A 72,089-nucleotide genomic window follows, 5' to 3' on the forward strand; every position below is an offset into this window, starting at 1 on the left:
ATAACATTTGTTTTCCATAGTTTCACTTTAAGACTATTGTTTCTTTGAGCATAAAGTCAGTGTCTTGTAAGGAGCTGTTAAAGTCAATCATTTAGTCGTTCCTTTAAAAAGAAAAAGAAAGAAGCGTAAGAAAAGCAAAGTTCTCTAATGCTATTGTTAGTTATTGTAAATACCTCGACTGTGAAGATGAAACAAAATGAAAAGAAAGTGTAGATTCCTATTGCCCTCCCGTTGATCGTCGATTTGCTCGAGCGGGCCCAGTAACGTCTCCATTGGAGACTTTGTTGTTACTGTGTCTGGCTGGAGCGATAGCACAGCGGGTAGGGCGTTCGCCTTACAAGCGGCCAACATGGCCGACCCGAGTTCGATTCCTCCGCCCCTCTCGGAGAGCCCAGCAAGCTACCGAGAGTATCTGATATGCCAGACACAGTAACAACAAAGTCTCCAATGGAGACGTTACTGGGCCCGCTCGAGCAAATCGAGATTCCTATTATTTTATTTTATTTTTTTGTATCAGCACAGGAGAGAAGAGGAAGGCAGCTACATTGCTATGTGTAAAGCAACACTATTCACAACAGCTAGTGGTAGAAGCAACCTAACAAGCAACCGTCTGTCCATGGACAAATGATCAGACAAATAAAATGTGTCCATATACAATAAAACATTATTCAGTCTCACAAAAAGGAGGAAATCTTGTCACGTGCTACAGCCTAGATGAGCCTTGACATTATGGGAAATAAAAGTCTAGATGATTCTACTTATATGAGGTATCTAATGTAAGCAAATTCACAGAAACAGAAAGCAGAATGGTGCTTGCTGGGAATATGAAAAGGAACATGTTTGAGGAAACAGCATTACAGGCATGCCAGATGTAGAGTTTTTTGGAGATTCAGAACAATGAGAATGTACCTTATTTCAAACCTACACATAAAAATGATCAATATGGAAAACTATGCATTTTTTGCCACAGAAGTTTTCAAAAGGGAGAGGAGAGAGATAAATACTGAATTAAGTGCTGTGTGCAGGCACTATTATATGGGTTATGTCCTTACATCTCTAGACTATCACTGGGTAGATAAGGAATCACTGTTAAATTAATTTCCCAGGCTATAAGTTCGGGAAATGGAGAACTTGAAATATAAATCTAAACTTTTATCTTCTTTCTTTTAGCAATTCTTTAAATTAGCTACAAGCAGGAAAGCTGTAAATAGAATAAGATAAAAGCCAAAATAAGAATACTAATGGAGCGATAGCACAGTGGTAGGGCATTTGCCTTGCCACACAGTCAGCCAGGCCAAGCCGGGTTCGATTCCTCCACCCCTCTCAGAGAGCCCGGCAAGCTACCGAGAGTATCTCACCTGCATAGCAGAGCCTGGCAAGCTACCCGTGATGTATTCGATATGCCAAATACAGTAACAACAACTCTCACGATGGAGATGTTACTGGGCCCGCTCGAGCAAATCGATGAACAACGGGAGGACCGTGACCATGATGTATGAACAGTCATTGTGTACTTTGCTTTATGCATTTTTCCTGGTGACTTTACATACAACATACTTAATCCTTAGCACTTATGAGATGTTTATTATTAGTTCCATTTTACAGATGTGTAAAGTTGAATTAAGTAACATAGTGTTGGGGCTGGAGCGATAGCACAGTGGATAGGGTGTTTGCCTTGCATGTCACTGACCTGGGTTTGATTCCTGGCATCCTATGTGGTCCCCCCGCACTGTCAGGAAGGATTGCTGAGTGCAGAGCCAGGAGGAACCCCTGAGCATTGCCAGGTGTGACTCAAAGCCCTCCCACCACCAAGAAAAAATACCATGCTGTCAATTTGGGTCCTCTGGCCATTGTTCCATTGCTCTCACATCACACGACTCTTTTAAAAGAGTTTTCAGCTGCAGAGTGTTTATTTCCACTTTACGTTCTTTCCCTCCCAGACTATGCAACCTAAGAAAATCAGATTGAATTGTGAGGTTATCAGAGCTATCTTTATGCCTAGTCAATGAGTGTTAAAATAGAAGATGTGCCAAGAACGTTAGAACAGCTTGAGCAAAACGAAAAGGGGACATCGATGTCAGTCTCAAGTCCATCCTCTTCCTCTAGTTCAGCAAACTATCCTCCTACAATCTGCCATCACCTGTGAAGGAGCTTGAATATGCATCAGACAGTTCCATACTTTTGTACTCATTTCTCTACACCATGTGATTGCCAGGGGCCTCAAATCAAGTAGGAATTGAGACAGAAAGCCACGGATGACTCAGTCTTGTGGATAGACAATATTGCCTGAGGACGTTCCTGAACTGGTGAAGGAGGTTTGGGGGAGTCTCCTCTGCTTTTTCTTGACAAGCCTTTAGAGAACAGGGTTTTTATTGGAGACTTGGTGACAAGCTCAAAATGTGAGCTGAAGGGCCCCCCGTGTAATATCTCACAAGATGGACAGCACGTATTATACCGATAGCAACTCACCACTGATTTACTGTCCTGCGAGCTAGTGTTTTCTGCAGAAGGGGGAGAAGGAACGCGCAGAAACTGCCTTTTCTTTCTTTCTTTTTACTTATTTATTTATTTATTTATTTATTTTTTGTCCCGAGACGTCTACTGCAGATGTTTGCAGTCGACACTCTGCCTTTCTTCTCTGTGGGTACATAAGAATAACCCACATAATCATGTTTCCATCCTAATTACCTCTCTATTACTTAATTAAAAGACCTGATGCTGATGCCGGTAAGAGCTGGCAGATTTGTTAGGATCTGAACAGAGGGAGAGCTGGGCTGTACTTGAGGCAGTCAAGGCCTCCTTCCCCTTGAAGTCTCTCAAATGAATGAAGCCATAAATTTCAAGCAGCTTATTCTTCCCCTGTCTCAAAATGATTTTGGATATGTTAGAAAATATCTGGTCTACAGTTCTGTAGTTGCCTTGAGATTCTCAATCACTTATCTTTGGCTGCCTAGCAAACTACCCTCAAACTTTGGGCTAACAAACAGCTACTTCTGCTTTCTCACAAACTGATGGGTGGGATTGGCAATTCTGCAGATCTGGGCAGGGTTTGTTCATGCATTTTGCTGGTCAGCTGGGGACTGGCAGGTCCAGGACTGCACAGGGCAAAGTCAATGTTGCTCTTCCCTATCAGGGCTCTCAACATTCTGTTGCCTGCCTGAGCTCATTTGCATTATGGTTGCAGGGCTTTAAGAACAACATGTACAGCAGGTTTTCAAGCCTCTGCTTATGTTTTCGAGTCTGCTTGTGTTCTGTTGGAGAAAGCCTGTTACATGGTAGAGCCAAATGTCAGTCAAATGTGGCCTCTCTCACTCCACAGAAAAACAAGCTTAAGGGCATGGGTACAAGAAAGACATTATGGAGCTATCATCTCCATCAATCTTCCTCCCTGTCCAAACTACAAAGATGCCCTACAAGATAAAAACTTGCATCTTTCTCCTAAGAAAAATATATACCTTTTTTTTTTCTTCTAGCCCAGTGCTTTCTTAAAATGGTACTTTGGACACAGAACATGCTAAATGATCTTGGGAAACATGAAATGATTGGGACTAAGACTATCAGTGACAAACACCCTAGCTTTTTCAGTTATATCTCTTTTTGTTGCAAGTAATAGACATCTGGTTAAACTGACTTTAGCTAAAGGGTGAGATACTAACTTCTTTCATTGGACTCATGGGCAGGAAATATAAATGGTTTCTTGAGAAAAGAACCAGGAACTAGAAGTGATGAGAGGTGAAATTCACTCTATGCATCAGGGGTTACCTTTATTCTCCGTGAAACTACAGTGAGCTGGTGGTTCCAATGTCACAAAGCACAAAATTTGAGTGTCTGGGGAGTCAGGAATGGAACATTGTAACAGGTGGCTCTAGGAAAGGCAGAGTTTTCTTAAATTCAGAAAAATTCTTAGGGTATGAAACATAGCCCTGAAGTTTCTGTCCATCAGTCAGTCTGATACTCCATTAGATACTGTAATGAAGGGATTTTGCAGAGAAAATTTATGTCTTACATTGGTTAGCTTTACGATATGGTTATCAGGTGGGTGGATCCAACCTAAGTATTATTTTTTTCTATTTTACAGTCGGAAAAGTGAATTCTAAGATATACTGAATCAAAGATTTTTACATGCGGCCCTCGACATTAGAGACTGATTGGGTCATGTGACAAGGAATGCATGTGGTTCCTGGAAGCTAAGGGCTGCCTCTGGGTGACAGCCCACAAAGAAATGGAGCCCTTAGTTCTCCAACAGTCAGGACTGAATTCTGCCAACAACCTGAATGGGTTTGGAGCGTATCCTTTCCCAGAGCCTCCATCTGGTGGACACCTTGATTTTAGCCTTTTGACACACTAATCAGAGTGTCCAGATGAGCCTTTCTGGACTACTGACCTGAGGGAAAACAGGATAATGAATGGATGCTGTTTTAAGCTGCTAAATTTGTGATAATCTGTTAAGAAACAATAGAAATAGAATCCACAGTGTGATCACTATTGCCATTTACCTCTGCAGAAATGCTAATCCCCTAAGAAATAGCCTACAAGACATTTTCACTCGTATTTTGCTCTAAATTTGTTGGTCGGTGAAACTTGGAGAGCTGAGGGAACAAAAATACTCCGAGGGTGGGGAAAGACCATTATAATTAAACAAGAGTGAAATGAGAGAGTAAAAGAAGTTTTGAATTGAGGGTAGACAGACAGGCTTATGGATTGCAATCCTGCATGTTATACCTTCAAGGAAAGATAGCATAGAACAGCACTGAGTCTATGAAGGAACATGAAAGTTGTGTGTGTTTGTGTTTCTTTGTGTGTGATAGAAAGATGGCAAGACAAAGGGTCAAAGATGGAAGGGAAAGAGGGAGAACTAGAAGGTGTGTGGGGGATGAGGGAGACACACATTAAAAGGTATTCAAATAATAAAAGGCTTAGAAACTTCCTATACCTCCTGAATATTTCATCTCATTATGAATTATATTATAAATATCAACCCTTAAACTTTCTGAAGCATATCTGATCTCAAATGAAAAAAGTATTCTTTTTAAAAAATTTTTATTAGTGAAACACCATGAGGTACAGTTGTAGACTTACAAATTTTTGTGCTTGAGTTTCAGTTATACAATGATCGAGTACCCATCCCTCCACCAGTGCCCATTCTCCACCACCACTGATCTCAGTATCTCTCCCACCACCCCTTCCCCCCATCCCACCCTACCTCTGTGGCAGGGCATTCCCCCTTGTTCTCTCTCTTCTTTTGGGTTCTGTGTTTTGCAAGAGAGGCATTGAGTGGCAATCATGTTTGGTCTATAGTCTACTTTCCGCATGCTTCTCCCATCCTGAGAGGATCCTCCCAACACCCTTTATTTAGTGCTCCCTTCTCTATCTGAGCTCCCTTTTCCCCCTAGCATGTGTGACTGGCCTCCAAACCATGGATCAAACCTCTAATCCTGGCCACTCTTGGGTGTTAGTCTCCCATTTTGTTGCTTTATGTTTCCCAGATGAATGCAATCTTTCTCTGTCTGTTACTCTCTTTCTGACTCATTTCGCTTAACATGATACTTTCCATGTAGTACCACTTGTATGTAAATTTCATGACTTCATCTTTTCTAACAGCTACATAGTACTCCATTGTGTAGATGCACCAAAGTTTCTTTAACAAGTCATCTGTCCTGGGGCACTCAGGTTTTCTCCAGATTCTAGCAATTGTAAATAATGCTGCAATGAACAAACAAGTGCAGATGTCGCTTTTACTATACTTTTTTCCCTCTCCGGGGTATATTCCTAGGAGTGGAATTGCTGGGTCAAATGGGAGCTCAATTTCTAATTTTTTGAGAATCGTCCATACTGTTTTCCAAAAGGGCTGAACCAGTCGGCATTCCCACCAGTAGTGAAGGAGGATCCCTTTCTCACCCCATCTGTGCCAACATGGGTTGCTTTTGTTCTAAAAAAAGTATTCTTGAACTGGCATGCCCTTCTTGTATGTTTTTCTGATATCTTCCATCCCTCAAGTCAACTATCCATAATATTCTCATCTTCACTCTTCATTCATCCTTTAACCTGTTTGGATGACTTCCTCCCCAATCGTTGCAATGACCCTGTTCTCAAAACATCATGCCTTCCATGTTGATATGGCGGTTGAACTCTGCTCACACATGTTCCTAGTGGAGCTTTCAGAATGATTAAATCCAGCTGACCACACTTTTATTTTGTAGCAATCGCTTCTGATGGTTCCTATGACAACATCCTCTCCCGATTTTCCTCTGAGTTTTCGTCCTTAAATCCTCCATCTCTGAATCCATTGCAGACTTGTCTTCCTGGGCTGATTTCTAAATGCCAGCATTCCTCAGGGTTTCATTTTGGTCTTCTTCCTTTTATTACAGAGCTAAACTCCTTTCTTAGGTAATCTAATTTGCTCCAATTGCTGTAATTACCCTGGCTTTATAGAAGAGATGACTCGAGAACTTCTTATCAAAGTAGAGCACTGGGCTTAGAATAAGGGGACAACATTCAAACATTAACTTCCTATAAGCGTATTGTAACTGACCCGGCCTATAACTTCTGTTTCCTTAGCTGTAAAGTGGATGCTGGTCTTGTGTTTGCCTTGTTTGCTTTGTAGGAGTGTTGTAGAATGGGGCTGGATTGATAGCACAGTGGGTAGGGCATTTGCCTTGCACGCGGTCAACCCGGGTTCGATTCCTCTGTCCCTCTTGAAAAGCCCGGCAAGCTACTGAGAGTATCTCACCCGCCTGGTAGAGCCTGGCAAGCTACCATGGTGTATTCGATATGTCAAAAACAGTAACAAGTTTCACAATGGAGACATTACTGGTGCTCACTCGAGCAAATTGATGGGACAACAGTATACAGTGCTACAGCTGTAGAATGAAAAATAAAATTGTTTGATAGGAGAAAGGTGTTGTTGTTATTATATTCAGAACAATAAAGTAAGAATATATGAGAAAAAGAAGTATCTTGAAAAGAATAAAGGATGGAGAAGGGGAGAAAGAGGGAGAGAGTATGATATATTCATAAGTAATAAATTAAAAAGAGGATCCAGAAGACTGACAAAATGTATGTGGACTGGGAGCAGAGAACTTGCTATAAAGTTTTCATTTCTTCAGCAAAGTTATCATTTCAAGAAATGCTGAGAGTGATTTTACTTCTCGGATGAAACAGTAGTTGAATAGAAACGTTAAAAAGGGTCAGGACTGAATTGGATGTAGTGCACCAGGGGAACATCTCTTAAATGGATGGTTTCAAAGAGGACAAGCGAGATTTAACTATCTATGCACTTTTCTAAATTTCTAGTGGATATTCAGAGCTGTATCATTCATTGACTAGTATTACTAATAGGGCATTAGACTTGTGATAGAGGGAAGTACAAGGGGACACGTTGGTGGTGGTTTTAGAGGTGGTGCTTGTGCTCTAGAGTTTCTAGAAAATTGTGTCTATCTCATTTGATCCTCATTTGATACTAACAAGAAGACAAAGAGGCCAACGCTATTTAGACAGTTTCTTAAAAGAGTGGACAGAATTCGGGTGCTTAGCACAAAGATGACAGAGTTAGCACTTGACCCTTTATCTAAATTTACATCTTCTGGGGCTGGAGTGATAGCACAGCGGGTAGGGTGTTTGCCTTACACGCAGCTGACCCGGGTTCGATTCCCAGCATCCCATATGGTCCCCCGAGCACCGCCAGGAGTAATTCCTGAGTGCATGAGCCAGGAATAATCCCTGTGCATCTCTGGGTGTGACCCAAAAAGCAAAAAAACAAAAAAAAACCCAAAATATAAATTTACATCTTCTCTTTTTTCTAGAAAAATCTGTGTTTCTTGACTGTAGTATTATTCCTTTTGGTAGTAGATCTCATATTTTAGTATGCACATTTGCAGACTAACAAAATGGCAGGTGTTTGTTTGAACATGTTCTAAAAATTAATAAAATCTATACCATTACTTAGGATGGAGCCATAGCTAGCAACAAATGAAATACTAAAATAGTGTTACAGGTAAGAAAGATAAAATCTAAAAGGTAAATGTTTGCAAACCTCAAATTTCACCATATTATAGATGTTTGCAACCCAATAAAGTGTATAAGAGTTGGGATACAATAATTATGATACCAGACAGTCTTCAAGCTTTGCAATGGAGAAGGCAGGTACAGGATTTTCAATTCTAATGTTTCCCCTCAACAACAATATTTAAATTCTTTTAAATTGAATCACAGTGATATACACAGTTACCGAGTTGTTCATGATCCTCTCAACAACTCTGGACAAATCACAGTGGGTCTGATTTCCTTATGAAAAGAGAGTAGTAAAATTGTTTTTCCTAGTAAAAACAGTTGGTGTATAAATGTTTCTGGCAAAAGAAAATAAAAAACTGGAATACAGTAGATTCCAGGTTTGGATCACACGGGCCAGAATTCTGTCATTCAATTCTCTCTCTCTTTTTTTTTTGGTGAAGGTACTTCATACTTTTTACTAACCCATATAATTAATTACTATCTCTGACTTGTTGAAACAATAGTACAGACAAAAATTTTTTCTTCAATAATGTCTAAGTGGTTGACCATAAAAAACTTTAGTGCCACATTCATGTCAAGCACATTCCTGAAAAAGATGAGTAATTTTGTCAATCACATCTACCTTGTAATATTACAGGATAGAGAGTTTAACTGTCTTTCTGTTGAGAAAGGCATAAGACTACTTCTTTTAGTATCACTGAGAAGTCTCAAAACAAGATAAAGAGTAGCCTCTTTTTGGATGTTGTAGGGAGAAAAAAGTGTGTCAATCTTCAAGTTGTTTATAGGAATAAAAAAATCAATCTTTGCTGATTAGAAGGAATCCCTTTCTTAACCTGGATCTTGGCCTTTACACTTTTTGTTGTGTCTACAGTTTCATCCTTGAAAGCGATAGTCTTTCTTGCAATGGTTTTTCACAAAGTCTGCAACCTAGCACTGGTTTTACCTCAGATGGCATGATTGAAGGGTTCGTTGTTCCTTGTTACTAACTTCATAACCATGACCAAGTCATGTAATCTCTATGTTCCTTAGTGTCACTACTGATAATGTAGGAGAGAACAATATTATTCTCATAGGATTACTATAAAATGAATTAGATGAAGATGATGAGCATAATTAACCATATAGATTACAGTCACGGTTCTCCTGTTGTTCATCGATTTGCTCGAGCAGGCCCAGTAACGCCTCCATCGTGAGACTTGTTGTTACTGTGTTTGGCATATTGAATACCTCATGGGTAGCTTGCCAGGCTTTGCCGTGCAGGTGAGATACTCTCGGTAGCTTCCTGGGCTCTCCAAGAGGGGCAGAAGAATTGAACTTGGGTCGACCATGTTGGCTGCGTGCAAGGCAAATGCCCTACCGGCTGTGCTATCGCTCCAGCCCTACTGTATAGATGTATTAGCTAATAACATCTTGGGGCTCAGAGGCAGAAACACCCTTTTCATTCACTAAGAAGCGCCAGAAGAAGGTCTGAGGAAAATTGGCCTGTAAATATAGGCCATCTACATCACAAGTTTACCTTTCATAAAAACTTCCCGACCATATTAGAGAAGAGAAGGGTGTGGCAGAAATGTGGGAGCAAACCGGCCAGCTGAGTGGAAGAAAAGAGACTCTTCTGCTAAGTCTGTCTGGATCCTGGGAAGCCAAGCAGAAATCACTCCTGCACAAGGGTTTTCTAGTACTCTCTACTCGGGGTCCTGCTCATATTCTGTATAGTGTCTACAATGTCAGAGTAACACTAGAGAAACTTCCTCGAAGAGAGGGTCCCAAAGTCATTAGCAGGGTAGTCGTGTGTAAGAAACGCCTATCTTCTTTGACTTCATATCAAGAGCAGATCTGAGAAAGGTAATCACAGGATCACAGAAAGGAACATACCTGAGTAGCTGAGGCTGGACTTTTGTTTTAGTTTCACAGTTCTCTGTCTCTCTGTCTCTGTATCTGTCTCTCTCTCCCTCTTCCTCTCTCTCTCTCTCTCTCTCTCTCTTTCTCTCTCTCTCTCTCTCTCTCTCTCTCTCTCTCTCACACACACACACACAATGAGTCTTAAACAGATTAGGTGCTACTCTGTTAAACAAAACCAAACACAGTTACTCTCTCCACATGCTATTAAACACAACTACATTAAAATAATGTGTAGGTTGAGACAAATACGTATCACCACAAGATAATTGGGAGTTAAGTCACTGTGACAAGCTGAATAACTAAATTAACCCTATTAAAACCTGTTTTTATGGGGTCAAAGGCTTTTCGGTAGAAGAAATCAGGTGTAAAAAAACGCTCCATTTTTTGAATACCTTGCAACACTTGTTAAAATAAAAAACTTTGAAGAAGCAAACAATTAGACTTTGTTCAAGAGAAAGGTGAAATGAGGTCATATGTAATCTGTCTTTGATTTAAATTCTGTTAGTTTATAAAGTAATTAACAGTTTTTCTTTTATCCTGGAAAAGTGTTTTATGATGAATATTTCATTATATTGAATGTGGCTTGTTTTTAAAGTAAATTGAAATTATAGAAATTTCAATTGAAATAATGTAATACCTATCGAGTTTGGAAAATTGGGAAATAAGAATTTAGTGCTGGTGAGGTAGTGAGTAAACAGGTTTCAATGTGGAGTGTATGTTTCTGAGTGGGTACTTCATAGCTAGAGAATGACCCAATGTGAAATGTATAATTTCCCTGTAACAGTTAGGGCCTCTAGGGAATAAGATGACCTATTATTTCGAAGACAATAAGATGCCTATAAATTAAGTTATGAGGATGTCTAGAACATCAGATCACAATGCAGAAGCTGTGACCCTGAGTCTCTGTTGGATCATGGCTCCCACGTTCTTCAATGTTTTCAAAAATGAAAATATTGAGTAATAAAGATGTTCAAAAGAGGCAATGGGTGACAATCATGTTTGGTCTAGAGTCTACTTTCAGCATGCCTCTCCCATCCTGGGAGGATCTTCCCAACACCCTTCATTTGGTGCTCCCTTCTCTATCTGAGCTCCCTTTTCCCCTAGCATTGGAATGGGGGGGTGGATAGAGGGTGGGAGGGATACTGAGATCCGTGGTGGTGGGAAATGGGCACTGGTGGAGGGATGAGTATTTGATCAATGTATAATTGAAACCCAAGCACAAAAATTTGTAAGTCTACAAACTGTACCTCATGATGTCTCACTAATAAAAATTCACTTGATCACTTAATCACTTAACTTCCCGTTAGTCGTCGATTTGCTCGAGCGGGCGCCAGTAACGTCTCCATTTGTCCCTGTCGCGTGCTAGTGTAGCCCAATGGCATCTGTTCGCTCCGGGAACATGAAGGGCCTCAAACCGATCGTTCATGATCTTAATGAAGAAGTCTGACCATCTGGAAGGTGGGCGGCCACGCGGTCTTTTGACATCCCGTGGAATCCAGTCGGTAACAGCTCTAGTCCAGCGGTCGTCTTTAAATCTCATTACGTGACCAGCCCATCTGATTTTCGACACCTTGGCAAATGAGACAGCGTCCCTGATTCTTGATCGTCAAGGGATGTCAGAACTCCAGATTCTTTCTCTCATTTGAGTGAAACGTGATATTTCAAGCATAGCTCTTTCTATTCTTCTTTGGGAGACCTGAATGGCGTTCTCATCTTGTTTGCGTAGGGCCCAGGTCTCTGAGGCATATGTTAATGCAGAAAGAACAGTGGAATCAAAGAGATGTGCCAGGAGCCGGAGGTTCTTCGTCCTCTTAGCTATTTCTTCGACGTTCTTGAAGGCGTTCCAAGCCGCTCTCTTCCTCCTGCGCAGCTCGGGTGCCAGGTCATTTGTCATGTTGACCTCTCGACCTAGGTACACATAGCTGTTGCATTCAATTTAATAAAAATTTAAAAAAATTAAAATTAAAATTAAAATTAAAAAAAATAAGATGCTCAGAGTTAGAAAATACGAAAGTTCATTGGAAAGTGAAATAGAGGACAAGGAACTCCCCATGTGGGGAGGAACTTAGTATAAGATGAGTTAACTGTGGCTCAGTATGTGGAGTTTTTATAGGAACACTAGGTCTTTGTGTTACTGAGAATGCAGGAAGTTAAAAATATGGGTGCAGGAGTTTGCCTCTGTGTGTGCGGGGGAGGGGGTATAGAGCCTTTTTAATGAAAATTGGGCCCTTTGTATGTTTCTATTGATGGACAAGAATGTTACAGAGGATGTAAGGATCAAATAGACAGGTCTGGCTATTTGCCTTAGGTAATGCCCATTATCTTAGCCTCCTGGTGAGCCTAGCTCTGGGGCAGAATTTTGTGATGTTGGACAATGGTGAACTTCCCATTTATCAGAAAGGGCCCCGGAATTTGCAGAAACATTAAAAATGTAGGATGGGGGTAGTCACAAATGGGACTGCTCAAAGCAAATAGCAGAGGGGAACAGAGGTGTCCTCTTACCATCTGATCCTTTTAAAATGGTTTTACTCTTATCCAGCGCCTACTACCATTGCGAGCATAGAACAAGCATTAAGTAGATATGAACATATTAATAAGAATTATAGCGTTTTTATGTCAGAAGACATCTAAATGCTTACCCCAAGAATAAAGAACGGCCTAATAAAGGATACAATAATACCATTACAAATGTCACCATAACATTATAAGGGTGTGAAGAGATAGTACAGAGGTGGAGGCATTTGCTTTGCATGCAGCTGACATTAGTTCGATTCCTGGTCCCTGAGCACAGAAGGAAAATTAGCCCCTTGGCATTGCCAGCAGTGGCCCAATCCCCAAACCAATTAAATAATAATGCTGTAGAAGAAAACGTACATGGCACACAAAACTTTTGATATTATCTGAAAAGTGCTGCTTTCAGACAACATACACACCATTATTTTAACTCCTATAAAGAGTATATTTATCCATAAAGATAAAAAACTGAAAAACACATTCTAACCTATTAACATTGGGATATTTGACTAAAAATTTACCAATGGTGTTATTTTCTTTTTTAAAAAGAACAAACATTATTAAAATGATAGTAACAGGAGGTAAAAAAAAACTGTACTGAAGTGACTAGAAAACTGCCAATGTAGGAGAAGAAATGGAAAATAAAATGAATGCTACTAGAGACAAGACCCAGGGAAAAATAGGAAAATCCTAATTAGCAGACTGAGATTTGACATAAGCAATCAGACCTGTTCAACAATAATGTGGGCTTATGCCAGGTGGGGAGTTCATTAACAATGCCGATATTCACACAGAAGCACAATGGCTGATCTTCAATACAAGCTCACCTCAGGGCAAGGGAGTAAGGGGACACTGGGAAGATAATGGAGGGAGGAGGATACTCTGGTGCTGAATGTGTTGTGCATCGAACCCTATCATTAACAGTATTGTAAGCAATGGTATCTAAACTAAAAAAAAACCCTTTAAATTAATAAATAAATGAGATTTTAAAATATAAAACATAAAATAAACTATTAGGAGAGTTTATATATATGTGTGTATACATAAATATATATAAATATATATGTGTATATATATATATTTTTACCGTATTACTGTATCAATTCATCCCGTTGTTCATCAATTTGCTTGAGCAGGCCCCAGTAACATCTCCATTCGTCCCAGCCCTGAGATTTTAGCATCCTGTCCTTACTCATCCATCCCAACGTTGCCATATTGGAGGCTTTTTCAGGGTCAGGGGAATGAGACCCATTATTATTATTGTTTTTGGCATATTGAATATGCCATGGGGAGCTTGCCAGGCTCTGCCGTGCAGGTGGGATACTCTAGGTAGCTTGCTGTGCTCTCCGCGAGGGACAGAGAATGTAAAGGTAAAAGGTAAAGGCCCTCCCGTTGATCATCGATTTGCTCGAGCGGGCCCAGTAACGTCTCCATTGGAGACTTTGTTGTTACTGTGTCTGGCATATCGAATACTCTCGGTAGCTTGCCGGGCTCTCTGAGAGGGGTGGAGGAATCGAACTCGGGTCGGCCATGTTGGCCGTGTGTAAGGCGAACGCCCTACCCGTTGTGCTATCGCTCCAGCCCAATGTATATAAGAGAATATAAGCAAGTGTGTTAAAATCAAACCCATGTGTGCTGCTTTAGGTACATAAGTGGGCTAGACTGTAAGAGATCCTGTGGCGATTCCGGGAGCTTTGTTTTATAGTCTCTGGATCTTGGCTGTTGATGGGTTTACATGGTACTGGGGCAGTTTGTGGGTGTGACTGTCAAGCTACTGGAAAATGGGGCATCTGTTTGGAGGAGGCCCAGTTTGGATCTGAGCAGGTTTGGAGATCTCAACCTGGGTCCCACACACCTGGGTTCCTCTGCTGGTTCCTTCATGCATGAGACTCATCCACGCATGTGGAGAGCGGACTTGAGCATGGCTGTGGCTGGGTTCTGGAGGTCTTCAGCTGCCTGGGTTCTGCTTGGGGCAGGGAGGGAAACTCAACCCCCCACCCCCCTCCAAGGGGCCCCTGTGAAGACAGCCTACCTGGCAGGAAAGTATATATATATATATATATATATATATATATATATATATACACACACACACACACATATCGATGAACAAATATATATTATCACTGTCCTCCCGTTGTTCATCGATTTGCTCGAGCGGGCCCAGTAATGTCTCCATTGGAGACTTTGTTGTTACTGTGTCTGGCATATCGAATACTTCACAGGGAGCTTGCCAGGCTCTGCCGTGCGGGCGAGATACTCTCGGTAGCTTGCCAGGCTCTCCGAGAGGGGCGGAGGAATCGAACTCGGGTTGGCCATGTTGGCTGCGTGCAAGGCAAATGCCCTACCGCTGTACTATTGCTCCAGCCTATATATATATATATATATATATATATATATATATATATATATATATCCTCTCCCCATTGGGGGTAGGGAGGTTGGGTCACACTGACAATGCTCAAGGATCACTTCTGTCTCTACACGCAGGAGGAATCACTCCTGGAAGTGCTCAGGGACCATATGGGATGCCAGGAATCAAACCTATTCATGCTCATGCAAACCAAGTGCCTTACCTGCTATACTATCTCTCTGGTTCCAATTTAATACATATTTTGAAAACCTCCAACTAAATGAACTCTGAGCTTCCTCTAAACTATTTTATAAGACACAGAATTGCTTCTTTGTCAACAGAGGATTGGTTCGTACTAATGCCGTTTGTGGTGTTGTCCTCTTCTTGGTGCTTCCTTTCTTTGTATGACCTCAGTTCACTTAAGCTGACCCCCTTCACTCGGAACACCACCTGTATGGTCAGAGATTTATTCTCTCTTGATGGCTTCTGGGTCTTCAAGAATAAAGGTTACTGACACTCTACAGGACAGAGTTACTATGTATGTTCTCTGTTTGTTTGTTTGTTTGTTTTTGGCTCACACCTGGCAATGTTCAGGTCTTACTCCTTGTTCTGTGCTCAGTCATCATTCTTAGTGCTTAGTGGAACATATTCCATGCTTGAGATAGAAACAGGATTGGCTGTGTGTAAGGTAATCACCTTAATCCTTGTACTATCCTTGTGATACATTACGAAGATTTTCAATAAGATGAGCGCCTTCCCTTTATTAATGTTATAGGTTATATTGTTGGGAAAGGGTCTTCAAGAAAGATAAAAATAAAAGTCAAGAGGAAAGATAGCTCTTCTTGATAATTTTGGTGAGGTATAATGGTCAATTAAAGTGCTGATTTAAAAAAAAAGTCAGTTGGAAACCAGGGAAATAACTGGAGCACAGTCAACGAATTAGAGCACACACATGCTTGCATTTGGGAACTATAGGTTTGATCCTCAGCACCGCATGGGTCCTTGAGCATCACCAGAAATAGTGTCAGAGCACTGAGCTCGGAGTAGTCCTATGCATGTCCCGGTGTACCCCGGCCTCCACCAAGTCAGTTGGCTGCCCTGAATTGATATAACTCTAATAGTATCTACTTACAGATCTAAGCTTTTCATTGAATGGATCATGCAGAATTAATTTTGATTCTAAGGTTGGAGCTAATTTTCAATAATTCAAAGGGACATTGATTGGCCTCATGGATATCTCAGTGGTGAAAGTGCCTGTCTTGAAGCACAAAGCCAAGAGTTAGATTCCGTGCGCTGCCCCACGTGCTCCGGGGGTAGTGCTGGTAGCTCTGCTATTTGGGGCCTCAGATTCTTTCAATTCTGGTACATACAACCAGGCCTGTGCAAATGCTACAAATGAAATGTGATATTTTTGGTGACTACTTTCACTAGAACATGTGTGAACACCACCATCAAACAGTGTGAGCCAGGAGCACCAGACTCAAGTGGACAATTAACACAACCAATCCACAATCATTGCATTGAAATAATAGCAAAAAAGGGGAGCTGTAAGAGAATGAAAGGGAAATATAACATTGGTTAATTCAATTGACAACATGAAAATACACTATATAAAAGTAACAAAATATGAGATTAATACCCAAGAATAGCTGAGATCAGCACCAGGAGGATTACTCCATAGCTTAGAGGCCACCCGGGCATTCTAGGGGAAAGGGCAGCTCAGATATACAAGGGAGCACCAAATAAAGGGTGTTTGGAGGATCCTCCCTGGAGGGGAGAGGCATGTTGAAAGTAGACTATGGACTGAACATGATGGCCACTCAATGCCTCTTTTGCAGACCACAACACCCAAAAGGAGAGAGAGAACAAAAGGGAATGCCCTGCCACAGAGGCAGGGTGGGATTGGGGGATGGGGGTGGGAGGGATATTATCCATGGTGGTGGGAAATGGGCACTGGTGGAGGGATGGGTATTTGATCATTCATTGTATAATCGAAACCCAAGCACAAAAAATTGTAAATCTACAACTGTACCTCATGGTGTTTCACTAATAAAAATAAAAAAAAGAAAATATACTATATAATGCTGTTAATATAATTCTCTAGTCGCTGTACACTGATCACTGATCATGACTTCGGTATTTGTTACATAGTGAGGATAGTATATGAACTAAGATTCTATTCCATGCAAACAGAGCACCTTGTTTCTCTTTCGCAGTAACTGGACACTGGATGATATTTTACTTTCTTCTGAATAAAACTTAATGGTAGACAGATGTATGAAACGCACTATGTATCTACGTGCTATACAAAGACTTGGTTGAAGCAGACTTCAAATCTTGCCCTGGAATAAATCTACATACAATCATTTTATATAATACATAGCTGGTCAACTTTGTTGCTGTAGAAGTGTGTAAAATGTCCATTTGATTTCTGTGATAAAATTTCCAAAGTCTTATAAAATATTTGCAATTTGTGAAAGATCACGGAGTGCTATCAAGATGCTAGATCCAACTCGCCTAGCATTCATTCGTGTGCGTCACCAGTTTCTTGAGATGCCCACCTCTCTGACAAAGGATTTTAAAAAATAGATGACAAAGATTTATCACGATAAAGATAATAAAGATTAGAAAACTGTCCCAAAGTGTATCTTTCATGGTAAGTGAAGCAATGCTTTCAGGGAAGACTGCTGAAACATCACATTGCTCCCATTGCCAAGAACTCCTGGAAAATCATGAGGTAAGCCAATTAGAGAAAGCATTTGAGATGCTTCATCAAGTCTGCTGAAGTTCCTTCAAGCAATATCCCATTCCATTAGCTATTCAATGGAAGGGAATGAGAGAGTGGGGGTTCAGTGCTGACCAACTAAACAGAAGGTCATTCTAAGTAGAATTCCTTGCCTGCTGCCCATTGCAAAGTGCAGTTCTTAACACATTTCCAACTTCAAAATTGACCCATCAGCAAGTTTCCAGGACAAGGAACTAGAATGGACTCTTCCTATTTGCCCTCCGAAATGTCTGGTCTCAGAATAGCATGGCTACTAAGTGGGGGACATGGCACAGTGCCTGTGGTCCTTCAAGCTTCCCTTAGACTCACCAAATTAATCTGTGTGCTTCCTGCTATTCTTTGGAGCTTGGGACCGCAGACAGTCCAAAGATGTAGACAATAAGAGACACAAAGAGGGAAAGTATATACCAAATACAGTAGAACAATGTGATCTGTGCTTTGTTAAGAAAGAAAGAAAGCTGTAGGCTTTTGAGAAGAAAAGAAACTCAAAGAGGTGGTCTTACAGCACCATCTCCGTAGATTCCCAGAGACAGAATGAGGAAAACAGTAATGAGCACGATAAAGGCAAAAAAGCCACAGGAATATCAGACTGATCTATTCCATGGCACAGATATCTATATAAAGACTTTCAGTTAATAACATTTGAATGCTGAGTTCTTTTCTTTGCTTGACTACAACCCAGGACTGGACATTAACACACTTTTGACCATCTTTTCTGAGGGCCATCTTTGGGGCACAATTTTCCTACTGCTTAGTCATGTAGCTCACAGTAGAACCTTATCTCAACTAAGGTGGCTGGTACTAATTGTTAGTTTCCAATTACTACTCGCTCAAGGTTTATCAAGTCTTGTGAATTTAATTAAGGTCCTAAGATGCAAACTGCAGTGTCTTTAACAGACACATTCCAATGGGGATAATTTGATGAGCCAGTTGCTGTTGTATTGCAGTTGAGAACCAAAGAGATTCACATATGAATCGTAAATTAAGATGTGCAATCATAGCTGGGATTTATACATGGACTGTTAGTGGCCTCAATGACCCCATAAAAGGGAATAAGATCATTTGTTATTTAAAGGATCATAAGATATTGCATTTCATAATATTGAACATGCTCAAGGATAAGCACTCATGGGTAAGTGGAGGCCTCCTTTATTCCATTTATAAGAAGAACCAGAAGAGTTAGCACTTCTTTGTAATAAAGCCCTAAATTTCAGAGTGACTTGCTGTTCTACCTCCCAAATCCCAAAGGACCACTGCTGCTGGGCTGGGCTTGGTAAAATGTTTGTTTCCTCCCCAAATTTAACATAGACACCGACTCCTCCATTTTAGAACTAATTAAAGTGAACGGTTTTCCAATTTTCTGGGACAGATTGTCACAGGCGGCTGAACAGGGAGATCCAAAGGTCTGGAATGGGCAGATCCAGAGGTCGGACAAGGTGGCAGGCAAAAGACCTAATTCTTGGTATTTCTTGGGTATATCCGTTTTCATTGTAGAGTGAATAAAATTTTTAAATATTTCACGATGTATAGAGGGCGTTAGAAATAAAAATAGAAATCTCTCAATTACACATAGAAACAGAGGGATAATTCAAAATAGCCAATTACCCAACATAATATGCTTTGGTATTTAGAAGTTACGGTCAGCATCATGTTTACATGGCTAATTATGTTTTCCTTAGGCTGCTATAAGAATTAAAGAATAGCCTGCCTCCTCCTCGCATCCAACCTAACAGCAGGAGAAGTAAGCTAAGAAACCCATTGGAGGATTCTACCCTGAGATTAAAATTTCGTTGTGGATAAGCTCCTCTGTACATAATGAAGAAGTGACGGCCATATCTTACAAACCTATTACACATTCTGTTTCATTTCTTTTATAAGCGATAGGAACATCTGTGGCCAATGCAGAAACCTTCACAGAGAGCTACACAATCATTTATGCAATCATTATCGTGCCGTCTACAGATGTTTTTCTAACCCAGGTCTAACCGGGCACAGCAGAGGCCTGTAGCAAGATAGGTGAGGAGATTGGGAAACAACTCCTCCAGGTTAGTAATTAGAACAACGGGAGCAAATCAGAAGGCTGATTGTTGCTTTTTAAATGGAAATTCAGCCAGGTCCCCAACATGCTACAAATTTTAACCGTATAATGTTGAAAGAGCCAAGTGATGAGACTCAGAGATGTGTAACTGTGTGTGTTGAATTGATTTGATGAGATTCCAGGAAATATTTCTGTTGGGGAAGGAAATATAATATAATCACATTTGAAACGTTATAGAAATGATCAATTATGAGTCATTTCAAGTGAGCAAAAAAAGTACAAAAATAGCCCTAGAATTAAAATATTTTTGATCTGATTTTTTCCCTTCTATTTAAAAAAATAAAGCAACAGCTTATGGCTGAGATTGATTACAAAAAGGAATAAAAATTTTCCACTGCTCTCTTTAAGCGTCCTTCCCCAATAAGACTGCATTTTCGTCCATCAAGGGTAAAGTCTTTTTCTATATCCTTTGAATCTTGGTATCTCTGTGACTTGTTTTAGTCAAAGTATTGGAATTGTGATTTGATTTGGACAGGGCATATGCTTCAGGCCAACCCTACTGAGCTAGCGTGTGGATCGGGTAAACAGAACTGGGCTACCCTGCGGAAAGAGACATAAGCCAGCGCTTCCCATCACTCCAGTGACATTCAGCTCCCAACTAATTTGCAAGCTGGATGCAAATGCATGAGATAGCTCAGCTAAAAACCAAGCGAAGTTGCTGACTGGATTCAGCCCTAATTATTAATACACATAATCATGCACAAGTATAAATAGTTATTTTGGAGTGGTTTGTTGTGCGACAGTGGATGGCTGAGACAATGGTTGAACCTACGTGCTCAAATTCCACCACCTTTCTACCCCTTGACCTCTCTGCCTCTCCAGATTTTTCCACAGCTCTGAAACTAGGATCCACCTGTCCAATCCATGTAAATCATTGTTATATGTGGGTGCGTACAAAAATCAACATTAGACATTTTATAAATCATTTTACGAATGGCATTTAAAGGAAATACAAGTCATACCCTAATTTGTATAACTTTTCACCCTTGCTGTTCCTACTCAAACTTGTTTTGACAGATATCTATGTTGCTCTTTAATCAATATAGAAGTCATTCATTTTAACTGCTATTTTTTAAATGGATGAATATACCACAGTTTATTCATCTCTTACTGAGAAGGTAATTAGGAACCATGGGCTTAAAGATCTACCAGACTTATGATTGGAGTGAATGTGGAGAGAAAAACATTTTGCACAGAGTCAGTTAGGATTAGAGAGTGATACACAACCATAGAAATAAAATTACAATAATGTTGCTATAATATTCTTTGCCACATATACGGGTTTTTGCTGAATTTGATCTATAATAAATTAGATATAGAGGGAACACAGACAAATAAGCTTAAATACAAACCTTTTACCAAGAACACTAATGACACTCAAGATCAATGGGGAAAAGATATTCATCCAGTAAATAGTGCTAGAACTCCCCATATGGAAAACAAGTTAAATTGTATCCCTTAAAAAAGACATAAAAGCAATTATCAGATGAACTAAAAAAGCACAGGCTTAAAGCATCAAAAAGGGAATACTTCTATTTGTTTCATCCGCAATTCCTTTTCCATTCTACTTCATCTATCCGTTGACTCTATGTCTTCACTGTATCACTGTATCACTGTCATCCTGTTGTTCATCGATTTCCTTGAGCAGGCACCAGTAACGTCTCCTTCATCCTAGCCCTGAGATTTTAGAAAGTGCCACATTTGAGGCTCTTTCAGGGTCAGGAGAATAAGACCCACCATTGTTACTGGGTTTTGGCATATTTACTACGCCACGGGCATATTGAGTACACCACGGGGAGTTTGCCAGATTCTGCCGTGTGGGCAGGATACTTTTGGTAGCCTTCCAGGTTCTCCAGAGTAAGAACTAGATAATAAGATGTTGTGCATCCAGGAGCTGGGTTTTATAATCTCTGGGTCTTGGCCATTGATGGGATTACACAGCGCCAGGGGCAGTTAGTGGGTGGAACACCTACATACTAGAAGATAAAGGATCTGGGTGGAGGAGGCCCAGTCCCAATTTGAGCAGGCTCGGAGATCTATGCCCCAGGTCCCGCACACCTGAGTTCCTCTGCCAGTTCCTTCAGGCTAGAGGCTCGTCCGAAGTGTGGAGAGTGGTCTTAAGCATGGCTGTGGCTGGAACCGGAGGTCTTCAGCTGCTGGGGCTCTGCTCGGGGTGGGGAGGGAAACTCAACCCACCCTCCTCCAAGGGGCCCCGGTTAGGAAAGCCAGGCACAGAGGCAGGAGACTCTGCACTGTTCTCTTCCGGGAGCTGGGTTTTATAGTCTCCTACCTCTGTGCCTGGCTTTCCTCACCAAAGACCCTTGGAGGAGGGTGGGTTGAGTTTCCCTCCCCACCCCGAGCAGAGCCCCAGCAACTGAAGACCTCCGGTTCCAGCCACAGTTATGCTTAAGACCACTCGCCACAGGTTCGGACGAGCCTCACGCATGAAGGAAGCGGCAGAGAAACCCAGGTGTGCTGGACCCGGGGCATAGATCTCCAAGCCTGCTCGAATTGGGACTGGGCCTCCTCCACCCAGATCCCCCATCTTCCAGCATGTAGGCATTCCACCCACCAACTGCCCCTGGCGCTGTGTAATCCCATCAACGGTCAAGACCCAGAGACTGTATGTCTAAGCAATGGATTTTAGCACTTAGTCCAAAGTCCAGCTGGTCCCTACAAATGAAGTATAGAAAACAGACTCTGGGCTATCTTCTCTCCTATTTCTCTCTACCTAATGTTATCCTTGAGTTACCCTGAGTCCAAAAACATCTATTGAATTATTAATAGTATTTCAAATGATAGAGGAAATGCAAACAGAAGCCAGTTGTACTTTGTAAGTTAGCCATAAATATTCCTTGGTTCTGTGTGTTTCTCCCGCCTTTAGGTTCCAAGGTCTTGCTAGATCATTTCACTTTTCATCCACTTCCTTAGTTGTGTTCACTCTCTCTTGCTCAATCCCACATCTCACCATCACTCCTACATGCCTGGGTTCATGTAGTAAATATCACTAGAAAAACAGAAATTTTATTAGATAAAGGAATTCTCAGTAATTTTGTTTTTGCATTTAGTATTTATTGAGTGTCTGCCACTAAGTGCCAGACACTACTGGGACTGAGGTAAAACCAAAACAGGAAAACAAGGATCCCTTCCCAGAATATCTGTGACTTTATTATTCCCCTTCTCTGAGCTCCATTTCAGGGTAAGATAATTTCAGAACTCATGAAGTGAAACATTCGTCCTAATGCTGGGAACTGTGGACCAATTTAGAATAACTTATGTAATAGTCCAAATTTCCCATTTTATTATAAAATGATATTAAATGCTCCCCCCCTCTCTCTTTTTAGTTTTAGAACCACAGTTGGTGGTATTTGGGGATTACTCCTGGCTCTGTGCTGAGGGATAATTCCTGGCAGAACCAGGGAACCACATGGAGTGCCAAGGAGCAAACCCAAGTTTTGGATGCAAGACAAGTGTCCTACCTTCTGTATTTTTATTCTCACCACTTAAAATCCATTCTCATCTACTTTGAGAACTTACTCTAACACAGGAGTTTTTATCTGTGAATAGCTTGACCTACAATAATGAAAATTCCCTAGTCCTATTTCATAAAAGTTGCATTGATTTTGATTTAATGATAATTTATCTGATGCTGCTCAAAGGAAGAAAACTATCCTAAATCTTGTCACTATATTTTGGCCTTTAAACTGAAATAGGTCCTTCTAGTGCAGTTTTTCTGTTATTCTTGGTAGTTACTCACAGAAACAGTAACTTTCTCCTGGTGCCGACCTTCCTATTTCTCTTTGGTGTCCCCCCTACGGGGGTCTGGAGCAATAGCACAGCGGTAGGGCGTTTGCCTTGCACGCAGCCAACATGGCCGACCCGAGTTCGATTCCTCCGCCCCGCTCGGAGAGCCCGGCAAGCTACCGAGAGTATCTCGCCCGCACGGCAGAGCCTGGCAAGCTCCCCGTGACGTATTCGATATGCCAGACACAGTAACAACAAAGTCTCCAATGGAGACGTTACTGGGCCTGCTCGAGCAAATTGATGAACAACAGGAGGACAGTGACAGTGACAGTCCTTCCTACTATTGGATGGTGGGAGTGGAAGGCGGGGAATAAACCAGAGCATTATCAGTATGTCGTTATTCTTACATATCTTCCATGAGAAGTTCTGAAGGGTACTTTTAATTTGGGGAAGCAGCAGGGATTCTCTTACACAACTTTTGCACTGGGAGGTCTGCTGATATTAGGCTCATTTTAAGAGGAGTTGATTAGGGATGGTATTCAAAGAGAAAGTTTGTGGAGTAGCAGATACTATTTGGGCAACGTGGATTTTGTCAAGATGGGGAGGGGGCTAGAGCCATAGCACAGCAGGTAGGGCGTTTGCCTTGTACGCGGCCAACCAGACCAACACGAGTTCAATTCCCCCACCCCTCTCAGAGAGCCTGGCAAGCTATTGAGAAAATATCGCCCACAAGGCAAAGTCTGGCAAGCTACCCATGATGTATTCGATATGCCAAACACAGTAACAAGTCTCACAATGTTACTGGACCCGCTCGAGCAAATCAGTGAACAACGGGAGGACAATGACAGGACAGAGACAGGGGTGGAGAAGCACAGTTAGGCCAAAGACTACGTGTGTGTGTGTGTGTGTGTGTGTGTGTGTGTGTGGCATAGGATATGAGAAGAAACCCTTTGTATGACCCCAGTGGAACATTCTCAGTTCCATTTCATTCTTTTTTTTCATTGTTTTATTGTCTATTTCCTTTCTAATGAATATTCTTTAAATTATTGTATGTCAAACTGGCAGGCTACCGAATGTAGTCTGCCCACACGGCAGAGTCTGGCAATCTCCCCGTGGCATACCCAATATGCCAAATACCAGTAACAATGATGGGTCTCATTCTCCTAAAGAGCCTTGAATATAATCTCAGGGCTAGGATGAAGGAGACGTTACTGGGGCCTGCTCGAAGCAATTGATGAATAACAGGATGATTTGTGATTTTGTTTGTGTGATTGTATGTCAAACACCGCTTAATAATTGATAGTGTAAAAAACTTGTTTTAAGGCATAAAAGTATTCAGGAATTCAAGGTCAGGAATTCAGAGACTTAGTTTGGGACTATTTAATTTAATGGAACCCATCTACCTCTAAGGGATTTTTTTTCATATACCCATATACTTGCACAATCATACCTTCACCTTGAGAAAAATTCCATAAAAGTAATTCTCACTGAGATAATGGTAGAAGGAAATCAGACACTGGTGGAAGGTGTGATGCTGGAACATTATATGCATCAAACCATATCATTAACAGTATTATAAATCATGGTTCCTCAAGTAAAATTTACTAAAAGATTAAAATAAGACTGGAGAGAAAGTACAGTGGGTGGGCACTTGCCTTGCATGCGGCTGACCCAGGTTTGATCCTCAGCACCTATATTGTCCCCAGGAGCCAGCCAGATGTGATCCCTGAGCACAGAGTCAGGAGTAAGCAAGCCCAGAGCACTGCTGAGTATGGCTCAAAAATAAAAATTAAAATTAAATTAAAGAAATAAAAATCACTGTCACTGTCACTGTCTTCCCGTTGTTCATCAATTTGCTCCAGCAGGCCCAGTAACGTCTCCACTTTGAGACTTCTTGTTACTGCGTTTGGCATATTGAATATGTCATGGGTAGCTTGCCAGGCTCTGCCGTGCGAGCGAGATACTCTCAGTAGCTTGCCGGGCTCTCCGAGAGTGGCAGAGGAATGAACCCGGCTCAGCCAGGCTGGCTGCACGCAAGGCAAATGCCCTACCGTTGTGCTATTGCTCTAGCCCAAAGACTAAAAAAATAAGGAATTCTCCATAGTCAAGAAGCTACTGAAGAATAGGTTTTATGTTGAATTCCTTATTAAGGCCTTCAAAGACATGAGCCTTCACTATTGTCAATAAGAAGCTCTAAGTGTAATGGAGGAATGAGCATTTTTCCACATCAGCACATCAGAGTCGTGCAGTGATTATGTTATCAGACATTGTTATCAGACATTGTCATCACAAGACGGACTTGTGTCCCCGTTTGTCTGGGATAGACAGTCCTGGTTAAAGTCTGCTGTCATATCACTATTGCTAATAGTATCTCGTCCATTCACAAAAAGATTGTGCATCAGATATATGATTACTGTGATGCATATAGGTATACCATCTAGATACCTCTTAATGAGGATTGATTAATGCTTATTGTAAGTGGATGGCTCTGTGTCACCTCACGGATGGCCTCAGAGACCCTCCTCAGTTAAAGTCAAACTCTTCTTGTCTGCATCTAGACAACTCCCAAAGACTTTCAGAAACATTTGGCATTCTCAGTCCACCAGAAGGACTCCACAGCAGAATTCAGAATCCTCAGTGAGACCTGTGGGGTCAGCTCTGAACCTCTTTTGCCTTTCTCCTTCTGCCACATTCCATTCCGGCTTCTGTTGCTGGTGGGAGACTCCACACCCTCACCTGCATTGGAGGACGGTTCCTCAGGTGGCTGACGTGAAGTGGGCAGAAGAGAGGCAGCAGCCTCAAGAGAACAATCTAATGCTTCCCCTTCTACCCACTTTTATCACTTGAGGAGGTGCCTGGGAAATTTAGCACTGATGAGAATCTGTGATGAGCTCCTGCGTGTTGCAGAGACTCATGTGGCTCTAGTCCCACAAGCAGCCATTCAGCTGCACCTGAAGTCCGCTTGCTCTGCACAGCGTGGGAGATGTTCCCTGACACAAGTTCTAGGCAAGCCTATAGACACAGACTGGGACAAAGAATTGCTTTTTTGCAAAATAAGGAAATTCAGCCCTAGATCTTACCAAGGCATTATGGGTTCATCACCTTTCCCTCACAGAAATGAACTTCAGGAGGGAATGAATAGTAAAACAATTTAAGTTACTAATTTTTAAAAGGGTCTAATCACAAATCAAATCACAAATCATCCTGTTAATCGTCGATTGCCTCGAGCAGGCCCCAGTAATGTCTCCTTCATCCTAGCCTTGAGATTATATTCAAGGCTCCTTAGGAGAATGAGACCCATCATTGTTACTGGTATTTGGCATATTGGGTACGCCACGGGGAGTTTGCCAGACTCTGCCGTAAAAGGATCTAATAATTAAAAAATTTTTTTTCTCACTTTATTTTAAAACCAGAAACTCCAGGACTGTGGAATCAGGTGAAATAGTAAGTGCCGGGCAGGTCAATAAGGGTAAGGATATCACTTCACTTCACTTATCACTTAACTTCCCGTTAGTCGTCGATTTGCTCGAGCGGGCGCCAGTAACGTCTCCATTTGTCCCTGTCGCGTGCTAGTGTAGCCCAATGGCATCTCTTTGCTCCGGGAACATGGAGGGCCTCAAACCGATCGTTCATGACCTTGACAAGAAGTCTGACCATCTGGTAGGTGGGCGGCCACGCGGTCTCTTGACATCCCGTGGAATCCAATCAGTAACAGCTCTAGTCCAACGGTCGTCTTTAAATCTCATTACGTGACCAGCCCATCTGATTTTCGACACCTTGGCAAATGAGACAGCGTCCCTGATCCTTGATCGTCGACGGATGTCAGAACTCCGGATTCGTTCTCTCATTTGAGTGAAACGTGATATTCCAAGCATAGCTCTTTCTATTCTTCTTTGGGAGACCTGAATGGCGTTCTCATCTTGTTTGCGTAGGGCCCAGGTCTCTGAGGCATATGTTAATGCAGGAAGAACAGTGGAATCAAAGAGATGTGCCCGGAGCCGGAGGTTCTTCGTCCTCTTAGCTATTTCTTCGACGTTCTTGAAGGCGTTCCAAGCCGCTCTCTTCCTCCTGCGCAGCTCGGGTGCCAGGTCATTTGTCATGTTGACCTCTCGACCTAGGTACACATAGCTGTTGCATTCGGAGATGGTCGTTCCATTGAGAGCGAATGGGGTGTCAGGAACAAGGCTGTTTCTCATAAACATTGTCTTCGTAAGATTCAGCTGTAGTCCTACCTTTCCACACTCATGGTCAAAGTCGGCCAGCATTTGTGCCGCTTGGCTGATGTTTGGTGTTATTAAAACAATGTCATCAGCAAAGCGGAGGTGGTGTAGTTGCCGACCATCTATCTTCACTCCCATTCCTTCCCATTCCAGTCGTCGCATGATGTTCTCGAGGGTGGCACTGAAGAGTTTTGGTGAAATGGTATCACCCTGCCGCACCCCTCTCTTGACATCAACGATCACTTCTTTGTAGAATGGTGAGATCCTGGTAGTGAATCCGCAATACAGCTCACGGAGAATCCTGATGTATTGGGCTTGAATGCCCTGATTGGCTAGGGCTTCAATGACCGCTTCCGTCTCAACAGAATCAAAGGCCTTCTTTAAATCAATGAACGTTAAGCAGAGCGGCATCTTGAACTCCCGAGAAACCTCAATGAGTTTGGTTATCGTGTGGATATGGTCGATGGTGCTGAATCCTTTGTGGAACCCTGCTTGCTCACATGGTTGTCCTTCATCTAGTGTTCTGCCAATCCTATTCAGGATGACTCGAGTGAACAACTTATAGATGACAGACAATAGGCAGATCGGGCGATAGTTGCCAATGTCATGGATGTCTCCCTTCTTGAACAGTAGTACGGTCCTGCTGGTTTTCCATTGAGATGGAACCTTGCATTCAGACAGGTAGCGAGTGAAGAGCCGAGCCAGTGTATTGATGAGTACTGACGGCAGGTTCTTCAGGTGTTCAGGTCTGACCTTGTCTGGGCCGGGTGCTGTTTGCTTCTTTACTGACGAAATGGCGTGTCGGATTTCGGAAGGGAGAACGTTGGGAACGACATACCCATCCTGTGGAATTTGGTATGTCGGCAAGTGGACATGGCTATCGAAGAGATTTGAGTAGAAGTCATGGATAATCTTCTCCATTGCCGTTCTGGAGGATGTGATGGATCCATCAGGACGTCGGAGGGCAGTCATCTTGGTCTTATAGTTGGCGAAGGACAGGCGGGCATTACGAATACTTTTCCCGGCTTCTGCTGCATCTACCAGTACTTCTGCTCTTCTCTCTTTGAGGTCTTCCTTGATCGCATCTCTGCACTGCTTTGCAAGCTCGGACGTTAGCTTGCGGTTGCCTGAGGCATGCGCCAAACCACGCTGGCGAATTAGCTCAAGAGTTTTCGAAGATAGGCGACTTTTTGTGGCTATCTCTCTCTTGGTGTTCCTCGCACATTCATGGAGGTGCTGAACCAGTCGATCGTATTCCTCGTCAATGTTGTCAACAATGGCATCTTCCCATGTTGCCGCAATAGTACCAAAGAGTTCCCAGTTGGTGGTCGTTCTGGGAGTTCTCTTTTTGAACTTTGCAGCCCTTTCTCCCTGCTCTGTGAAGTAGAATTTTGCACGAAGGAGACGGTGGTCCGATCCCGTTCGAAATTTTGGGACAACAGCGACATCAGTCAGGCAAAACCGTCGATTGAATATGATGTGGTCTATTTCGTTGTGGAATCGTCCACCGGGAGACTCCCATGTCCATCGTTTAGATTCTGCCTTCTGGAACTGTGAGTTACCATGAATGGTCTTGGTCGACATGATGAACTCAGACAGTCTCTCACCCTGTTCGTTCCATTCTAGGCCATGGGTTCCGATGTGAAGTTCTTCAGCTGATCTTCTCGGTCCTATCTTGGCATTAAAATCACCCACAATGATCTTGTAGAAGGTGTGGTCTTCTTTATAGAACTTCTCTAGCTCCATGTAGAACTTCTCGATTTCTCTTTCATCATAATGAGATGTTGGTGCGTAGACAACGAAGATAGAAACTGCAGGCAGTGAGCCACATCTATTCAAATGTAAACGTCCGATTCGGGTTGTTAGGCATTCGAACGAATCAATGCTCTTGGCCAAGTTTGTGTTGACAAGGACACCGACGCCTCCAACACCTCTTTTATCGCATGTTCCGAGGAACAATTCTTCTCCAGTGTCGAAAACGGCATGGTGAGATTCGTGTCTTCTTGTCTCGGTCAGACCAATGATGTCGTACTTGATCATTCGCGCTTGTACCATCAGGTTCTCGATGGATGCATCTGATGCTTGGATATCTGGATATCTGCTTTGTGAAATGACTGATGGACTCTTCCCAACATTGGCTTGCTGCTTATTTACTCTAGCAAAGCTACTTTTTATTAGAGTAAAACATGCCGGTCAGCTTATTGGCCTTTTTCTTTTAATAGCGGTTCTGGAGGTAATCAATGAGTTTTAACAGCCAGGCTCAGTTATCAATGTACAAGAATAAGTCTATTGATTTGACAGATCCTTTTCTTCACTGAGCACCAATTATTGCCATCTGAATTGTGCCACATTAGTCTAGAAATACCATGTACTCTGGCTTGTTACCTAATGCATTCTAGTGATTGGCTTTAAGAAGCTTTATAATCACACTGTTGATTTGTGAGTTAACAATACTTTAAATTCCATGGAGTGCTCAGAAGCAGAATCTGCTTATAAAAGGTTAATCAAATAAGACATTCAATATATCTCATTTTTGTGAAGGAAAATGACGGTAAATTGTACAGGGTATGTAAATCTTACACATTTGGTCTTCTACTCAAAACTCATTTACTTCCAAAATAGAAAAAAAAACACTCAATTTTGATACCTGTGGGTCTTTTAAAATGCAGACAATTTGATTTCATAAACATTCCTAAGATTAGAAATCATTAAAACCATTAAAAAGACATGTCTTTATTTCTGATTAAAAATGGAGAAAAATCAAGCCTCAGAATGTCATTAATGTTATTAACCTAGGAACTAACCTAGCTACTTAATTAAAAAACAACAATATAAAAAGAAATGCAGTCAGGGTTCCAGTCAGCTACAGAAACCAGAAGGTGAGATATCTGTGTGATGGCATGTTCGTATATCCCAGAGACCCTAGAGACATTTGCCGTTCCCTTGTTCTGCTGTATATACGTAGAATTCAGTATGATTGCTACAATTTGGATCTACACCTTTTCCAACCTGAATATTTCTTTTTTTCACTATTCATTTTTTCCAGCTTTTATTCAACAAATAGTTACTGTCTTCCTACAACATGCCAGACCATGATTCAGACCCCAGTGATGCAGCAGTGAATAATATAATGATGAAAATGAAAGTATTTCCTCTTGACACCCAATTCTATCATTCATAGTTCTTTTCAAATAAAAATAACTTGATTGCTGCTATAGGGAAATTATGAATTCCAAGACTATTTGAAAATCAATAATAATGGATATTTGGGGCCAAATTCTCAGCTTGGCTTGCACTGAATATATTGTATATTTTTAAATCTTATTTGTCCAAAGTCAGGAATCGAGCAAAATTTTACAGTAATGAATAATGAAATTGCACTATAAACTTCAGGACGCCCATAGAGAAATAGATTTAGTTGGTATAACATTTTATCAGGAGAAAAGCATGTTTAGTTTTGTTTTCTTAGATTTAAGTTTCTTCACCAAAAATGATCAGGTGTCATTCATTGGATCCAGAAATACAGATTCGATACCTGGAGAGGATAATGAAGTTGAGACCTTATGGAAACAACAGAAGTATCTATTGCAAGTGACTCATGCTAAAATATAGACTGAGTACTATATACATTGTACTTTAATAATAAGCATAAGTCTCTATAGACATCTAAACATACAGTGAAGTTCTAACACAAGTTCCAGTTTCTTTTTAGTAAGATACCAGGAAAGGCAGTTCTGCTGGTTGCTGTTATGTAATAATCTCTACTCTAAATCAGCATGGATTCTTCTTGCAGGTTTTATTGATGAAATATAGTTCATGTGCTCTCACTATTGTTTTATGTCTATTAGAATGGTCATATCTACCATAACTGTTATTTCTATTTAGAAGGTTCTTAGTCTTGGATTCCTAAAATGTTCAATGAGAACATTGAAAATGTCATACTTTTGCCCAAGGCTTTCTAGAAAGATCCATACTGGACTAGATTTTTATTCTGTTGGCTAATCCTGAAAAGAGCTTTCAGGATTCACTGCCCTCTAAAGTTGTTGCTTCAACTTCAACTTGTTGCTAAAGCAATCATAAATCTATTTTCTTTGTCGTAATCACTATCTGTATACTCTAGTAGTATACCTGGAATAATTTTTTATAGCTTTTCCTCCCTAGTGCTTATCTTTCTGAAATAAAAACAGGCTGAAGAGACAGTCCAGGGTTTAAGGTGTGTCACTGCCTTGCATGTTAAACCTTGTATGGTTCCCTGATTACTGACTCCATGGAGTGATCACTGACTACCGGGTAAGTCCTGAGCATAGGCTGTTATGGCCTCAAAATAAAGGATGTGTCCTAGAGTACAGAGCTTGAACCCTAAGGTAGAATTAAAGGTTTATATTAGGGTAGGTTAATCTGTTTTAACAATGGCAGCAACCAAATATAAAAATAATGAATGGCTCAAATATAATGCAATGTAAGTTTATTGTATAAAATGACCTCAGGGAGCTAGAGAGGATCTACTAAAAAGTGGCTGGTTCCAGATATTTTTTGTTAACTATAGTGGATGAGAACCAGAGCCTGATTTCATTTGATTTAGTAAGACATAGAAACGTTATCTTAAATTTTATGGAGCCCCGCCTACTATAGCTACATAAATTACCTTTTATTCTGCTGTTTCAATAAGAAACACCCAACTCAAGTTTTGTTTCCCTAAATTTTTTCAATCCTCTTTGTGTCTTTAGTGAGATTGGAGGTGTTGGAATATCTGTGCACTCTTGGAAATAAAGTGGTACTCTCCATTCACCGGTTCCCTATGTCAACAGTGGCCACATCTCTCACCACAGGATGCTTCTATTCTGGGAAATCTTGCAAAATCTTCTCCCTTGCTTTGTACTATTCTCCATTACGGCTTTTCCAAAAGCACCCTCCTTGCTCACCAAATAAACACTTATCCCCTTCCTCAACCACTGATCTTTCCACTTTCCTCTCAAGGTTCTAGTATCTTCAGGCAAAATATCACTTGCTTACTTCTGCTACCGAGAGTATTCGATATGCCAGACACAGTGACAACAAAGTCTCCAATGGAGATGTTACTGGGCCCGCTCGAGCAAATCGACGATCAACGGGAGGGCCTTTACCTTTACTTCTGCTGTCCACTTTGGGTATAGGAGCTAACTACATGTTTCTGTTTATGCTTTGGGGAATGTCATAGAGCTACCAAGGTACTCCTGTTCCTGGCTTGTCTTTCCCTGACCAGACTCCACCAGCTGAGAAAGAACCCTTTGGACAGAGTTATAAAAACAATGACAAAAATAAAACCACTGCCCCTTGGCTGTGGGTGGCTCTTCTGCCTACCCAGTAATAAGAAGGTTTCTGTAACACTGTGAGCATTAGCCGGCTCTGTAGCCAGTATTCATGAGAAAGTCTTCGGGTCACGGAGAATCACAGCTCTATTTTCCGTTTCCCCTCACTTGTGGTATGGTTTAGAGCTAAAGACTTTTATATCTGTAACTGCCATGCAGAAGATACTCATTTCCTGATTTTTCTTTAAATTCCAGCAAGCCTCTGCTATCATATATTTTCCAGAGAAAAATTTAGATTTTCTAAACTCGGGTCACAAAACATATCATAGGCAATAATATCTATCTCATGATATTATATTTTTGGCTTACCTTTCCAGTTTGCAAGAGTTTCTGGTTTATTTTTTTCTTAGAGTCAACTGGTATATTCTAAAACAAACACTTGACCATGGGGTGGAAAAGTAATAACTGTTCAGAGTTCAAAAAAAATCTTCTATTCCATAAGACTATTCATTCAAAATAGTTACAGGCAGTCTAACTGATTGGTAGTAAAACTCAATATTGTGATTTAATAATAGTAACTATTAATAATTGAGCACTTATATTAAGTCCAGCCACCCAAAACATATTTTACATTTTTTATTTATTTTACATATGAGAAAATGGTGTTTCACATGATATGAAGTGACTTTCCCAATATCTAGAAATAGTTGAGTTCAACTAAACTATTCTTTTTTTTTAATTTTTTTTATTAGTGAAACACCATGAGGTACAGTTGTAGATTTACAATTTTTTGTGCTTGGGTTTGATTATACAATGATCAGATACCCATCCCTCCACCAGTGCCCATTTTCCACCACCATGGATAATATCCCCCCCACCCCCATTCCCCCATTCCCCCCTGCCTCTGTGGCAGGGCAATCCCCTGTGTTCTCTCTCTCCTTTTGGGTGTTGTGGTCTGCAAAAGAGGCATTGAGCGGCAAACATGTTCAGTCCATAGTCCACTTTCGACATGCATCTCCCGTCCTGGGAGGATCCTCCAAACACCCTTTATTTGGTGTTCCCTTCTCTATCTGAGCTGCCCTTTCCTCTAGAATGCCCGACTGGCCACTAAGCTATGGAGTAATCCTCCTGGTGCTGATCTCAGCTATTCTTGGCTATTAATCTCATATTTTGTTACTTTATATCCCCCAGATGAATGCAATCTTTCTATGTCTATCCCTCTCTTTCTGACTCATTTCGCTTAGCATGATACTTTCCATGTTGTACCACTTGTATGTAAATTTCATGACTTCATCTTTTCTAACAGCTACATAGTACTCCATTGTGTAGATGTACCAAAGTTTCTTTAACCAGTCATCTGTTCTTGGGCATTCAGGTTTTCTCCAGTTTCTGGCTATTGTAAAGAGTGCTGCAATGAACAAACAAGTGCAGATGTCACTTCGACTATACATTTTTGCCTCTCTGGGATATATTCCCAGGAGTGGTATTGCTGGGTCAAATGGGAGCTCAATTTCTAATTTTTTGAGAATCGTCCATACTGTTTTCCAGAAGGGCTGAACCAGTGGACATTCCCACCAACAGTGAAGGAGTGTCCCTTTCTCGCCACATCCGCACCAGCATCGGTTGCTTTTGTTCTTTTGAATGTGGGCCAGTCTCTGAGGTGTGAGATGGTATCTCATTGTGGTTTTGATCTGCATCTCCCTGATGATTAATGATGTAGAGCATTTTCTCATGTGCTTTTTTGCCATTCGGATTTCTTCTTTGAGAAAGTTTCTGTTCATTTCATTGCCCCATTTTTGGATGGGGTTGGAGTTTTCTTCTTGTGGAGTTTAACCAGTATTTTGTATATCCTGGATATCAACCCCTTGTCAGATGTGTGTTCGGCGAATATCCTTTCCCATTTTGTAGACTGTCTTTGTATTTTGGTCACTGAAACTAAACTATTCTTATCCTCTGCAACATACTTCATTGTTTTACTATTTCTGTAAACTTTATGTACTTCCAGGATGATGTTGCACCTTTCTGAAGTTTCACTTTTAGATATATATTAATGAGTCACTTAATTTTTATTTTCCTATTGTCATATTCCTCTTTAACTATCCATGATGAATTTTCAGCATGGGTGGTTGGGGATAGTAGGTATTAACTGAAAATAATTGAAAAATTTGTAGCATTTTCGGGAATGCCCTACCACAGAGGCAGGGTGGGATGGGGGGTTGGAGGGATACTGGGATCCATGGTGGTGGGAAATGGGCACTGGTGGAGGGATGGGTATTTGATCATTGTATAATCGAAATCCAAGCACAAAAATTTGTAAATCTACAACTGTACCTCATGGTGTTTCACTAATAAAAAATTTTTTAAAAAAAGACATTCATCCAAACTGCCAGAAGATTTGGGGATATAAATGAGAAAACAGTAATCATTGGTGATTGATTTCTACACTGCTTGCATAAAACAGGAATAATATCCACCAATTGATCACATGGATTTGAATTCCCCCACATTATGGTATGAAGTGTACAAACTAAACTCCTCAGTGGTCAAAGGTGAGACAGTGAGAAAGATAATGCTATTCCAAATATAGGTATCTGCAACTTTCAAGTTTTCTACTACATAAAATCTGATCCACTGCCATCTAAAAGTTGTTTAAAAAGACATAATGAGAGGTAAGCTGGTGATGGGTGCAGTACTGTAAATTATTTTAAAAAATAACAAATAAAATAAAAAAAATTATAGCGTTTTCTAAAACAGATTTTAACTCGGATTATTTCTTAAAGATGAAATCTTAGAAAGAGGAAGGAAGTTCACGATAGAAGTTAAATATTTGTGATCAAGGGGCACATGGTTAATGCCAACGGAAACAACACAGAGTGAAGTCTGAATTTTAATCGGACTTTGGGTGGCCTAGCAGTACGTCGTCGTGGTGCTCACTCCCATTTGCTCCAGACTAAACCTGAGTATGCCTGTTTTCTCTGCTTAAATATTAACAGTCCTGCTTTCAAAAATGTCCTTGTTTGGATAAAAATATTTACCACTTAGATAATACGTGGGTCAAGCATTTACCTTGCACACAGCCAATTCCACTTCCGTCCCCAACACCACATATAGTTCCTGAACACTCCCAGCAGTGACCCCTCTGCACTGTTGGGCCTGGGCCCAAACCCAAATATGTCTAGATTAGCCACGGCTCCTCCCTGAAAACCCCATCCCTGAGGAAGTGAAAATCATCTTTCTTTGTTGATGTTGTCTGTCACCCAAATGTTGCACAGCGCTCGACATTTCACTGTAAATTCAAGTCCGGTGCAGACACAGGAGGAATCTGCAGAGCTGCCGGCTGCTTGCACCTCTCAGTTTGGGAAAATAGAACAGTTCAAAATCACTAGCCTCTCAGCAAAAGCTGCAGGATAATCATTTCCAGATACCACATATCTCAGCGAGCAGACGTTATCTACACATTTGTTTCTTCGCATCTTCTCCACATGTTCCGTCTCCTCACTCAAATAGCTATTAACAATAACTCCAAAAAGCAGTGGGAATTAATGACAAGTTTCATCCCCTCCATTTAATAAAGCGGCCCTAATTCTCATGGATTCATTATCCCCCAGCACCAAACCATTTTCATTTGCACACCACACCAATCCTCCTTATCTTTAGTGTTAATGTCAGCTCGATCTGCACTGATCACCTTCATTAAAAATACACATTTACTGAGTAATGTGATCCAAAAACAGATGCTTCTCAAGTAAACCACTCATTGTAGTGACAAAAAGGCACTGGTAAAAAGGTCAAAAACCCGCCAGTTGTTTTTGGTTTTTTTTTTTTTTTTCACCAAAGGGCAAAATAGATGAATGGTTTATACAGTTATTCATTCAACAAACCGACTCTGTTTTAGGCACTATGATGACTGGTAGGACATTATGACAAGTAACAAAATATGAAATAGGGTTGAAACAGAGGTGGGGGAGAGTACAAAAATCCCATATCTAGAAAGATGAGAATCTAGCACTCTGATTGATGACCCCAAGACCTGATTTATACTATGGAAGGATCAGTGTTTGTAGAATGCAGATCAAAGACAAATTTGATCCAAAGAAGTCAGAGTTAGCAGCTACTGGATACAACGTATAGCACAATAGGAACAATAATCACATGGGTTTGGTTTAGTTTCTCAAAGTTGTTGTAACAAGCTACAACGGGCTGATTGGCTAGGGGAAAAACCAACAAACAGAATTATTCTATCGATGTTCTCCTGTCTAGAAATCTGAGATCAAACTATTAGCAAGATTGGTTCCTTCTGGGATCTCAGAGGAAGAATTGATTTCATGGCATTCTCCTAGTTTGGGGTGGTTTGTTAGTAGTCTGGATAGAAACATTACCTCTGTTTCGACTTGAACATTCACACGATGTTCTCTTTCTATGTCTTAATTTCCCTTTTTCATAAGGACACTCATCGTATAAGATTAGGAACCACCCTAATGGTCTCATCTTAATTTAACTAATTACGTTTGCAATAACCTTACTTTCAAATATGGTCACATGCTGTTGAGGTACTGAAGGCAAAAGAAGTCACTTATTTCAATACGTGACTTTTTGTGGGCTAGAATTCAGTCTATATCAGAAATGTTCAAAGAGCCAGAAACTAGAGTTTCTGAGATGGAGTAGCATAATCACCTATTTGCTTTTTAAATACTTAGTGGAGAGGTCAAGTAAGGGCTCTCTTTCTGGAAAAGATCAAGACACATTATTGGGTGCATGAGCAGGTTATCTTTGGTAGATGAGTGGTTGACTTTCTAAGAACTCTGCCAGAAATGTTATCATGCCACACCGAAGACCTATACCCCCTGACCCACTCTGCATTTGATATCCCTATCTCTTCACTTGAATTTTATTTTATCATTCACAAGATCCTATACTTTTAGGGTCTTAGCTGTTTCTGGTCCTTATTGCAAAATTATCTGAAACACCTTGGGAAACCATTTGATTTTAGTTGTTGGTATAGAGCAGGATGGCATTTGTGGGGTGGCGGTGATAATATCCACGCATGTTTTGTGTTTTTTAGGAAGAGTATGATTTTTCTTTGCTTTGCTAAAACCCATTCAAGTTTCATAGAATTAATATCTTCTTTCCTAGAATTTCCTAGTATTTTATCTGATTGAAGTGTTTTAGGCACAAATGCTGGCCGACTTTGACCATGAGTGTGGAAAGGTCGGATTGCAGCTGAATCTCACCAACACAATACTCATGAGAAACGGACTCATTCCTGACGTTCCATTCGCTCTCAAAGGAACGAACATCTCCGAATGCAATAGTTATGTATGTGTACCAAGGTCGAGAACTCAACCTGGCACCTGAGTTGCACAGGAGGAAGAGAGCAGCTTGGAACGCCTTCAAGAGGGTCGAAGAAATAGCTAAGAGGACAAAAAACCTCCAGCTCTGGGCACATCTCTTTGATTCCACTGTTCTTCTTGCATTAACATACGCCTCAGAGACCTGGGCCTTACGCAAACAGGATGAGAACGCTATTCAGGTCTCCCAAAGAGGAATTGAAAGAGCTATGCTTGGGGTATCACACTTCACTAAAATGAGAGAACGAATCCGGAGTTCTGACATCCGTCGACGATCAAGGATCAGGGACGCTGTCTCATTTGCCAAGGTGTCGAAAATCAGATGGGCTGGTCACATAATGAGATTTAAAGACGACCGCTGGACTAGAGCTGTTACCGACTGGATTCCACAAGATGTCAAAAGATCACATGGCCACCCACCTATGAGATGGTCAGACTTCTTTGTCAAGAACCTGAATGATCAGTTTGAGGCTCTTCGTGTTCCTGGAGCGAGCAGACGCCACTGGGCTACACTAGCATGAGACAGGGACAGATGGAAACATTACTGGTGCCCACACGAGCAAATCGATGAGTAACGGGATGTCAAGTGATCAAGTGTTTTAGGAATACTACCTTTCCAATATTTTCTAGTATTGGTAAATCAGCATGCCTTTTCACTCTTATCCAGGAGTTATATCTCAAATCAGTACAGTCTATTCCAATTTTATCACCTCTTCTTTGAAAAAATTAGAGGTCTATGGTTCTCAGTGTGATTTACAGAGAGTAGCACCAGCATCATTACAGATATAAAACTGAAAATTCTCCATCCATCTTTCCCTCATTATCACTAGACCCATCGAATCAGAAAACAAGCATTGGGGGCCTTACATGTGTGTTTAACAGTTCTCCAGGAAAACTCCGCGTCTAGGCCAATCTCACTTCTCACCTATTTTGATGCACTCTGAAATGATAGAACACTGGTGCATTGCCTATTATCTATGAAGTGATCAACTCAAAATGTCAATATGATTGTTTCCTCTGCAAAAAAATATATATATATATTACCTGGCAGTGCTGGTAGACCTTGGTCAAACCAGGGTTGGCCACATGCAAGGCAGATAGATGCCTTACCTCTTGGATCTTTATTCGCTCCATCCCTCTACAAAATGTTTAAAACAAACATCCCATTGCACTTGAAATGAGAGCTCTCATCCTAATTTGCAATGCCTGTGTAAATTGCCCCTATCTGCTATTCTGATCTTACTATGTCATTTTTCCCCTCCGTTACCACATTGGACCAATACTGGCTTTTTAGTTGGTGAAAAGCACTAAATCAGCTTATAGCCTTAACTCAGGGTATATGAGACCTTAGATAGTGTCCTTCCCCTTTTTACTTCTCTATATACCACAAGTATCACACAGAATTTCACACAAGGTCATCACAGAATTTCAAACAAAAGTAGAAAAAACTGGATGGGTGAACACCATTTAAAAAACAAAAGATCCCCAGGTAAAGTACCATCATGCATAACAAAGATAAAACTGAGATGAGTAAAAAAAGGGCAAGAAATGCTCTTCCAAGTAGAAAATTGTTTGAAGATATTTCTGGTCAAGGAAGAGCCTATGCATAGGCACTGACCTGTGAAGAAAACAAAGATGATAATTCACAATGGTTTGGTTTTAGGTAAGAAAAAGCACTCAAGACCAGGGAATTAGAGGATCCTCAATATTAGGTAGGAACCCAATGAGCAATGGACCTTAGATTTCCCTCTGTAGGATAACGTTAAGCTCCATTTTGTTTTTCTTAATGCTGCACCATTTTGCAATCCCATGAATGGTGTCAGAAGATTTCAATTTCAGCATATCCTTTGTTTGTTGGTAATTGCCATCTTAACAGGTGTGAGTTGATATCTCACATGGTTTTAATTTGCATTTCCCTTGTGTTTATGGACACTGAGCATCATTTTATGTAAGTAATAAGATTTTTTTTTAAAAAAAAATCTGCACAGGGAAGCATTATATTTGGGTTCAGGGTCCCTCTGGTGGTAATCTGGGGGATGGACTAAAGAAGAAGACAAGAGGCCTGAAGGCATGAGCCCATTAAGGAGGCTCTCATTTCTGAGTCTTCTCTGCTTCTTCTCTTACTCCTTGAGATGGTATCTCCTGGGTCAGTAAGTTCCCATAACGTTAGATACGGTACATTCAACACTTTGTTTTCTTAAGTTGCTCTGGGTATATTTCAAATTCTGTCACTTTGGGAACCATGTGGCCTTTATGTGATATAAACCTCTTTAGATTCATTGTATACTGTTATCAATTGAATTTTCTTTAAAGTCTCTCTCTGTTGCCATCATTAGGTTTCCACACTTACAGTGGTCTCACTGACAACAGGATAACCTATCACTACTCCTACTTTGCAAGACTCTAGCCAACCTACCCATCCATGCCAATAGCATAGTACTCACTGTGAGGTTTGCTTGGGCAAAATGATGACCAGCTGATGAGAGAGCAAAATTTCTGGAACCAGAGATGACCGTGCCCCCAAAGAGAAGACAGGACTTACGACTCACCTGGCACCAGGAGGCCACCAGGCTGCATTCCATGCTTCCTCACCATCCACCCCCAACAGATAACAAGAGTCAGACCAAGTGCATCTGTTCCACTAGTCTTGGTCTCCTTTTGCCATGCAAGACCATTTAAAAATCCCACTTAGTATCTCCCATGGTGAAACTCTACCCCAACCTCAGCTGAGGTGTGTAGGGTCCTGCTGGGAGCGCACCCCTTTAATAAATTCCTATTTCCTTCACTTTATTTGTCTCTGTCCCTCATCTGCACCGAACAGCATTCCCAAATCTATCACTCATCAAACCCCAATAATTTATACCTGGGATGGATATTCAAGTGTATCTCATTTACTGTGCAGATACAGGAATTGATACTTAAATTACCCACTTAAAGTTGCATATCTGGTTAATGCAGAGATGGGAACTCAATTCAGCACCATGAAGAATTTGTGCCCTTGTGGATATCGTAAGTGGATAAATGCTAGCATGGGGGAAATACTGATAATTACAACAACCTATAGCAGTATTTATAGTGATTCATAGTGTACAAAGATCATTGTACCCATTACAGTATTTATGAGAGAACCAGTCCCATTTTATTGATGTTGAAGTCAGAGAGGTGAAGGACTGATATACCAAGATCTTGTGCTTGCTGACAAGACTCTCAAATTCAGGCACTCTTATTTTTAATCTATATTTTCCAATCACATCTGTGTATTTTTATGCAATGCAGAGTTAGATGAGAGCACCCAGTTTTTGGTGTGACCCCAAAACTATATAAATATATATCACGGTCATGGTCACGGTCCTCCCATTATTCATTGATTTGCTCCAGCAGGCCCAGTAACATCTCCATCGTGATACTTGTTGTGACTGTGTTTGGCATATCGAATACGTCACGGGGAGCTTGCCAGGCTTTGCTGTGCAGGTGAGATACACTCGGTAGCTTGCCGGGCTCTCCGAGAGGGGCGGAGGAATTGAACTCGGGTCTGCCATGTTGGCTGCGTGCAAGGCAAATGCCCTACCCGATATGTATATGTATATGTATATGTATATGTATATGTATATGTATATGTATATGTATATATACACACACATATATGCTTAATCTTTCTGACATGATGATTAGGTATTAAGGGTTTTTGATATATTTTATGTATATAACATATTATAATACATATGTATATATGTGCATATATGTAAATCACATATATACTGGCACTCAAACTCAGGACCTTAATATGCAAGTCATGCTTTCTTTTATCACTGAGCCATACCCCCTACCCTTTGTAAATCTTCATGTTTTTAAAATTTCTGATTCAAACCTGGCAGCGCTCAGGGCTCACTCCAGGTTCTGCACTCATATTTTTTCCTGGTGAGGGCTTGGAGACAATGTGGGGTACTGGGAATAGAACAATGAGGGTTGGCCACCTGCCCCTGTACTATCTCTCTCCCTGCCCCTCATAAGAGGTTTTGAGACAAGGACTTCTAGTGATGCATCCATAGGCTTATCCAGCTTGTTGATTTAAGTAGATGAGAACCATTTTGGATTGTAAACGAATTTTCTTTATTATTATAGTTTAGGTAATAAATTTACACAAGTGGTTAAGTTTATTAAATTGATGTGCAAAGGTATCACATCCCACCAATACTGAAGTGCCTATGACCATCCACCTCTGGCCCTATGTTTCTAAATTACTTCCTTCCCCCCCAGAAGTCCCAGGACTCTTTGTTGATTGGCAATTATAGTTTTGGTGCACACTGTTACTTCCCTTAGGCATGATTCCTGTGCTCCAAATCCCACCACCATCAGACAAAAGATTTTTAAAATAAAGACTTTGAATAAATAAGATTTTGATAAACTAAAAAAGAATCCATAAAGAAAGTAGGAGGGATAAGAATGAGGAAAAAATTCAACTGAAATGAAATTCCAAAATATTCTGTGATGGGAACTTGGAACGATGAAGTAAAAATTTCAGGGACTACCCCAAAAACTACCAGTACAATAACAAAACAGCAGAGAAGGGCCAAGCATGATGACTCTGGTGTTGGTGTAAAGCAGACACAGAAACATGCTGTTGGGTGCCGGCTCCTGCATGCAGCCAGGCCAGGGGATGTGTCTCTTCAGAATCCCAGCATCACCTTATATTGGAAAATACATCGTGTCTCTGGAGCGATAGCACAGCGGGTAGGGCGTTCGCCTTACAAGCGGCCAACATGGCCGACCCGAGTTCGATTCCTCCGCCCCTCTCGGAGAGCCTGGCAAGCTACCGAGAGTATTCGATATGCCAGACACAGTAACAACAAAGTCTCCAATGGAGACGTTACTGGGCCCGCTCGAGCAAATCGACGATCAACGGGAGGGCCTTTACTTTTACTTACATCGTGTCTCTACAGGTCACAGATCACAGATCACAGATCATCCTGTTATTCGTCGATTGCCTCGAGCAGGCCCCAGTAACGTCTCCTTCATCCTGGCCCTGAGGTTATATTCAAGGCTCTTTAGGAGAATGAGACCCATCATTGTTACTGGTATTTGGCATATTGGGTACGCCACGGGGAGTTTGCCAGACTCTGCCATGTGGGCAGGCTACATTCGATAGCCTGCAAGTTTGTCCAAAGTAGGAATGAGATGTCATAATAAGATGTCCGGGAGCTGGTTTTTATAGTCTCAGAGTCTTGGCCGCTGATGGGATTACACGGCGCCAGGGGGCCAGTTGGTGGGTGTGACCCCCGCCTACTGGAATTTGGAGGATCTGGGTGGAGGATGCTCTCTACAGAAGTGTCTCTACAGAAGTTGCAAAGTTTGACAGCTGTATTTCTTTCAAATGACATTTATTAATAACACCTGATATTTAGAGAATGATCTACAGGAACTATAATCTGTACTTTACAAGTATTATTTCACTTGCACCTACGGATATTATTAATATTTCTAAATTTCTAAAGCAAAGAGTGAAATCTCAGAGGGGTTCACTAGGTAGCATGAGGTCATATAGGTGATAAAGTCAGTATCTGAATTGCAAACGGACTCCAAAGTCTAGGCTTTTGACCACCTAAAGGGAAGTGAATTTGCAGATGAACCAGTATGAACTTGTAAATCAATCCCCTTGCACAACCATTGTCTTGTAAATAGAGGAAGCTAAATGGCTAAATTTGGCTTCTTTTTACATTCAACCAAGTAGTATACAAGCAGATGAATTTGCTCTTGTGAGCATCTCATAAGACTACCAAACTTTGGGGTACATTATAGAGCATATATTCGAGGCTTCATGCGTAAAGAAGAAGTCAGATTTACCCTTAATGAAATAAATGGTACATGTTAGTGATTTCTAGAAGTAGCTTAGGTGATTTAACACAAATCATGGATTATATTCTTCAACTTTAATATTTTAATTTTTTTTAATTTTCAATAGTGAGACATCATGAGGTACAGTTGCAGACTTACACATTTTTGTGCTTGGGTTTCAATTATACAATGATCAAATACCCATCCCTCCACCAGTGCCCATTTCCCACCACCATGGTTCCCAGTATCCCTCCCACCTCCCATCCCCCCCATCCCACCCTGCCTCTGTGGCAGGGCATTCCCTTTTGTTCTCTCTCTCTTATTGGGTGTTGTGGTTTGCAAAAGAGGCAATGGGTGACAACCATGTTTGGTCTATAGTCTCCATGGAAAGTATCATGTTAAGCAAAATGACTCAGAAAGAAAGGGATAGACATAGAAAGATAGCATTCATCTGGGAAACATAAAGTAACAAAATAGGAGACTAACACCCAAGAGTGGCCGAGATTAGTACCAGGAATTTTACTCCATGGCTTGGAGGCCAATCACACATGCTAGGGGAAAAGGGAACTCAGATAGAGAAGGGAGCACCAAATAGAGGGTGTTGGGAGGATCCTCCCAGGATGGGAGAAGCATGCTGAAAGTAAACTTTAATATTTTAATCCTATCTCCCTAGTCATGTTAATATTTTACCTAAGAATTTTGCAACATGACTTGATTAAAATGTCCTTGAAGTTAACAGGCAGGTAAAATAGTATTTCCTGAGGATGTGGCATGTGTGAGGCTGTTTGTTCCCAGATAACTTCCCACACCCCAAGGTTAATCCCTAGGGACACTGTCATTTGTGGTCTCTGGCAATGCAGCCAAGTATGCACGAGGTTCCACCCTCTTGATGGGATTAGTGCCTTTATAATGAGAGGCGTAGGGCAAACAGGATGAGAACGCTATTCAGGTCTCCCAAAGAAGAATAGAAAGAGCTATGCTTGGAATATCACGTTTCACTCAAATGAGAGAAAGAATCCGGAGTTCCGACATCCGTCGACGATCAAGAATCAGGGACGCTGTCTCATTTGCCCAGGTGTCGAAAATCAGATGGGCTGGTCACGTAATGAGATTTAAAGACGACCGCTGGACTAGAGCTGTTACCGACTGGATTCCACGGGATGTCAAAAGACCGCGTGGCCGCCCACCTACCAGATGGTCAGACTTCTTCGTCAAGATCTTGAACGATCGGTTTGAGGCTCTTCATGTTCCCAGAGCGAACAGATGCCATTGGGCTACACTAGAACGCGACAGGGACAAATGGAGATGTTACTGGCACCCACTCGAGCAAATCGACGACTAACGGGAAGTTAAGTGATAATGAGAGGCAACATGTCTCTGTTCCATGTGGGGATAAACTGACACCAACTCTTCCAGTACCTTCACCTCAGCCTTCTCAACTCCCAGGTTCTGAAAAACACATAGGTCTATGCTACCAAGTCTGTGGCCTTTTGTTACAGAAGTCCTAGTCAACTGAGATACTAACACTTGGAGTAATTATTTTCAATTATAGTCACGTTGCAAAACGGTAAAAAACTACCATATTTTGGGGTTTTGTTTTGTTTTCCAATTCTTTAAGAAAATATATATACCAAAAAAAAAAACTGTAAAAATTCTATCAAGCCTGCGGAATTCACAATTCTAATTCCAAACAACAGTTCTCTCCCCTGAGTTCTTCTCTGGCTCCTTTATCACAAGTCTCCTGGACTCTCAAGACAGATACAGATTTATTTGCAGGTGCAGAGAAGAATCTGGGACTCTTGCAAACCAGAGAGCTTAGACATGCCAGCATAAATGTGCTACAATTTTCTGCTGTTTTGAAGCAGGCAGGCAGGTAGAGAGAGAAGGGCCCTCTATGGCAATGAGTTTTTGGGTAGTAATAATACCAACTAGCCCTAAGGCTGCAAAAACCCACCTTGTGGACACGGGAACTAAGATCTCTACCTGGCACCAGCACAGACCCAGAGAAGGTTGGACTCCTCTTCAGAGAAAAGCTCCAGCAGGAACAAAGACGAGGAAAGGAATTTCAAAGAAGAACATCCACGGCTCCCAACTCTATCCCTTGGCAACCACCATAGCAACAGACTCTTACTTAGGTAGAAAGCCCCACATGGGGCAGGAAGCTTGAGAGAAATCCTATAAAAACCAAATTGAACAAAGGAAGCATGCACATATGCTGCCCGAGCCCATGTGCTACTGCGGAGCACATGTGGTGCCCAAGCACATGTGTCACCAACATGCTCCCTCTTGAGATTTGTACTTCCATATCTAATGCTGGGATATGTACTAGACTCTGTCCACTCTGAAGAAGCCCACATCCTCACTGGAGTGTTTTCTCTTCCTCCCTTCCTCCTTCCTCAAAACTTCCAAATAAAACCTGTTTTTCACTTCACGGCTTGTCTTCTCCTGAAATTCTTTCCTGTGAGAGAAAGGCAAGGACTCGAAAGGTCTGGATAAGGTCTAGAACTCCTGCATGGCTCACAGTTCTAGATTTCCCAGCTGTTACCTCAGTGGCAGAGGTGGATACAAAAAAAAAAAACCCAGCAGATTCCCTTCTGGAAGGCTGCCATATCTCTCCTTCCCACTTCACAGAAGTCCCCAGGGATGGCACAAGCATCAGTTCCCAAGGAGAGGTCACATATTTTTATGATGCTTCTGCTGGCTTCCCTCCATCTTGGCCTCCCTACCTCCCTTTCATTCAGGACCTGAGTCTCTGCACCGGTTCTTGTTTGTGTGGCTATTTTGGAGACCCCCAAATGAAGAGCATAATAAAGGAAAAGGCAAAGTGAGACGAGAGAAGATGCAGCGATTGTCAGCCTTTCTGACAGATGATGTTTGCAGTCCAGGATCATTAACTGTACATAGAAAGAGCGGTGTTTCTCTAAATAAGTCATCCTCGATGTGTGCATGTATGGCTGTTTAATTCATCAGGATACCATATTATGGGGCACACCTGTGTGAGTACACAATTCCAGAGAGCTCTGTGCATAAATACAGCTAGCTAGATCCCAGTTTGTGCAGACTTGGCAGTAACTCAAAAAGGAAATTTTCATTGATCTTCCAGTTTAATTATATCTGTGGCGATATCTACTACCTTGTGAATCATCATGTGGGCTCGTTAGGCACCTGTTCTCTCTCCACTTGCAAGGAAAATGTTTCAATTAGAATAAAAAAATGATTAAAGATCTTTCCTCTTTATTTCTTGTCCTATGTAACTGGAAGGAAATTGACATAAATATGCAGCAAGTAGTGAGGCGGAGAACAGGTCAAATCACAGACAGGAACTTATTAGCTCTGTTTCATTTCCCCCAGTGCCCTCCTGCCTTGCTAATCCACACATGCAAACCAATAATTCATTATACGTTTGTTATATACATATTTTGTACTCAAATGAAGTCAAGTTGATGTTTATTTCCTTTGTCCTGAAAAGTCTAATGCAGGAATTTATGTCAATTGTTTATGATCAGTTTCTTAGGAAATACAGGGAAAAGGAAACCTTTGAATATTTTGTGGGTCCAACTACATATTTGAGAGATATTTTTGTGTATTGAATCTTAGCTAATATTCACACAAAAGCTACAGAGGGCTCTTGGTTTCGCTTTTTGAGGGCAAAAAGGAGGTCAACCAATATTCACAAATAGGTCAGTCAGTTTCCATTATCTGCCTAGACACACAAACTTCGGTGCTGATTGTGTTAGTTTATTATGCATCAAACTAATACAAAGTTTATGAATCTCAGCGTCTCTTGTTGGATTCTCACACATGTAAGTTTTTAAATAGTCAGGAAACAGAATGTGATTAGCACACTTCATCCTTCATAAGAAATCTTAGTTCCTTCATGATCAGATAGCATTGTCCTCCTGTTGTTCATCGATTTGCTCGAGCAGACCCAGTCACATCTCTATTATGAGACTTGTAACTGTGTTTGGCATATTGAATACGTCATGGGTAACTTGCCAGGCTTTGCCATTCGGGCGAGTTACTCTCGGTACCTTGCCGGGCTCTCTGAGAGGGGCAGAGGAATCGAGCACACTACCCACTGTGCTATATAGACCTCCAGCCTGGTAAGATATGATAACTGAATCACTCTGGTGGGTAGTCTGGTTCACTTCAATTGTTTTTAGTCATTTTAAGAGTTGGAGCACAGTTTTGATGTAGGATGAGTTAACAGAAAGTTTCTGCAGTCAAGGGTTGAATGGTTAAGAATATATGAAACAAAGTGCTATATTTAATAAGGATGATCTCATTCATCTGAGGTATATAGGCTAACAAAACAAGGAAATAGACAGGAATAAACAATGACAAATGATCATGATAAATCCTTGGTCCCAGATGAAAAAATTTGGACTGCCAAAAAAATCAGCAATGAAGGGATTGGGAGATGAAGACGTGAACTAGAAATAACAAGGGTATTGGTGAAAGTATTGAACACCTTGATAGTGGTAAGATGTAGTAACAGTGCACTAAGAGCATAAAAATTAGCACACATTTGTAAACATGTTACTTCAACTTCAATAGCAATAAAAAAAGAACAATTAGTAGTAAATTATGTGAGGGTTGCTAGAATGACTTGCTCAACTTTGCAACTTCAGCTAAGAGTGCTGCCAGGTGCCAATTCGCTCTGAGTATCAGTTCCTTCACTAAAACGGAGGCTGTTTCACTCACTCTAAGAAGAGCAAACGAATGTAATGTGTTGGATCAGTGAAGCAAGATGAAAAAACGATGACATTTAGGCCAGGTTGAACCATTGATGAGCGTGACGTTTGTCTCTGCTTCCTAGCCAGCTTACGCTGAGAGGTGTTGCAGGTCCTATTCTTTACCTGGAGCTCATCAGAGTAATAGGTTTTCTCCTCATAAAGTTGCATCATGAATTTTTCTCCTCGAACAAGTTTCCTTTTCTTTTATATGATGGTCTCCTGAGTCTCCTCCAGAGTCTCCTGACCCCGTGCCTGGCTGTCCTCACCGGGACCCCTTGGAGGGGGGAGGGTTCAGTTTCTCTCCCCCGCCCCCCGGCCCCGAGCAGAGTCCCAGCAGCTGAGTACCTCCGGAGCCAGCCACGGCCATGCTGGGACCACTCTCCACACGTCTGGATGGGCCTCATGCATGAAAGAACTGGCGGAGGAACCCAGGCATGTGGGTCCCGGGGCTGAGGTCTCCAAGCCTACTCGGATTGGGACTGGGCCTTCTCCCCCAAGACACCCCCATCTTCCAGTAGGTAGGCGTCACACCCACCAGCTGTCACCAGCACCAGGTTGGTCCCATCAACAGCCAAGACGCAGGGACTATAAAATTCAGCTCCCGGAAGACATCTTATTATCTTATTTTTTCTTTGGAGAACCTAGCAGGCTACCAAAAAGGTCCTGCCCGCACGGCAGAGTCTGGCAAACTTTCCGTGTCGTACTCAATATGCCGAATACCAGTAACAATGATGGGTCTCATTCTCCTAATCCTGAAAGAGCATTGAAATGGCTCTTTTAAAATCTCAGGGCTAGGAAGAAGGAGACGTTACTGGTGCCTGCTCAAGGAAATCTACAAACAACAGGATGATCATGATCGCGATCATTTGGTGGTTATGATAGGGTCAGAGCAGGGGCTGGGCCCCTGTGGTGGTATTCAGAACCTACGCCTGGGATCACTCTGATAACGCAGGGAGCACCCTGGGGACCATATACAGTGCTGGGTATCAGACCTGGGTTGGCCACATGCAAGGCAATCAAATGCCTTACCCACTGTCCTAGCTCTGGCCTCAGAGTTTCTCTTTATGCTTTCAGAGAAGATGCCCTCTCCACCCACATGAAAGAGAATTTAAAGTTATTTCTTGTCTACATGGTAAGCAGCAGTCATTTGCGGTGATTGTCAGTGACCTTCCTCCAGCAGAGAGTTCTAGAAACAAAGCACCTTTCTCTTCCTAGGGAGTCTAAAATAATTTTTGTACATTTGTTAGCCTATTTCTCATATAACTAATCACCAAGCTCTGGAGATGAGGTGCATGTGTGCTAAGGAATACAAGCCACAGCCTTCCTGGTCCAAAATCCCATCAATTCTCCAGTTTTGATTCTCCAGAGCGATCCAGTATAAGGTCTACTGGAATTCCATTACAGATTTTTCTGAGGTGGAGGGAACAAGGCTCCATTACATGTATTATGGATGTGAGGAACACACCGATTCCAATGTCACGGAGAATGAATGAAAAAGTAACGCAGACTACAACTGTGAAAGCACACCTTCCCTAATGGACAGACATGACAAGCCCTGGCATCTTTCCCTTTTTTGCCTAGTCATGTTGGTTTGATTATTGTTCCATTATGTAAAACCACAAGTTATGACACTTTTTTTTCCAGGTGTCTTAACTGGGTCATTTTTGTCTTTCCTTTTTTTCTGACATGAAAGGATTCTTTCTCCAAAGGAAGGTCTTTGTTCTGCCATTTTTATCTCAAGTCTATGATTTTAGTCATTCATTCTCAGAAATATACATGTAATTTCGTTTCCTTTGGACAAGCAGCTGGCAGCATGGCCTGAAAATTAAACATCTTTTATGCTATACTGGGGGAGAGCCTTGAGTAGGAGAAATAGGACAGAGGTTTCCTCTTACTTCAAAGGCATTTAGGCTTCTGCCTTAGTCACTCCCAGCTGACATGTGAATAGGGTTTTGGTGATTACTTTGCAGGGGACTCAGGGAATTGCTACAGAGGCTGGAGAACCAGGTTTATAAAACAGGCAGGAAAAGGGGAGGCCTGATAATAGAACTATGGTCGACATCAGATCATAGAGCCACGATACGGGGTCACCTCTGTAGAACCTGTCACTGAACATCCTGTATCACAGTTGTAGCTTGTGGCGATGGAGCAAGGACATGGCCACTGGTACCAAAGCTGTTATCACTTCCGCCTCCTGTTTATTTTGCTTGCGACATTCTACCATCAGAGTCATGAGACTTGTTCCCTGCTGCTTTGGGTCTTCGATCAAGCCCTTCGGGCCTGTAATAACCACACTATAGACATTGTAGCCTTTCCATTTGCTTTCCTTCAGCATATAAAAATTGTCATTCTTACTTCTTATTTTTTCCCACACTGTGTATCAGCATTTTCTACAATACAGAGCTCCATCACCAATTTGTTTTCTTGTGTTTCTCAGATGTACATTTTACACACAAGGGGAATTTTATTTCCTTTATTCTATGCTCTCTGTCCACTACCTTGACAAGTGTCTCTGGTCATAGTGAGCATTTGATACCTGTTAGTTAAATGAACAAGGGAATGAAGAAACAAGTGAGATGATCAACCCTTCCGTTTTTTTCCTGAATTGTTGGGTCTCTAACCCTGAATTCCGAGTCTGGGTGGGGGTTACTGTTGGTTTTAATCCAGTGCAAATGTTCTGGCCCCAGGTCAAGGAAGGTTGGAAAAATATTCTTTCTCTAAGTGATATTTCTAGCTTCATGTTTTGCCTGAATTGATACCAGAACTTCTTACCTATCCTATGTGCCCCAATTAATTCTGTCTACGTATATCTGCAGCACACATTTAATTATGACAAAATTAATTGCATCATCTCTAGGTTTAAAAATAGTCCACCCATTGCCTCTTTTGCAAATCACAACACCCAATAAGAGAGAGAGAGAACAAAAGGGAATGCCCTGCCACAGAGGCATGGTGGGATGGGGGGTGGGAGGGATACTGGGATCCGTGGTGGTGGGAAATGGGCACTGGTGGAGGGATGGGTGTTTGATCATTGTATAACTGAAACCCAAGCACAAAAATTTGTAAGTCTACAACTGTGCCTCATGGTGTCTCACTAATAAAAATTTTTAAAAAATTAATTAAAAAAATAGTCCACCCTCTGCTCCTCACTGGTAAAGAATTGGTTATCTGCCATAGCATTAAAGATTATCCACAGGTGAATCCCCATCATGTCTTCTCTCATGCCATGTGCTCTCATGTCCCTCTCATGATCATGTTCTTACTCTCCAAAGCCTACCAAAGAAATTTCCCTGAACCTTGCCCACGATGATTCATAATGTCTGATTCCCCCGTTATCACTTTCTCTCAGGCCCAGGGACTCAATGACTCATGACTTTCATAATAGCATTATATACCTCTGGTGCCATCTTTGTCACCAATTCAGTTTCTTTTGCATTCATTCATGCCTTGGTATATTCACCAAGTACTTTGTTTGCCACATACCTAGCTGTGTGCTGGTGGTTTTTAATGATGCATGAAGAAGAACTGGAAACTGCTCCTTTGGCCACTCAAAAAACCAACTATGTAAAAGATTTGTATGCAGCATGCAAGCAAAATAGAATCATCTGATAGCATCTAATAAGGAATGAAACCCAGTTGACTACTCAAAGTATCAGCTGAGGCTTGAGGTATGAACTTGAAATTGAAAGTTGGGAATAAGTGCGAAGTAAAGAAAAAGGTGAAAAAAAGTTTCAGGCAGAGGTTTGATATGCCATGTCTGATTTAGGAAGGTGTTTTCTATACTCAGAAAGGCCGATGTAGATGAAATGTGATGATGTAAGAGGACTGTGGTGGTGGGAGATGATGCTATGGAGGTGCAATGGTCCTGAATAAGAATTTTGTTATCTTCCCTTTATTGGAAGTATTTATGGGGAGTATTTGAAAGAACATCTACATTTGGTTAGACCAAATATTCTGATTTTTAAAATACATTATTATTATTATTAGGTAAAGGTAAAGGCCCTCCCGTTGATCGTCGATTTGCTCGAGCGGGCCCAGTAACGTCTCCATTGGAGACTTTGTTGTTACTGTGTTTGGCATATCGAATACTCTCGGTAGCTTGCCGGGTTCTCCGAGAGGGGCGGAGGAATCGAACTCGGGTCGGCCATGTTGGCCGCTTGTAAGGCGAACGCCCTACGCGCTGTGCTATCGCTCCAGCCCTTATTATTATTATTATTATTATTATTATTATTATTATTAATTAGTACAGCTCTGCAGAGCCTCCTGCCCCCATGCCTGGCTGTCCTCGCCGGGGCCCCTTGGAGGGGAGCAGGTTGAGTTTCCCTCCCCGCCCCGACCAGGGCTCCGGCAGCCAAAGACCTCCAGAACCAGCCACCACCATGCTGAGACCACTCTCCACATGCATGAAGGTACTGGCAGAGGAACAAAGGCAAGCGGGTCCCGGGGCTGAGATCTCCAAGCCTGCTTGGATCAGGGCTGAGCATCCTCCATCCACATCCTCCATATTCCAGTAGGCGGGGGTCACACCCACCAACTGGCACCCTGGCGCCGTGTAATCCCATCAAGGGCCAAGACTCAGAGACTATAAAACCCAGCTCCCGAACTGCGCGGCGGCATTTGTGGCCGCGTGACATCTTAATATCTCATTCCTACTTTGGACAAATTGGCAGGCTACCGAATGTAACCTGCCCACACGGCAGAGTCTGGCAAACTCCCCGTGTCGTACTCAATATGCCAAATACCAGTAACAATGATGGGTCTCATTCTCCTAACTATGAAAGAGCCTTGAATATGGCACTTTTAAAAAAATCTCGGGGCTAGGATGAAGGAGACGTTACTGGGGCCTGCTTGAGGCAATCGACGAATAACAGGATTGTCGTGATCGTGATCGTGAATTAGCACAGCAGGTAGGGCTTTCGCCTTGCACAGGGCTGACCCAGGTTCGATTCCTCCACCCTTCTCTGAGAGTATTACACCCCACATGGCAAAGCTTGGCAAGCTACCTGTGAAGTATTTGATATGCCAAAAATAGTAACAACAAGTCTCACAATGGAGACTTACCAGTGCCTGCTCAAGCAAATCAATGAACAACAGGAGGACAGTGCTACAGTGCTAGGGTGCTATTCTAAGGTTAACAGGGCCCCCTTTAAGGGTTCTAAGTAAGAGAGATTCCAAATCTAATTTGCATGTTAAACACCACACAGGCCCTAATGTTGAATATAATTGGAGAGAGACAAGAGTGTAGCCAGTGGTGGAGACAGGCAAATCTTGGGGAGAGTACTGCTAAAGTCTGCTGGACAGGTATTGTGATGGAGATGGTACAGACAACGACAATAGAGAGAGGGAAATTGGGAAGTTATTTAGGGGATTATTTCTCTGATTACTGAGTGTAATTTCTCTGATTCACTGAGTGTGGGGTATGAAGCCCGGGATGTATCCAAAAGGACTCACAGATTTCTAGTGTAAAAGCTAGTCTATTTTCCGACTCTGCTACTCGTAGGGTGGTCCTGGCAACATGGATATATAAACTACTGAATGATTATCTATATTTAGACAATTTCTTAAAGGGATTAGCACTTATAAGTTCTAAAAACTATCTGAAGTCCTAGTATTTTGTCTTCATAATCCTAGAATATACATATATATATATATATAAAACATTTGGTAGATTAATACAAATATTAAAAGATATGTGTATATATCTATCTGTGTGTGCATTAAGTTCAATGCAAAGTGAGCAATAGGAAAATACTTTTAAAGACTGGAGCTTTGGTAAATTGCCATAGAAGACGATTTGCAAAATGGTACATTTTCCTACTTTGAAGAAAAAATGCTGTCAACAGGATACACAAGGGAAGCATATTTTTTTTTGTTCCAGATGGACAATAAAGCAAGGAAATGTTATTTGTATGTCATACCTGTGATCTGTCCGTGCACCTGTAGCTATTGAAAGTTTCTGCATTGATCTACAGGGAAAATTGGATTCCTTTGCTAGTTCCGTTGAATTATTCCTGCCTTGCTCAATGAAGGACCATTTGGGAGAAATGAAGACAAGTAGAGACACAGGGAGGCCACTGCAGTGTATTAATAGCAACACAATCTGCTGACTGGCCTTTCCTGCCATTTATTTATTTTATTATTTGCTGAAAAGTGAGTTAACTAGCAAGTTAATTGAATGCTCTGTGGTAGGAATGCACTCAAGCACAAATGCAGGCATGTTTGCATGTGTGTGTGTGGTACACACAAGTGCATCACACCTCAGGAATTCTTGTCTTCTGTGAAAGGCTGGGGAGGGCTGGTGGTAGGGAGGGGTGACTGTTGAAACCTCCCTCCTACAGGCTTCTGGGTCCTCGCTGGCCACCCTGGAATTCTGCCCACACTAACTTGCTGAGATATGTCTGTCATTTTTGACTGGGTGTGATTATATCAGCCCAGTGACTTGTCAGGTCCCAAAGAAATTAAAAAAGAAAAAGTCCAGATGGTGACATTTGTGGTGAAAAAGAAAAGTGTCTTTTTCAGTCAAGCTGCTTTCCAATTATTTAAATTTATACAGCTTTTATTTATTTATTTGCCATTTTCTCATCTAAAAGGAGAAAGTTCTGGGCCTTGAAGGGGCTTGCCTTTTGCTGAGGTTGGTTATCCTTTATCCACTTGTGGCTGCTTTCACATGGAGAGAGAAGCTTCTGCGTGGACTTTTGCCAGGGAGCAGACAGACAGAGTCCTGGTCTTTGAATTAGGATTTAAGGATTTAAGACCGGCTCCTGCTCTTTGATTTAAGAGAAACACCTCCAAGCCCTCTTGGAAAAGGTTTAACTTTGAAACTGCAATAAAATTAAATGTTATGTTTTGAGAATTTAAAAGGTAAAATATACACCTTTTTGTTTCTTTATTGGGTTTGGTATCATGTGAGGACCTACAAATGTTATGTAGATAGCAAGTAACATTTAACTAAAGCTTAAATGATCTGAACACTGTTTTAAGTCTTTCACATGCATTATTTCATGTAGTCATAATAATGACATAGTGAGATCTGTGCATTGTATCATTTCCATATAGTTATTCAAATAATAGAATGAGAAGATGAAGCTTCCGGAGGTTATCTAAATAGCTTGGAATCGCATGTCAACAAGGGCCATATTTAGAGTAAGAACCAGGTCTACCTGATACCACTCTAACCAACAAACTTTAGAAGCGGCCAACTCCAAAGCACAGTGAGCCTGAAGAGTTTGAAGTTGAATATTCTGGGGTTTATACAGGATGAAAGTGGTATTGTGAGGTCACAATGAGGGGAGATAGACTTAGAGGGATGTCTAACCTATTGAGGAAAGGCTGCAAGGGCAATAAAGCACAAACAGACAACTAGTTAGAGGCATGGGTGTGGCATGACTGATGAGAAGTGATGTGATTTCAAAATTTGTCCTAAAGTTTGGACTAGAGATATGCTGGGACTTTGGGTAAATAGAATGATATCAGGATTGGGCTGAGCTGAATGGAATGAGTCAATTCTGACTTGACAAAGAGGGGATTCTATCCCTCACATACTTCTTGGTCACAGAACATCAGAATATCTAAATTTTGTCTGCATGTTTTATTATTATTGTTATTATTATTATTATTATTATTATTATTGCTTCTTTGGGTCACACCTGGCGATGCACAGGGGTTACTCCTGGTTCATGCACTCAGGAATTACTCCTGGTGGTGCTCGGAAGATCATGTGGGATGCTGGGAATTGAACTCGGGTCCGCTGCGTGCAAAGCAGATGCCCTACCCACTGTGCTATCACTCCAACCCCTATCTGCATATTTTAAATTGATATTGGAAGGGTCAAGATATCAGTTTTCCAAAGCACTTTTTATATTTGTTTGTTTTGGGGCCACACCCAGTGATAGGGAGTTACTCCTGGCAAGTGCTCCAGGGACCATATGCAAGGCTGGGGCAGCAGCATGCAAGGCAAGTGCCTTAACCACTGCACTGTCGTTCTGGTTTCTCCAAAGCTCTTTCCTATTTTTGAATGAGGCATACCAACATACCAATCAGAATTAGAGACAGGGCCATTTCTGGTTGTCTTCAGGGCTTACTCCTGGCTATGCTCAGGGATCACTCTTGGCAGTGCTTGTGGGACAATAAGTGATACTGAGGATCAAACCTGGGTAGGCCATATGCAAGGCAAGCTCCCTCTTCCTTGTACTGTCTTCCTGATCCAGCAGGTACTAATTCTTAATATACTTCAAATTCCGTCTGATAAGACTTATTCACATGAAATCCTCCTGATGATCTTTAATAGGGTTAAGATCATTCTATCAAGATATCAATGGGAAAAAGCTGACCCTTTTAGGGTGATAGGTTATGGGGAAAATGTATACCTTTAGTAGTATTGACTGTCTTGGCCAAGACATTCTCAGAGCAGTGATCTTTTCAACAAATAAGACTACTAGAATCAAGCATATCAGTCTGTCCCTAAGAATTTGTATCCTCTGGAATTGTGTTGCCATCAAGATACTCAGGTAGACTTTCAAATGCCCTGTGGTAGATAGTAGGTCTATTCAAATTTCATTCAAAATTTCAAAGCAGGTTTCAGTACACGCCTTATAATCCCACACTGTGAATATAAAACACCATAGTTTACAGAGATAATTTGTGATAATGGGGGGGGGTGGAGAAATGCCTTCTCTTATCATTCAGAGAGCTTGATCATGGGACCTATCACTTCTTGGCTTTGTGTCTGACATTCATTTGAGTAATCTGGAAGATGAAAGAGAAAACTGGCTAGTTACTTCAGCAGGAGAGGCAGGGCTGCTGATGCAACGGGAGTTGATCCACTCCAAAGACTTTGGAGGCAAGGTCTATATTTCCCATGAGCAAATAGAAATCACCTGGGAGAAAGAAATCTGTGTTGCAATTATATAAAATCTTTCCCAAGAGGCAGTTATTTGAAATCCTTCCCAAGAAGATCAATTGACAGCACAATTGGATCCCTAAAAGAAAGGTCTGAATGGAGTAGATGACAAAAGGAAAAATGTTGTATCCCCTGTGAAGAACCCCAAAATAACTGTCAAATTTAAACATTTATGAGTTTACTGTGTTGAAATGTTCTTAGCTTACTGGCCATGAAGCAAAACTGTCCTTCCCTCATCACCTTCCTTCTCTTCTGGTTTTAGTCCTGGTGGTCGAATCAGGATACAAAATAAAGTTGGATTCTGAAGTACGGGGGAAATTAAAAGAACCATGGCTTCTTTTCTTGTCATTTGGCTTACTGAAACCGTAGCCTGGAAAAAGAAAATAACTGTACTTTGGACAAATTCAATTTTATAGTTAGTGTAAGGAATTAGAAATTTTTTCTCTAATGTTTTTACCCTATAAATATTACTATCATAGATTGAGGAGAGGCAGTAAAGTACAAAAATAGAGTCAGTGATGGTCTGAGAGATAGTAAAGTGGTTAAAGTGCTTACCAGGCTGCATGCTGTTGATTCTGGTTTAGTCCCAGTACTGCAAATGGTCCTCCAAGCACTGTCAGACTTCCTAAGCCCGGATCTAAGCAGATCTAAGAGTGAGCCCTGAGCTCCACCAGGTGTGGCCCAATTCACGCTCCCCCAAAGTGGAGTCAGTGAGCATTGATAACATAAATATCTACAAAAGTAGAGCTATATACATAAATCAAAGTCTGTTGTAGTTAGAGAGATTTGCAGATTTGAGTAAGGTGATTTGTTAAAGATGTAACCAGTTTTCTTACTCAGGGAAAGACTCATTAAATAGGGAAATATTTCAGAATCAGAGATGGTCCAAATCTTTACAGAGGCTGGGGGAAGAGGAGGATATAGGAGATTAATACCCAAGAATAGCCGAGATCAGTACCAGGAGGATTACTCCATGGCTTAGAGGCCAGCCGGGCATTCTAGGGGAAAGGGCAGCTCAGATAGAGAAGGGAGCACCAAATAAAGGGTGTTGGGAGGATCCTCCCAGGGTGGGAGGTGCATGTTGAAAGTAGACTATGGACTGAACATGATTACCACTCAATGCCTCTTTTGCAGACCACAACACCCAAAAGGAGAGTGAGAACAAAAGGGAATGCCCAGCCACAGAGGCAGGGTGGGATGGGGGGATGGGGCTGGGAGGGATACTGGGGTCAGTGGTTGTGGAGAATGGGCACTGGTGGAGAGATGGGTACTTGATCATTGTATAACTGAAACCCAAGCACAAAAAATTGTAAGTCTACAACTGTACCTCATGGTGTCTCACTAATAAAAATTAAATAAATAACTAAAGAGAAAAAAAGAATAAGTTTGGTAAATGAGAAGGAAAAATATTTGCCCGAAATTGGAAAGAAACTGTGAAAGAATAGATGAACAAGTCACTTAATTCTGTCTAGAGTTTGATTATAAAACTGTGAGTTACATAGCCAAAATTGCGTTCTCCTACAATTTTTTTTTTAGGATTCTCAGTCCCAGTAGTTGAATAGTGGGTCTGTTGCTACAATATTTAAAGAAAAAAAATCACATCAATGATGCATCTTGAAAGCACTATCAACATTTCTGACTCATCTTTCCTATCTCATGTTTCAGTGCCCTGGCAGACATCTTTCTCCCCATCCCACTTTTGAATCACGTCTATGGGATAAAGTTCATTGCGAGACATAAGTTTACTAAGAGGTCAGCAAGAACTGAGTTCTTTGGTAGCATGCTCATGTGCTGAATGAACCTAGAGTCACCTCATTGGATGGATGCCCTCGGGAATAGTAAAAATTGTAGCTCATGAAAAAGTAGACAACCATATACGAAAGGCAAAAATTTGTCCAAATTTATTTATCTAGGACAGAATAATCTTTGTATAAAGAGGCCACTCCATACAAGTAGTGGCAAGAAGTTTCACTTTTTTACTGAATCTACTAAATCAATTATTCTTATTGCCAGCATGTACTTGTGGTTATGGATATTTGTCTAGTCAGTCACTTCTGCTAAGTAATATGGCTTCCTGATGCCAAAAATCATAAGCATGTTAACATTTCCCTTTAAGCAAGAATGCATAAGAGCTGAGAAGTTAAGAACAAAACAGGCTATTGGAATCAGGCCTAACATATTCAGTATTCAGTATTCAGTATCTTAGTAGTCCTTATTCTTCTTCCACATCTTCCACATTTCATGTCCACTTTTTTGAGTGGCAATTTAGAGAGTTCATTTTGTGGGCACCTGAATTGTTTTTCCTCTTTTTTTTTTTTTACATTCAAGAGGGCCAGTTATAAATGACCTGACAGAACTTTACATTTTACATGTTAAATTTTCTGGAGCTAATTGTTCACTAATTCACCCTCTTTGGAGCACTTGTTATGCAAAAAACTAAGAGAAAGAAGAACATCAAATGATGAAATGTCTTCTCTCCAGCAAGTCACAGTATCTCCTCACAAAAGGATAATAAGTACTATAATTAGAGATAGAGCCCCTTTCTTACAAATTCATTGATTGCTTAAGTTTTCTGGATTTGTTTTCTGAAAGAAAGGTCTTAGAATTCAGAGATCTTAGAATTCTAATTCTACAATCACAAGTCTTGAAGGCAACTTATGATGATTTTTATAATTCCACTCTTTTCAAACGGAAGTTATATCTTTCACTAGTTAAAAATTATTACTTGGTTTAATGGACTGGACACACACTTTGCATGTAAGAGGCCCAGGTTCAATCCCCAGCATGATGTGGTCCTCTGCCACCACTAGAAACAAACCCCATGGATCTAGGAGAAACCCCTGAGCACCACTAAGGGTGGTCCCAAAACAAAACAAAACAGAACAAAATTAACAGTGAAAGAGCACGTATCAGAAATGACATTTTGAATGACGCTGGGACTAGAATCTTGAATAGTTGAAGGGACCATAGTTGCTATGATACTTTGTTAAGTATCTGGCATATGCTCATCTAAACATTTTTTTTTGCAAGAAAAGTTACAGATATGTAGACTCCCTCCCCCCCCCCCCCCGTTCCCACTAATATAAGCTGCTTTTTGTTGAGCTCCCAGTAAAATTTCCTCTGTGCTTTTCGACTGCTCTTTTGTTTCAGTCCATGTTCAATGAATTCTGGCAAGCTAAAGCATGTTTACTCAAATGGATTTTGTGGAAATGTAACACTAGCTTTCTAACACCTGTTTGCATTTTCATACAGACTCAATAGAAAGGAGATGATATTCTTACGCTGCACATGCAGAATAAGTATTTCTGTTTCTATTTGCAAGTGAGGTGGAAGAGGCAAATTCTTTTGTTCTTTCTCATTTATTTAGCCCAGTAAGTCATTTATTCATCGATGTGATATTGGACAATTGTATTGTGGATAAGCTCCTGTGGACATAGGCCCTTGTGGACAGTTTCTAATTAGACAAATATGACTAATGATACAATGGCTGGGTTTGAAAGAGGCAGGATAAAAGGCACATGTTAGAGAATTATCAGCCATCATGTCTATGGTGGAATTCCCAGCTACCTCAAGAGACTTATTTTTAATTTTTTTAAAAAACAAGCATTTAATTTAATTTGACTTTTGGGTCACACCTAGCAATGCACAGGGGTTACTCCTGGCTTTGCACTCGGGAATTACTCCTGGCGGTGCTCAGGGAACCATAGGGGATGCTGGGAATCAAACCCGGGTCAGTCTTGTGCAAGGAAAATGCCCTAGCACTGTGCTATTACTCCAGCCCCAAGAGACTTATTTTTATAGATGCTATACTCTAATCATTAAGACTCTGGAATAGATTTTATGATTAATGTGTACTATCAGTTATTACCTATTCCTTCTTAATAAAATGGTTAAGGTTTTACTCATCAAATAGGGACAAAAAGGGTGATACCTACTTAAAAAGGATTTTTGAAAAGACTATGGTAGCAAGTATTCAGGAGATAGGGGTAGGCTTTTATTTTATTTTTTAGAGTTGACATCATTTTTACATTTTTGACAAGAATATCATCTCCTACATTTTGAATACACATTTAATGTGTATTCTTTGGAGATGGTCAGGAAGAAGCTATTTTCAGGCTTCCTTGCCTGAAAATGGGACTCCACAATTCATTTTCCATGCCTTTGACAGATTCCAGAAATAGAGTTTGAGTTGGAGATGAACAATGGGGAACCAACAATAGGGATCAATGACAGTTGAAAGAAATTCTAGCGGGTGGAGCAATAGTAGAGCAGGAAGGGTGTTTGCCTTGCACACGGCTGACCCAGGTTCAATCCCCAGCATCCCATATAGTCCCCCAAGCACCGCCAGAAGTAATTCCTGAGTGCAGAGCCAGGAGTAACCCCTGAGCATCTCTGGGTGTGACACAAAAAGCAAAAAAAAGTAAAAGAAATTCTAAGAGGAAGTAATGCAATTGGAATCAGAGGACATGAAGCATCACTGTTTAAAAAATATTTTGTAAAATCCATAGCAGTAAGCTTTCCTTTTCAGAATATGAAACATAAAAAAAGGCCCTCCCGTTGATCATCGATTTGCTCGAGTGGGCCCAGTAACGTCTCCATTGGAGACTTTTGTTGTTACTGTGTCTGGCATATCCAATACGTCACAGGGAGCTTGCCAGGTAGAATGTAATATTTTTGCATGATTTTTCAAATAATGCGTGATGGGACTCTTTTTTTTTTTTTTTTTGCTTTTTGGGTCACACCAGTGATGTACAGGTGTTACTCCCGGCGGTGCTCGGGAGACCATGTAGGATGCTGTGCTGGGAATCAAACCTGGGTCAGTGATGTGCAAGCCAAACACCCTACCCCTGTACTATCGCTCCAGCCCCAGAGTGATGGGACTCTTAGAAACTTTTCCTCAGACAAATTGAAGACTTAAAGTTGCGTGAAACAATGGTAGAGGGTAGTACTAGAGAACAAAACAGAAAGCTTATCTCTAGCTTTTTGTTGGTGCTGGTCCACTGTCTTAATCTTTCTTTGCTTTTGACTGATGCTTTATCTGTAGTTTATATGCCACCTCAGCACTGACAATACAGTCTTTTGATAGGATTCTTGTTTCACTTTGCTGCGTAGCTGTGAAATCCCACTTACAGCTGAAACAAGACATGGGCTAAAGTAGAAGCAGTAGGTAGCAAAAGAAAAAAAAGAAACTAACAGTGCTAGAAAATTTACTTACAAATTTTCATTTAACCCTTACAACAACTCTATGAAGGGTTATTAACACTGAAAGCTGTAGGCAACAAGTCATATAGAAATCAAATGGGCTGTTCAATGTCCCAAAGCTAAAAATAGAATTTAAGAGACCTAATCTTCAGAAAATGTTCGTGAGTTCAATTTTACTCAATTTTTCAATTTCTCTTTTTAAAAAAATTCCAAATTTTTACAATCGAAATTGCTTTTATAATAGAACAAGAAACAGTATCCTGAAAAAGAAGTTTAGGTCTGTGAGAGTGGCACTGAACCTGGAGACAAACCATTGATTGGAGTTATTTAATTCTCCTTCTTCTTTGGTCAAAGTACCGCATTTACAAATGGAGAATTTTAAAAGTTCTATTACCTTTCACTTAGATTCCAAAATAAAAACAAAAAAAATTACATCTTAATTGTAATTCAAAGCTTGTGTCTGTCCCACATTTACATTATACTTAGACACTATGCTCTATTCAATCTACTTATATTTAATTTAATCACAATGGCCAGAATCCAGAGATTATCACACCAAGCTCCCGGAAGAGAACAAAGCAGAGTCTCCTACCCCGTGCCTGACTGCCCTCACCAGGGCCTGACAGCTGAAGACCTCCAGGACCTAGCCAAAGTCATGCTGAGACCACTCTCCACACACATGGATGAGCCTCACGCATAAAGGAACCAGCAGAGGAACCCAGGTGTGCGGGACCCGGGGCTGAGATCTCCAAGCCTGCACAGTTTGGGACTGGATCTTCCAGTACCTAGACAGTTACACCCACCAACTGCCGTGTAACCCCAACAACGGCCAGGATCCAGAGATTATCACACAAAACTCCCGGAAGAGAACAAAGCAGAGTCTCCTACCCCGTGCCTGACTGTCCTCACCAGGGCCCGGCAGCTGAAGACCTCCAGAACCAGCCACAACCATGCTGAGACCATTCTCCACACACATGAAGGTACCGGCAGAGGAACAAAGGCATGCGGGTCCCGGGGCTGAGATCTCCAAGCCTGCTCGGATCAGGGCTGAGCATCCTCCACCCAGATCCTCCATCTTCCAGTAGGCAGGGGTCAGGCCCACCAACTGCCCCCCCCACCCCGGCGCCATCAACAGCCAAAACTCAGAGACTATAAAACCCAGATCCTGGAAGCGCATGGCCGCAAATGCCTTATTATCTCATTCTTGCTTTTGACAACCTGGCAGGCAACCGAATGTAACCTGCCACACGGCAGAGTCTGGCAAACTCCCCGTGGAGTTCCCAATATGCCAAATACCAGTAACAATGATGGGTCTCATTCTCCTAACCCTGAAAGTGCCTTGAATGTGGCACTTTTTAGAGTCTCAGGGCTAGGATGAAGGAGACTTTACTGGTGCCTGCTCGAGGCATTTTTAGGCACCACCTAGGCCTCCATTGTTACCTTCCATATCATGATCGTGATCATGATATTTAATCTCAGTACAAAGGAATTTGTTAGCACCTTGATTTCTCCCTCCAAATTGTCGCAGATGAATTTCCCTTGATAATAATGAAACATAATTTAATATAAAGGGAAGAGTCATGTAGTTCATTCAGTATTAACCATAAGCTTACTACATTCTAGAAAATCTATTATTATGAGAGTCTTGGTTCTACTGCTTCTACAGACTTGTCATGTGACCGTGACATAACAACATTCTCTGGATGTCCATTATCTAATCTGAAGTAGAAAATTAGACATGATTTGTTTTATGCAAATAAGCTAATGGAATTAAAAATAATCAAAATTATATTTAATTTAGTATTCAATCTCTTGGTTACGGTAGGCACCTTTCAACTGCCTTGTATTTATATGTGGTTTACAGCTACCATATTGAACAACACACTAGAAAGCATTTCCATCTTTCTATTGATCATGTATTCATTTTACTGAACAGTGAAATGACAAATGCTTATGTTGTAGCAGGTGCAGACATACGGGGCTTTTGTCCTCAAGCAGTCAAAATTGAAAGCGAGGGATCAGAGAGCAAATGTCTCAATTCAGTAAAAGGCTTTATTTAGGGAAACAGAAAAGAAGGGAGAGTCAGGCAGGGAGGCCTCTGGATTGCAGGAGGGGTCTTCTGAAGCAGGACTCAGAACAAAGGCTCAAACCCTTCTCCTTTTATACTTTTTAACAAAAGTGGGTGGGTGAGCGTTTCCTTATTATACTCCAAGAATAGTAGGTAGTGCTTTTAAAGAGCCAGGAGTGACCCCTGAGTGTGTCCCCAAGCAACAACAAATTGGAGAGAGAATATTGAGATGATTATCTTTTAGGGTCTTGTTATCTGATTTTTAGGCACCACCTAGGCCTCCATTGTTACCTTCCATACCAGGTGATTCTTTTTTAAGGTCCATATCGCCAACATCATCCTCCTACTCCCATGTCCCTATCACTTTGACCCAGCAAAGGGGCCTGAGAAGCCAGGAAACCCTAAAATGAGACTTCTCTTTTAGCACTCTCTGTCCTCTGAAGACGAAATCAGGAATACCTGCCCTCACTCCTGTGACTAGGTTCCTGTTTTCCATCCTTTCCTACTTGGAAAATGGTCCATCTGTTCCTTAGGACTCACTCTTTGAACGCATCAAAAGAACTGGGAAAGGTTCAATCAGATCTCAGAAAGAAATTAGTGATTTCCCTCTGTGCTAAAACTTGCCCTGAATATAAATTGGAGAATGGGGAAATTTGGCCAATGGGGGGATGGGGAACTCTACTATAATACACCGGCATTTCAATCTAAGGAGGAGGCTGAGATATTTTATATGAAACCATTTTTCATACTTCACTACAATGATAGCTTGCATAGCTCTTGACTATTCTAACGTTCAGCTACAGAGATTGAGCAAAGAGAGAAACACCAGAATAGAACTGTCGGGGGCTGGAGCGATAGCACAGCGGTAGGGCGTTTGCCTTGCATGCAGCCAACATGGTCGACTGGAGTTCGATTCCTCTGGCCCTCTCGGAGAGCCCGGCAAGCTACTGAGAGTATCTCACCCGCACAGCAGAGCCTGGCAAGCTACCCGTGATGTGTTCGATATGCCAAACACAGTAACAACAAAGTCTCCAATGGAGACGTTACTGGGACTGCTCGAGCAAATCGATGAACAATGGGAGGACAGTGACAGTGACAACCGACCTAGGTTCGATTCCCAGCATCCCATATGGTACCCTGAGCACCGCCAGGAGTAATTCCTGAGTGCAGAGCCAGAAGTAACCCTTGAGCATCACTGGGTGTGACCCCCCCAAAAAAAGAATAGAACTGTCTCGAAATTAGTTAATATCCTCTATAACACTTCCAGGATGAGGACTGGGAGCAAGCGAAGTGTAGTTAGGTAGGGAGGCAAAAGGACAGAGAAAGAGGACAAAAGGCACTGCAAGTGTGTGGCAGCCTGACCATCCCCATCGGTTTCATAAGCCTGATGACCTGGAAAGTCCCTGCTTCCAGTGTGGCAAACTCGGCCACTGGAAATGAGACTGTCCTGAATGGCCTGAGAAGCCTTAGATGCCATGCAAGAAATGTGGTGAGATGGGCCATTGGATGAATAAAAACACAAAACTCCAAAGGGAGGATTCATTCGGCCCCGGCAGAGGTCAATGCTGAATGAGGATGACGAGAGACTCTGCCATCATGATTCATTCTCAGTGCTGAACCACGTAGGAGACAATTAATTCCTACCAGACAGACAGGGCTGCTTATTCAGTCCAAATTTCCTTCCAAGGATTCCTTTTCTTCCTCTATCACTATCATGGAGGTGAACAGACAAGAGTCTCTGAAATGGGTGCTCCTTTTCATACTCCTGTATGGAAACTATACTGGACATCAATAGATGCCCAGATCTTCTTCTAGAATAAGATATCCCCCCAAGGAAATGGAGGGCGTGTGGACTATGCTGATTTTCTCTGCTTTCCTTTCTCATGGTTTTGTCTGTGGCCCAATTTCCAACTGCAGATATTGGAAGAAAATATTCAGGGAAATGTCTTGCGAACTACTGTCAGTAAGGAACTGGGATTTTATAACTAAGTGTCTTCCTTTCTCTTTGTATCTTTGGCAAGCTCAGAAGCTCCTAGGGCTGCCTCTATCTAGGTGTTTTACATGAAGTTCCAATCAGTTGATAATATTTAGGTGTACTTCCTGCTGACAGTTTCTTATACATAAAGTGCTTTCTTGATCGTTTCTGTGTAAGTTAGGCTAGGAGCAGAGTCTGCTGTAAAGATTGGGAAATGAGGATGGGAGACAATTCACTGACAGAGCTATTTTTGCCCTGGGGATTACCCCTTTCTCAGCCCCATATCAACTTCCTCTGTGCAAAACTTAATGGGTCTAAGAAACAGCTGGAGGAAAATTGATCAATCAGACTGTGCATGCTCTCACATTGACCACGTGCAAGACAAACGCCCTACCCACTTGCTATCGCTCCAGCAATAAGTAGATATTCTCAGGTATAGACCTCAGCTAAGTCCAACAAGATACATCTTCACTAGGGATGATTGAAATGTAACCCAACAATCTTAAAAGTCTAGGAGCTTTATCTACTGCTGATATAAGCAGGTAGATTAGGGAAGCCCCTCCCCTCCCCCCTCCCCCAACACCCATTGTGGCAATGAAATTTCTGGGAAGTTATAAAGCCACCAGTCCTAAGTCTGACCCATCTTGTGGATACAGAAAGCAAGACCTACACCACGTGACACAGTTTGGGAAAACACTATAAAAGCCACCATGATCAAAGGATGTGTCAAGAGGGGTTCGGCAGGGTGATACTATTTCACCGAAACTCTTCAGTGCCACCCTCGAGAACGTCATGTGACGACTGGAATGGGAAGGAATGGGAATGAAGATAGATGGTCGGCAACTACACCACATCCGCTTTGCTGATGACATAGTTCTAATAATACCAAACATTAGCCAAGTGGCACAAATGCTGACTGACTTCAACCGTGAGTGTAGAAAGGTCGGATTACAGTTGAATCTCACAAAGACAATGTTCATGAGAAGCAATCTTGTTCCTGTCATTCCATTCACTCTCAACAGAATGACCATCTCCGAATGAAACAATTATGTGTACCTAGGTTGAGAAGTCAACATGACAAATGACCTGGCACTAGAGTTGCGCAAAAGGAAGACAGCAGCTTGGAAGGCCTTCGAGAGCATCGAAGAAATAGCTAAGAGGATGAAGAACCTTCAGCTCCAGGCACATCTCTTTGATTCCATTCGTCTCAGAGACCTGGGCCTGTGAAAACAGGATGAGAACGCTATTCGGGTCTCCCAAAGAGGAATAGAAAGAGCTATGCTTGGAGTATCATGCTTCACTCAAATCAGAGAAAGAATCCGGAGTTCCGACCTCTGACAACGCTCAAGAATCAGGGACAATGTCTCATTTGCCAAGGTGTCGAAAATAAGATGGGCTGGACACGTAATGAGATTTGCTGATGACCACTGGACTAGAGCCATTACCAACTGGATTCCACGGGACGTCAAAAGATCGCATGGCTGCCTACTGATGAGATGGTCAGACTTCTTCGTCAAGACCCTGAACGATCGGTTTGAGGCTCTTCGTGTTCCTAGAATGAGCAGATGTCATTGGGCTACACTAGCACGCGACAGGGACAAATGGAGATGTTACTGGAGCCTGTTCGAGCAAGTTGATGAGTACGGGGTATCAAGTGCTCAAGTGATGATCAAAGGAAGGGCGTGCATGTGCTGCCCAAGCTCATGTGCTGCTTGTGCCCATGTGGTCAAGTACTCATGTTACTCACATCTCCTCTCTTGAGACGTGTACTTTCCTGCTTTCATATCTAATGCTGGAGTGTGTGTAGGGGTCTCTCTTCATCTTTGGAGAAGCTTACACTCTCTTGAGCACGTTACTCTCTTTCACTTTCTCTCCCTTTTTCCCCTTCCTCAAAACTTCCAGATAAAATCTGTTTTTACTTCACTGCTATTCTACTCCTGAAATTCTTTTTGGTGAAGCAAGACAAGAATCTGGTAACCCTGGGTCTCTGGGTGACAAAGGTTGGTCGGGAGAAAGTGACCGTCTCTCTCCTCCTCACCTCACATAAGTACCCATGAGGGCCCTACCGTGTTTATTGTGACCTTGTTAGACTACAAGTAAGCTGAAACTTTTCTGAAAGTGCTCTTGAAACTGAAAATCTCAATAAAAATATCTTGTGGGGGGAAACTGACATGCTTTAACATTCAAAACGCTTGAGCCTCAGAACCTGTTTAGAAAGGGCTGCAGAACTGGAGCTCAAATGAGATGAGTAAGCATTACTCAAAATAGTTGCTAGACTTTATCTTGCAATTTAAAACCAATTTCAGTTAGACATAAGGCTGTTTTACAAATAGAGATGAAACCAGTAATGTTTGCACCTCTGTGCAAAAAAATAAAAAAGAAAGAAAGAAAGAAAGGAAGGAAGAAAGAAAGAAAGAAGAAAAAAATCAAATGAGTTTTATCTTAATGAGTTTTATCTTAATATCTTCTTTTACCAGTTTCTAAAATTTTAGCAAGAACTGAAGGCTTGAGTATATATGTTTTGTTGCTACATGTCACTGTCACTGTCACTGTCTTCCCGTTGTTCATCGATTTGCTTGAGCGGGCCCACTAATGTCTCCATTGTGACACTTGTTACTGTGTTTGGCATATTGAATACGTCATGGGTAGCTTGCCAGGCTTTTGCTGTGCGGGCGAGATACTCTCGGTAGCTTGCCGTGCTCTCCGGGAGGGGCGTAGGAATTGAACCTGGGTCAGCCAGGTAGGCTTCATGCAAGTCAAACGCCCTACCTGCTGTGCTATCGTTCCAACCCTGTTGCTACATGAAAATATTAAAATACCTGGCCTAAAAAGACTTAAGATTTTAGAGGTAAAGGTAAAGGTAAAGGTAAAGGCCCTCCCGTTGATCGTCGATTTGCTCGAGCGGGCCCAGTAACGTCTCCATTGGAGACTTTGTTGTTACTGTGTTTGGCATATCGACTACTCTCGGTAGCTTGCCGGGCTCTCCAAGAGGGGTGGAGGAATCGAACTCGGGTCGGCCATGTTGGCCGCGTGTAAGGCGAACGCCCTACCCGCTGTGCTATCGTGGGTACTAAATGCAGTGATTTAGTTTCAAACATAAGTTATTAGAGTCATATTCTAACTGTTTAGCTATTAGAATTAACCTGAAGCTACGAGCAGCAAATGTGCAAGTTTTTGACCATCATGCAGGTAAAAGGAAGTCAGTCATCTGTACCAATAATTTCCAATTTAGATTAAAGGAATGAAGCCGAGGTGTTTATTTAAAACTATCTAAGAACATTTGACCTCTGAGGTTCCAGGCAATTTAGGCTTTTAATGACTCCAGATTCACTGGATTGAGATTCCACTCAGATAAGCAGTCAGTGAAAGGCTAATGAAGAAAAGCCTGCCCCAACCTTTAACCTTTAATGACTTCTTGTTGTTTACTTGTAAACATATCTGGCCCTAAAGCTAACCAGGAGAGGGTCACTTTCAAATATTAAAACCTGCAAATCTATCTCTTGCAGTTTTTATTGGGCTGGAGCAATAGCACAGCAGGTAGGGCATTTGCCTTGCACGTGGTCGACCTGGGTTCGATTCCTCCACCCCTCTTGGAGAGCCGGGCAAGCTACTGAGAGTTTCCCGCCCACACAGCAGAGCCTGGCAAGCTCCCTGTGGCATATTCGATATGCCAAAAACAGTAACAACAAGGCTCGCAATGGAGACATTACTGGTACCCGCTCGAGCAAAAGGATGAACAAAGGGAGGACAGTGCTACGGACAGTGTTACAGTGAAGTTTTTATGGAAAACATGGAATTAATAAAAATAAAGCAAATAATTGTAATCAACTTCTTTCGAGCAAAATTGTTAGCCTACCTAGTAAATGGGGACATATGCTACTATTAATAAATAATGGGGTCAAATTTAGTCTTGGAGGACTCACTGTGGAAGTTTATGTGGGTATTGTTTCGTGGTGATTTCTGTGTTCAACCTGTGAGACAAGACTTTCCAGATCAAAATGCTAAGGAAAATCTAGGATTGGTGGAAAGAGAAAGTAATCATGGAAAGTCTCAGAAGAGCTAAGATTTTCTGTCTTAGACATTTTCCCTAAATGTATGTCTGAATTCAGGCCTATTTTGTGTGTTAGTGTTTCCTGAGAAGTATCACTTAAATAAACGTTTAGCATTTTAAAATAAGAAAGTAGTAACACGAGTATCTGAAAATTGGAAATTCTGAAGACCTTTCATTTGTTCTGGTTAATTCTTAACATGGTGCAAACTTTCTTGATGAGTGACTATATGTGATAATATCTTGGAACATCTTAAATAGCCTTTGAACATCTATATAACCGATCTAATGTTTTCTGTTCAGAGAGGTCTACAGAAAAAGTTAAGATCCCTTTTCCTTTTGGCTTTAAGTGTTTTTCCCCCAAGGAGACCAAGGGACTGATTTAGATAGTTGTCACTGGCTAGGGACAAGATCCATGGAGGACCACACCCTGTTGGGGCTCAGGGGGAAGGTTCTAGGTCTGAAGGATCCTAAGACAGAAACAGCTAGGAAGAAGCTAGCCAAATTCTTGTGTGGATGGAGTACAGAAGTTCCCCCCCTTTTGTTTTGCTTTTTGGGTCACACCCAGCGATGGACAGGGGTTACTCCTGGCTCTGCACTCAGGAATTACTCCTGGCAGTGCTCGGGTGCCCATATAGGATTCTGGGAATCAAACCTGGGCCAGCCGCATGCAAGGCAAATGCCCTACTCATTGTACTATCACTCCAGCCCCAAGAAGTCCCATTTTTTTAAGTCATTTGAATAGGAGCACAAAGATGATCTGACCCTTAGTATGAAGATGGTAGAGGGGAAAAATAAACATGGCAGAAGCAGGAAAAGCAGGAAGAGAGTAAGACTGTGTAAGGGGTCCCTGGGGATCCTTGTTCCTCCTCTTAAGGGAGGAAGTGGGGAAAAGGGATTTAGTTCCCTTAGGTCTTTACAGAGAGGTGAGCATGAAAACTTAGTCTGAGTTACCAACCCCCCATCCCGCCCGCCCCCTCCAGGAATCCCACCTGGAATACTTGTCTCTTCAGGTGCTTGCCCAGGAATGCTGCCACCAGCACCCAGGCCATCCCAGAATCTGATCTCCA

This window comes from Sorex fumeus, unplaced genomic scaffold (genome assembly GCF_029834395.1).
Source record: "Sorex fumeus unplaced genomic scaffold, SorFum_2.1 ptg000149l, whole genome shotgun sequence".
Lineage (NCBI taxonomy): Eukaryota > Metazoa > Chordata > Mammalia > Eulipotyphla > Soricidae > Sorex > Sorex fumeus.